The sequence below is a fragment of the Arachis stenosperma genome, chromosome 6, assembly GCF_014773155.1.
Source record: "Arachis stenosperma cultivar V10309 chromosome 6, arast.V10309.gnm1.PFL2, whole genome shotgun sequence".
Taxonomy (NCBI): Eukaryota; Viridiplantae; Streptophyta; class Magnoliopsida; order Fabales; family Fabaceae; genus Arachis; species Arachis stenosperma.
In genome coordinates, this window is record NC_080382.1 from 117,716,901 (window position 1) to 117,788,989 (window position 72,089).

Below are 72,089 nucleotides of genomic sequence, written 5' to 3' on the forward strand. Positions count from 1 at the left end.
CACAAGAAAAAGGTGATTCCCGAGGTCCACTTCGATTTGAAGCCAGATGAGGTCCCGGAGATTCAGTACCAGATTTTGAGACTGGGTTGGGAAGTTATGGCCAACCCTATAACTAATATTGGAGCATTGATGGTGCTGGAGTTCTACGCCAATGCTTGTGTTACATACAAGCATGTCAGAGGCGTGAACCTAGAGCATAATGGAGGAATGATGCCAAAGGCCGGGCATACCTGGTGAGAAGGTATGATCTGAAGCCAGTTGCTAGCGGATGACTGGAGTTTATTCAACACTCCATCCTCCCCACTAGTAACCGGTCTGAGGTTACTGTGAGGCGAGTTGTGATGATTCACTGTATTATGCTTGACAATGAGGTGAAAGTTCATTGACAAACTCCGATTTGACGGTTTATCTTGTATTGATTTTAGGGGATTTTATAACCTTTTACCCTCATTTATCCATTGAAATAGCATGGTTTTGTGATTGTCTCCTTATTTGTGCTTAGATGTGAAAACATGCTTTTAGACCCTTAATTTGATGGTTTTAATCTCCCTTGATTCCACTAGATGCCTTGATATGTTTGTTAGTGACTTCAGATTGAAAAGGCTAGGAATGGATCAAAGGAGTGAAGAGGGAAAGCATGCAAAGTGGAGAAATCATGAAAAGTCAAAGAAGTTGAACTCGCCCATGGACGCGCGCGCACACCTGGCGCTTGCGCGCACCTGCGAATCACTCCATGGACGCGTACGCGTGCTGTGCGCGTACGCGTCGGTGTTGGTTTATGATTTTTTAATGAAAACGTGGCCAACGAATTCTGAAGGGTTGTGGGGCCCAATCCCAACCAACTTTGGCGCCAAAGATGCTATTTAAAGCCAAGGATTGAAGAGAAAGGGGGATTCCAACTCATTCCATTCATTTTACACACACATTAGGATTAGTTTAGAAGTAGTTTCTAGAGAGAGAAGCTCTCACTTCTCTCTAGAATTAGGATTAAGATTAGGTTTAGTTCTTAGATCTAGGTTTTAATCTTTGATTTCTTCCACCTCTATCTCTCAATTCTTTGTAGTTACATTCATCTTCCTCTATTCTTTTATTGTAATTTCCTTTATGTTGTTCTTATACTTTGTTGTAGATTTACTTTTGTTCCTCCTATTCTCTTTCAATTCAATTAGAGGTAATTCATAATAATTGTGTTCATTTGATTTGTTGTTGTTTAATCCCTTGCAATTGAGAAGTGTAGATTTACTTCTCTTGCAATTTTACTATGCTTTCCTTTTATGCCTTCCAAGTGTTTGATGAAATGCTTGGTTGGATTTTAGAGTAGAATTTTATACTCTTGGCTTGGAAAGGTAACTTAGGACCTCTTGAGTTACTAATGTCCAAATGATTGATGATTGGGAGCCATTGACTCTAGTTCTCACTAATTGAATTAGTGGAGAGTTAGGACTTATGAACTAGGATTGATGTAGCTCATTTGACTTTCCTTTACTACTAGTTAGAGGATGACTTAATGAGATTAATCCTTGCCAATTCTCATATTGTGGTTAGTGATTAGGATAGAGAACCTTGACCACCAACCCTTGCCAAGACCTTTTTAGGCCTTAGTTTACTTTCTTGCCATTTATCTTTCATGCCTCTTATCAAAACCCCAAAATAACTCACAACCAATAACAAGACACTTTATTGTAATTCCTAGGGAGAACGACCCGAGGTTTGAATACTTCGGTTTATAAATTTTAGGGGTTTGTTTTAGTGACAAACAACTTTTTGTATGAAAGGATTATTGTTCGGTTTAGAAACTATACTTTACAACGAGATTTTATTTGTGAAATTCTAAACCATCAAAAATCCAATCATCAAAATGGCGCCGTTGCCGGGGAATTGCAGTGGTGTTATGTTATTGGTTATTGTATATATGTGAATAGTGTAAATTTCTTGCTCTTTGCTTTATTTGCTAGTTGTAGAATTTTATTTCTCTTGTTTTCTATTATCTTTTGATTTTTGTTTTCTCTTTCCACTATGAATTCTCATATTGGCTATGAGTGTAGTTACAACTATGTTGTAGGAAGTGGAGACTACAATGAAGAAATGTATCAAGGATGGGATAATCAAAGGTGGGAGGAGCCATATGCATATGATCAATCCTCATGGCAACAACCTCCACCAATGCACTATGAAGAAGAGCCATTCTATGATGCATACCAATCCAATGGCTATGGTGAATCTCCTTGTGACTTTCAAGAACCACCACCATATGCCTATGAGTCATATCCTCAACATGAACCTCAACCACACTCTCAAGCCTATTTTCACCAAACACCTCCATATGACCATGATTCATATCCACTACACCAACCACCTTTTGAACCATATGAGCCATACATGGAACCACAATTCCAAGATCACTACTCCCAAGAACCACCTCAATACACACCACCACCTTACCAAGAAGAACCACCTTCCTATAATGAACCCTTTCTCCAAGACAATGAACCCTCTTATCCACTCCAATCTTCAATGGATGAAATCCTTAGCCTTATACTTCAAGGGCAAGGAGAAATACAAAGGGAGACACTAGAATTTATGGCTACTTTGACCAAGGTAGTAAGCAATTTAGTCTCCCAATATTTGAGTACTCAAGGCACTCCCATGGTTACATGTGGAGAATCAATTGAAAAGCATAGCATGAAGGAGAGATTGGACACTCCGGTGGAGAATGAGGAATGCTACTTTGTGTTAGAACAATTGGAGGAACCTATGGCCATTGAAGAAGGGGAAGAAGTGGTTGAAGACTTAGGAGATGCGGAACCTCCTTGGGAACTTAGAATTGAAGAAAACCTCTCCAAGAAGATTGAATTTGATGTTGAGGAGGAAAGTGCACAACCTCCAAAACAATTCTTGAATGAAGACTTGGAAGGAATGAAGCAAGAATTGAGTTCCCTTGGTGATGAAGATCATGCATCCAATTTTCTTGGTGGAAAATCCTTTAAATTTGAAGAACCTTCTCCCAATAAATTTGAAAGTGATGTGGAGGTAGATTTCTCTCGTCCTCCAATTTATGATTTGAGTGATGGAGAAGAGCTAGATGAAAATGATGAACAAAGGATTGAAAACGAAGAAGTTTATGAAGAGGTGGAAGTTGACAAGGAAAAATACAAGGGAGGAGAGCTTGCAAGCACATTGGAGATACCTCTCCCTAAGCCACCACCATCTATCTTTTCATTCAAGTGGGTAAATTCTTTATACTTAAGCTTTATTATTCCCCTTGAATATGGTTTGCTTGAGACGGATGGTCAACTTAGATATATTTGTGGCTTTAAGAGTAAAAAGGAGGTGGTTAGTGGTTCGAAATATCATTCTAGGTTCATCATGGTTGCATACTCAAAGCTTCATTGTAAAAGTTGGTGTAGAACTAGATTGCTTAGGTCTAGAAGGATGTTTGGTCACTTTGTTGAGAATTCACCTTGCTCACCACCCACATGGATTAATGATAATCAACTTGGAGATGGGTGTGAAGACAAAATATGGGATCCGGGAACACATGAGGATCAACATTGGGAGCCCATGGTTTGTGAAGAACACCATCAAAGCTTGGAGATATTAATCTTGCATGATGGAGCTTATTGGAAGTCCAAGCATTGGTGGAAGTTCCAAGATGAGTACAAGCACAAGCCACCTTGATGAGGAGCTCCCCATAAGTCCAGCTTAAGGACTTAAAATAAAAGTGCTAGGTGGGAAACACCCCACCATGGTAATTTCTTTTCATTTTCTCTTTTGTAAATATTTGGTAGAATTCGTCTAATTTCATGTTTTGTTTAGTTAGTTGAGTGTATTTGGTAGTTTAGTATGTTAAATAAGGTTTTTTGGTGTTTTGGTAGCTGTTTGGAGGTTTAGAATGCTTAGATTGGTGCAAAAACATAGAAAAAATTTTTGAAAAACAGAGCACCATCCACGCGTACGCGCACTGCGTGCGTACGCGTGCATCAAGCATTTTGGACCATCCACGCGTGCGCGCCATACACGCGTACGCGTGGATTGAGAAGTTCCACCGTCCATACCTTGACCCGAGAGTTAGGCCTGCACCATGCGGGAATTGGGTCTGAGGCACAAACCAATTCACGCGAATGCGCACATGACGCGTACGCGCCACTCTCGAAATAAACCATCCGCGCGCGCGCGGCATGCGCGCGTACGCGTGTATTTCCTTCCTTCACCACATTTCTTTTCTTCTCCTCTTTCTATTTCTTTCCCCTCCTTTCTTCTTCCCTTCTTCTACCCCTCATCCAAAACTTCCAAACACCATTGATAACCATTTATTTTAGTTAGTTAGTTAATTAGTTAGTTGGTTAGTTTGTTAGTTAGTTTTAGTTTAGTTTTCATTTTATTTTCTCTCTTTTCATCATAAGTGTTGGATTATTGACTTTGTTTACTATGCATTGCTTCCCCCTTATTGCCTAAATGCTAATTTAGCATTAATGTTTTTAGATAATCTTTGTTGGATCCTATGATTGAGGTTATGTTTTGCTTACTTGGTCTTGAGTTTTTCATGCTTATCTTTTGAAAAATACCAAGTGATAAGAATTGCCTTCGAGCTTGTAACTCTTCTTGAATTACATGATTTGCCCACCATGTGATTTGAGCCTTATTTTGTGATTAGGCAACCTCTTGATGGATGATGTTGTGCATTTACCTCAATGCATTGTATTTTATGATTATATGCATCCATATGTGTTTGGCTTGAATGCTTTCATGCTTCTTTAATGCTTGTTTTACCTTACAAGTTCACTTAAAGCATCTCAAGCATAGTAGAATAAGTAAAGTGCATGCTTCTTTTGTGACATAACTTTTATGCTAACGTGTGTTCTAAACCGCGCAATTTAGAATTCACACACTTACTTGTCATTAATGTCACACTAATTCACTCACTCAATTCTATTGATTTACCTCATTCCAACAATTATGCTTCCTTGCTTTTATATCTTCTCATCTTATGGTGTTACATTTTTTGTTTTTCATGATATATGCACCACAAGCAATAACGGAAGCAAGACTAAGAACACGTAGCAATCCGGAGAGTCGTCGTACCCCCTTGCTCATCTTTGAGTGCACCGAGGACGGTGCAAACTTTTAAGTGTGGGGAGGTCGTCCGACCGATCAGCGATTTTGGGTGACAAGTTTCTAATTCCAACACTTTTGCATTTCATTCTAGGATTTTAGGATTTTTACTTGCATTTCCTTATTTTTGCATATATATACACAATAAGCTTAGTCAAAATAATGAAATTCTTATTTTTGCATATATATACACAATAAGCTTAGTCAAAATAATGAAAATTTTCAAGATTTCTATCTATAGGGCACCTCAATTGATTTGAGTAAAAAATTTTTCATAGAACTTGCTTGAAATATATATATATTGTGGAACATGTTTTTGAGCTAAGAACACAAGCAAGTGAGATTTGAGCCTAATGATGTGGTTACATCTTATAACCACTTATTTTTCCTTCTTGTGTGCATTATTCTCTTTCTATGAATGTAATCTTTGATTTGTTTGATTCTTTATGTCCATTATTTTGTGTATTCATGCATTTATATGATTGAGGCCATCATTTCATTTAACTCACTTACCCAAATAGCCTTACCTTTTATCTTCCTTTGTTAGCCAATTTGAGCCTACGATTAACCCACTTGTTCTTAATTTTAGCACATTACAAGCCTTAAAGTGAAAAACAATAAATGTCCTTATTTGGATCTTTGATTAGCTTAGGCTAGAGTGTGTGAGTATCATTCAAGTGTGGGAACCTTGGGACATTGGGTGAATAAAAGGGTAATTTTGTATTGTTATTGAAAATATTGGGAATTGGGTACATGCTCACGTATTGATCAAATGTAAAACCTTATGCATTGAGATTCTTGTATATAAAAAAAAATGAGAAAAAAAAGAAAAAGAAAAAAAAAGAGAAATATAGAAAAAGAAAGAAAAAGAAGAAAAAGAAGAAAAAGAAAGAAATAAAAAAGGGGACAAAATGCCCCAAAGCAAAGTCCAATAAAGATCAATGCATAAGTGCTGTGAAATGAAAAGAAAATACATGAGTATGTGAAAAGGTGAAAAATGGGTAGTAGGTTAGAACTTAATTGTATAGGATGTCATAGGTTAGGTGGGAAGTTTAAGCTTATCAAAGATTCAAATTTCAAGCTCACATGACCAAATATGCATCCTACCTTGACCCTAACCCCATTACAACCTATGAAAAGACCTCATGATATATGTATGCATGCATGAAATATATGTTGATTGTTAGAAGAAGAACAAATCTTGGAAAGCATGATTAGGGGAGAATTGAGAGAATCAACCCTAAACACTTGAGCGAATAGAGTGCAAACACATCCGGTGAGGGTTTGATGCTCAATTACATGTTTCCGCCTATGATCATCTCTTCTCATGCAAGTTTGTAAAAATATTTAATAACTCAATTCAATTGTGGATTAGACTTGCTAGTCCTTAGCCCTTGTGCATATAAGCTTCTTGAGAATTGATTTATTTTGACCAAGCAATTGCATTCATTTAGATAGTTGCATATAAGTAGATTGCATTTAGTTAGTTCCATTGAATAAATGCCATACCCTTACTTCATTCTTATTTTAGCATGAGGACATGCTAAGGCTTAAGTGTGGGGAGGTTGACAAACCCCGATTTGACGGTTTATCTTGTATTGATTTTAGGGGATTTTATAACCTTTTACCCTCATTTATCCATTGAAATAGCATGGTTTTGTGATTGTCTCCTTATTTGTGCTTAGATGTGAAAACATGCTTTTAGACCCTTAATTTGATGGTTTTAATCTCCCTTGATTCCACTAGATGCCTTGATATGTTTGTTAGTGACTTCAGATTGAAAAGGCTAGGAATGGATCAAAGGAGTGAAGAGGGAAAGCATGCAAAGTGGAGAAATCATGAAAAGTCAAAGAAGTTGAACTCGCCCATGGACGCGCGCGCACACCTGGTGCTTGCGCGCACCTGCGAATCACTCCATGGACGCGTACGCGTGCTGTGCGCGTACGCGTCGGTGTTGGTTTATGATTTTTTAATGAAAACGTGGCCAACGAATTCTAAAGGGTTGTGGGGCCCAATCCCAACCAACTTTGGCGCCAAAGATGCTATTTAAAGCCAAGGATTGAAGAGAAAAGGGGATTCCAACTCATTCCATTCATTTTACACACACATTAGGATTAGTTTAGAAGTAGTTTCTAGAGAGAGAAGCTCTCACTTCTCTCTAGAATTAGGATTAAGATTAGGTTTAGTTCTTAGATCTAGGTTTTAATCTTTGATTTCTTCCACCTCTATCTCTCAATTCTTTGTAGTTACATTCATCTTCCTCTATTCTTTTGTTGTAATTTCCTTTATGTTGTTCTTATACTTTGTTGTAGATTTACTTTTGTTCCTCCTATTCTCTTTCAATTCAATTAGAGGTAATTCATAATAATTATGTTCATTTGATTTGTTGTTGTTTAATCCCTTGCAATTGAGAAGTGTAGATTTACTTCTCTTGCAATTTTACTATGCTTTCCTTTTATGCCTTCCAAGTGTTTGATGAAATGCTTGGTTGGATTTTAGAGTAGAATTTTATACTCTTGGCTTGGAAAGGTAACTTAGGACCTCTTGAGTTACTAATGTCCAAATGATTGATGATTGGGAGCCATTGACTCTAGTTCTCACTAATTGAATTAGTGGAGAGTTAGGACTTATGGACTAGGATTGATGTAGCTCATTTGACTTTCCTTTACTACTAGTTAGAGGATGACTTAATGAGATTAATCCTTGCCAATTCTCATATTGTGATTAGTGATTAGGATAGAGAACCTTGACCACTAACCCTTGCCAAGACCTTTTTAGGCCTTAGTTTACTTTCTTGCCATTTATCTTTCATGCCTCTTATCAAAACCCCAAAATAACTCACAACCAATAACAAGACACTTTATTGTAATTCCTAGGGAGAACGACCCGAGGTTTGAATACTTCGGTTTATAAATTTTAAGGGTTTGTTTTAGTGACAAACAACTTTTTGTATGAAAGGATTATTGTTCGGTTTAGAAACTATACTTTACAACGAGATTTTATTTGTGAAATTCTAAACCATCAAAAATCCAATCGTCATTCATCAGGTGATCCATCTGGAGCTATACAGCATCACAGCAAAACCCTCAACCCTTTCTAGATTAGCCTTCCCTCACCTCATCTCCCTCTTATGTGAGGCGGCCAATGTCCAGATTGATAAAGATATGCTTATTACAGTGGACAACCTAATCACTAAGAAGAGTATGGAGTACACTCGGAAACTTGGGCAAGCACCATCTTAGAAGACGACTTCCCTTCCTCAAAAGAAGTAGCCTGAACTACCTCAAAGACAAGATCTCCCTCCATGCGAGTATTGGACTCAGCTGGTAGTATCCATCGGACAATTGATATCCACTATGGATCAGCTGAAATAGGAGCACGAGAGCCAATCCACTGTTGCAGAAATTCTCACACTTCGTACAATTGAACTAGCAAGTGCAATGGGTCGTCTAAGTAATAGCTGAGTGAATCAGGGTCGATCCCATGAGGACTGTGATTTGATGTAAGCTATGGTTATCTTATAGATCTTAGTCAGGCGGATAGAGAAGTTGGTTGATTGTTTAAAACGCATAAAAAGAAAATAAATAAAACGTTACTAGGTTGATGTGTTTGCAATGATAAGAAGATGGTTAAGGCTTGGAGTTGCTTTGTTCTTCTGGATTAATCCGGTCTTACTGTCTATTCCAACTATGAATAATTTCTTCTATGGCAGGCTGTATGTGATCAACGTCTTTATTATAAGATCGCTAATGCTCCTCCAGATCTGAACCCCAGGGTTAGTGCAGATCCATTTTGATTGAGGGTGAAGCTCCTTCAGTTCATTCTCTTTTGTGATCCTACTCAAAATGTCACAGACAAGGTCGAATCTTCTGGATCAGAGGATACTGCGCCTTTGGTTCTAGCCTCTACCACAAAGACTCTAATCTTCCCATACCTCGGCTGAACTGGTATCTTGAGAAGTCCCCAATGAAGTCGTGGATTAGCCGTCTAAGAGATGTATAATCAAGCTGGTGGTTCATCATTGTTCGATAAAAGACTCACTTTGAACCCCTGTAGAATGAGATAACCTTATGTCGGTTCAACGTATGATGATGAAGAACGGATATACATATTAGAATAGAGAATCAAACACGTATTGAGATAGAATACACTACAACATTTTTGGCCTAAGGTAACCCTTATTCGAAGCAACATTTAACAAAAGTTGCCTCAGATAGGAAAAGACAACATTTTTGACGAGTTACCTTTGAATAAGGCTAAGATAACCAAATTTTTGGCAACCCACAAAAATTGTTGTCTTTGATATTTAAAACAACACTAAAAAAAATGTTACAATATAAAACATTTAAGACAACATTTTTAAATAAAAATATAATATTTTATAAAAGTTATAAAAAAATTAAATAAGTAACATTTATAAAAAGTTGCCTAAAATTATTCACAGTTACAAATTTTATAGAAAAACTTTTCATATTCCCACCAATTATTTTCCAATCAAATAACTTGGAAAAAAAAAGAAAGAAAGGACACAATTGCTTCATCAGTTCATCACTTTCTTCATCACTTAGCTTCATCACTTCATTACTATACCGTAACCCTAACATTTGAAACGAACCACATAGACAGCCACACACCCTCCCCCAATCACGGCTCTCCTCCACAATGACCGCAGCTCTCAATCGCAGTGTTGTCCACCCCCAAACGGCGACGGCGCGGTGCTCCCTTCCACGGTTGTCGGCACGTTGCTCTCTTCCATGGGCTTCTACACGGTGCTCTCCTCCATGAGCATCAGCGTGGTGCTCTCCTCCACGGGTGTCTGCGCAGTGCTCTCCTCCACGGGCGCCGGTGTGGTGCTCTCCTCCATGCACGCTGCTCCACGGCTCCTCCTCTTCCTGTCTCGGCTCCACGTACAGGGTCTTCTTCGAGAAACCCCTCTCCTTCTCCCGCTTCCACTTCTTCCCCTGTCTCGCCTTCTCCTCTTCACAAGGTCTCACAATACTACACGCAGCTGTAACCCCCCTCCTCCTCCTCTGCTTATTGGTAAGAAAGCTTCTAAATTTTACTATGGAATAAAATTTCTAAATGCATTGATTGTGAATGAAGATTGGGAATATTCTGAATTTTAGTATGAAAATGAAATTTCTGAATGCATTGAATCTTAATTTTTGGGGCTTCTTAATAATTTTGATTTTAGGAGTTTTATTTCAATTTTTCTGAAATTTTTAGGGTTCTGATTGTTGCTTCTTAAGGTTTTCTGAATTTTTCTACATTTTGATTATGTATTTCTGAATGCATTGAATCTTAATTTTTCAGGCTTCTTAATAATTCTGATTTTAGGGGTTTTATTTCAATTTTTCTGAAGTTTTCATGGTTTTGATTGTTGCTTCTTAGCATTTTCTGAATTTTTCTGCATTTTGATTATGAATTTCTGAATGTATTAAATCTTAATTTTTGGGGCTTCTTGATAATTCTGATTTTAGGGATTTTATGTCAATTTTTCTCAAGTTTTCATGGTTCTGATTGTTGCTTCTTAGGGTTTTCTGAATTTTCTGCATTTTGATTATGAATTTCTGAATGCAGTGAATCTTAATTTTTGGGGCTTCTTAATAATTCTGATTTTAGGAGTTTTATTTCAATTTTTCTGAAGTTTTCATGGTTCTGATTGTTGCTTCTTAGGGTTTTCTGAAATTTTCTGCATTTTGTTTATGAATTTCTGAATGCAGTGAATCTTAATTTTTGGGGCTTCTTAATAATTCTGATTTTAGGGATTTTATTTCAATTTTTTTTGAAGTTTTCATGGTTCTGATTGTTGCTTCTTAGGATTTTCTAAATTTTTCTGCGTTTTGATTATGAATTTCTGAATGCATTGAATCTTAATTTTTGGGGCTTCTTAATAATTCTGATTTTTGAAGCTATTTCTTGAGGAATAATATGAGGATCTGCAAAAACTGTTAAGATACATCCTCTATATGATTTCACAATTGCTTTTCTTCTTGTCAAAATTCTCTAAATTGCTGCGGTGAATGCTATGGCTATAGTTTCATACTTTTGGGTTATTGTAGCCAGCTAATATTATCAATCATCATCCTGATTTAGAATATGACTGAAAATTCCAAGGTTCATCCAATTTTATATTATAAAATGCAACCATGATTTCTACTAAGATTAGTAGAATTACAAAATATGCTGATGTCCATTGTTCTTGTTATATTTGTTGGACTTCTAAAGATTTATTTAACATAAGTTGCATTGTTTGAGGACATTGATGAATGTGTTCACCGTTGGCATTTGATTAGGTCATCATGCCTGTATTTGATCGGTATCCCTATCATTATCGTGTGCATTTTATGTTATACCATAAAAGAAAAAGTAATACACTAATCCTGACTGCATGAGAGACAGGAATTATAGATACAGTAACCAATTTTCATTGGTTTATGTGAGTTTTGGGATGAGGATGATTGTAACTTCTAAAACAAATAACATTAGAAACTTGAAAGTTCATCAACTTTGCAAGTCACTATATTTTTATCTTTTTTCCAACTGATGGCCAAATTTCATGTTGGAGGAAAAGATATATCACAATTCAGACCTTATTTATTCTTCTGAATCATATTGCTGTGCCTGTACTTGTGTTCTTGATTGTATATATGGTTTTGAATCAAATATAATAATGATACAATAGTATTTTCTTTTACTTCATTTTAACCAAACGTTTAACAGTTTCTTCTTAACTTATTAGGTTAATAACTTGCTGCTAGGTTAGTAGTATTAAATTTGGTTACGTAAATAAATATTGTGAAAATCTGAAAAAGATATATTAAAATTGATATGATCATGTAATATGTGATGGTAAAAGTATATGAGAGAATTAATAAATTAGTAGTAAATATTGCAAAACTGATTTATGATGAATGGACCTTTTCTTTTCTTATGATTAGTTTGGATTTGCCGTATAACCTGCTTTAGAATCCTCCAACAAATACTAGTGCATGAGCAAAATTTATATTATATAGAGTTTAAAATTTTGGTATGAAAAATTGGTTAATTGTGTGGTGCTGATTGGTGATACATACTAGTGCTGATTCGTGATACATACTACTGATTAGTTTGATCAAATTTTATAATATGCTTAGTTTGATTATTAATAACAGAAAAAATTTTCTTCTCTATGGGTCATCCATACAAAAAAGTCTTTCGCTTATTATTTTTTGTTTGATTTTTCTGTTTTCTACTTTGATTGAGTAATGTAAATTTGATACTTTGCTCTGTTATACAGAAGATTGCTTTAGAGGAGTTTGAGGAACATTGGTGGACATTCTAGGACTTGAAGATTGCAATTTATTGAGCCATGACTCCGTATGTTTTTTTATCTTACTTATACTTGTATGTTTTCATATGTATATTATGACCTTTGTGGAGTTTTTTTCATGTTGAATGTCATTTATGTGCTTTTTCATTGTTTCTTAATTTTAATAATAATATTTTTTATGTGCCTTTTTTATGAATTTATATACTTAATGTGCATAAGCATTATTATTTACATGCTTGGTTAAATAGTAGTAATAATATATGAATAATTAGGTTTTTCCAAGACCTAGAAAAAGATTGGATGAGTTTACCGAGAGATAAAGCTGAGTTTAGTAACGGTGTCAATGACTTCTTAGACTTTGCTTACTCCATCGGATACCCGCAAGAAGAGAAAATCTTATACCATTGTGCAAAGTGTTGTAATTTCTTGTGGCACAAAAGACAAACAATTTATATTCATTTGATTGCCTTTGGATTCGTTAATGGTTATACGAGATAGATTCATCATGGGGAAAGCGTAGTCGGCATGGATGTTGATAGCAATAGCGATAGTGAGATTGATAGTGAGAGGTGAGACTAACTCGTATGACGACATGGACGCCTTATTGAACGATAGATTTAGGGATGTGGCACAAGCGGAAGGGATAAAAGAAGGTATGAATGAAGATGCAAAGAAATTCTATAACTTGGTTGAAGAGGCTAGCAAACTGTATCCCGATTGCAACGGGTTTTCTATGTTGTCTTTCACCATCCAACTATACTTGTTAAAGTGTCAACATGGGTGGAGTAATGCCTCTTTTACTTCTCTCTTGGAGTTGCTAAAAGAGGCTATTCCTAACTTAAATATTCCTACTTCTTTCAATAAAGCCAAAACTATGGTGAGAGACTTAGGTCTTGACTATAAAAAGATTGACGCATGCCCAAACGATTGCATGCTATATTGGAAAGAGTACGAGAAGGACACATCTTGTCATGAATGTGGCACTTCTCGTTGGATTGTGCATCCTGTAGTTGAAGCTGATGTTTTGCCTTCAAAAAAATATCACAATATTCATGTGAAGACGTTGCGACACTTTTCCCTAATTCTCTGGCTTCAAAGATTATTCATGTGCTCAGCAACAGCTAAAATCATGAGGTGGCATGACGAAGAATGTAGAAAAAATGAGAAGTTAAGGCATCCCACTGACGAACAGTCATGGAAGGACTTTGACAATCATCATACAAATTATGCTCTCGATCCCCGTAATATGAGACTTGGCTTGTCAAGTGACGGATTCAATCCATATCGAACCATGAGCATATCTCATAGCACGTGGCCTGTTGTTTTAATGGCTTATAATTTTCCGCCATGGATGTCTATAAAACAGGAATACTTTATGTTGTCGTTGCTAATCCCTGGACCAAAGTCACTAGGAAATGATATAGACATTTACTTGCAACCTTTGATCGAGGATTTGAAGAAGTTGTGGGAGGTCAGGGTGAAAACATATGATGCATCAAAAAATGAAACCTTCCAAATGTATGCAGCTCTTATGTGGACAATCAGTGATTTTCTGGCTTACGCAATACTATCTGGTTGGAGTACAAAAGGGAAGCTAGCTTGCCCTTGTTCTAACTATCTTAAATATAGTCGTAAGACATGCTATATGGGTCATTGTGCCTTTTTGCCTGAGGATCATCCATGGAGAGCTAACAAGAGATCTTTCAATGGAAAAGTAGAACATAGGCAAGCTCCACCATTATTGTCGGGTACTGAAACTTTAAGTCAGTTGGAGTATGTGAATAATTCATTTGGGAAACTAAAACCAAAGAAAGATGGTCCATGGAAGAAGAGGTCAATATTCTTTGATTTACCTTATTGGCAGTATAACACATCACGACACAATTTAGATGTGATGCACATAGAAAAAAACATAGTTGATAGTATTCTTGGAACTCTCTTGGATATTTCTAGCAAGACAAAAGATCACACAAATGCAGGATATGACTTGCAAGAAATGGGCACTCGAAAGAACCTTCACCCCAAGAAAACAAATGGTAGGAAAAATGTGAAGCTAGTAAAGGCATGCTACTCAATGACCAATGCTGAAAAGTCAATTTTTTGTGACGTCTTGAAGACAACAAAGTTGCCAGATGGCTCTGCTTCAAATATTTCTCGGTGTGTGAACCTTCTGGAGAGAAGAATATCTGGTTATAAGACTCATGATGCTCATTTCATGCTTCACTATTTGTTACAAATTCCTTTCAAAGGAATACTTCCAGATCAAATTGCAGTTCCTTTGATTGGACTTGGCTCATTTTTTCGTCAATTGTGTCAAAAGTCTATCACGTTACAAGAGATAGATCAATTAGAAGAGGATATTGTCACAATATTATGCCAATTAGAGAGGATCTTTCCTCCTTCTTTCTTCGACATAATGATTCATTTGCTTATTCATTTGGCAAATGAAGTGAGATTGGGAGGTCCAGTTCAATTTCGGTGAATGTATCCTCCAGAAAGTTACATGTGTACTTTAAAATCCTATGTTCGAAATAAAAGTTGTCTTGAAGGATCTATTGCAGAGGCATATTTAGTTGAAGAATGTTTGACATTTTGCTCGCGTTACTTACATTCTGGTGTTCAAAAAAAATTGAATAGACAACCCAGAAATAATGATGAATCTAATAATTCTATGATGGAAACTACATATGCATTTTCGAATCTATTTCCAAAAAGAGGCGTTCCTTTGGGTGCAAAGAAAGGTGAACTTTTTCTCCTTGACGACAAGTCTCGAGAGCAAGTTCATAGTTACATATTATTGAATTGTCACAAAATAGACGATTATGTTAGGTAAATCATACTAATTCTTCTATATTTTGGTATTTTAATTAGAAATTTTGATAGGTCTATTTTATACTTACAAATATTATACTTTTGGGTTTTAGTGAGCATGAGATTTATCAACAAGGAACAAGATGGATGAGAGCTAAAAACCATAGCAAAAACTTTCCTACATGGTTTAAAAGATGTGCTTTGCGGCATGATGTTCCAAATTGGATAAAAGAGCTCTCTAGAGGACCAACCCAATGTGTAAAAAGATATTCTGGTTATTTTATCAATGTATATAGATTTCACACTAGGCAACGTGAGGTAAGACGCAAGACACAAAATAGTGGTGTTACTTTAGTTGCATTGACGACAAACTTTGCAAGCACAAAGGATGCAAATCCAATTCATGAAAATGTTTCTTATTATGGTAGAGTAAATGATATCATTGAGTTTGACTACTATGGAAATTTTAAGGTTACATTGTTCAAATGTGATTGGTATGAGGCTAGGGAGGATACTTATGGCTCGACATATGTGCATTTTAACAAAAAGTGCTATCAGGAAGAGCCTTTTGTATTGGCATGTCAAGTGCACCAATGCTTCTATGTACAAGATGCATTTGATAAAAATAAACATTATGTAATGAAGACTGTTCCAAGGGACCTATTTAGCATAAGTGATCAAGTTGAAATTGATGCTGAAGATACTTATGAAAATGAGCCATTTGATAATTCGACGGTTCCTTCTATACCTAATGATGATGGTGAAGTAGACTTGGTAAGGAATGATTTGAATGAAGTTCTCGTCGATGTCGCAAAAGAAGTCTATTTTTTCCAAGAGTATAACACAGGATCGGATGAAGAATATGATTTCAAAGACTTTTGAGTGACTTGTTTCCCACTTTTATGGTATATAAGTCAGATTTATCGCTTTATGTTAGCAGTTTTGAACTTGATTTGCTGAACATTTTGTGATATAGAATTTGGCAATTGTTTGTTATAGTTCACTACTTGATTTGCTCTTCATTTTGTTTTGCATATTTGTGGTTCTCTTGTAACCTCTTTCCCTTATTAGATGCGTATGAAATTATATTTTATGGCCGTTTAATATTTTTATACAGCAACTTAATGGAAAACAGAGCAACTTCGAAGAGGAAAAGGCGGGTAAAAAAGTATCAAGCTCAAGCAAAATTTAAAGAATTTGAAATGAAGGAAGTATCTTCTGCTGCGAAACTTGTTCAAAATTTTATAACCAAAGGTGATAAAGGAAGTAATCAAGGCAAAATAGCACAACAACAGCCTAAGAGAAAAATTTCAGAAATTGGAGAGAAACAAAGTAGGGAGAATTCAATGGAAGGGAGAAATAAAACACTTGTAATTTTATGAACTGTTCTTTGAGGTCTTTCCATAACCAATTGAGGAGTAATGTTCAACTAGAAGAACAACTAATTCCTAAGAAGATGAAGAGCAAGGCAAAGTGTCCAGCAATGGCTCTTGATGCCTTTTGCATACAGAAGGAGTAGAAGTGGAAAGAGAAGAAGAAGATGGCTTTGAGTCAATTGGTGAGGATGCTAGAGCTACTGAAAAAGAACCAGCTAACTTGACAAACTTAAAAAATAACTTAAAGCGTCCAGCAATGACTCTTGATGCTTTTTTGGGTGACCAAGGAATTCATGTGGAAAGAGAAGAGGAACATATTGAAGTTCCAACTACTGAGGATGCTAGATCTAGGCCATCTCCAAATAATGAAGAAAATGTTCATATCCCCTATAAGGAAGATTATATTGGTGAACATGAAAGTGACAATTTTGATGTAGAAGGAGATCAAGTTATGGAATAGGCTCATGTAGAAGGTGATGTAAATTAGTTTGTTGCAATTTGTTTTACATTTTCTTCTTATCATTATGTATTTTACAATTCCATTTTTGATTCACGGGTTCCCTTTCCATATGAACAGTAATGTGTATATACTTGTTCAATTTCTATTTTCATATGAGCATAGGGCTGCCCTTTCCATACCTTTCACGGTATCCCTTTCCATATATGATTCACGGCTGTCTTTGGTTTTAATTTGTACTATTTCTGAATTTTTAATTTAGATACTCCAAAGGTTAAAAAGACTCGTGGAAAAACAAGATGCCTAAAGATTTTTACAAGAACTTAGGAAGAAAGGGAGGAAGTGACTTTTGATCAGGGAGCGGCCGTGGTGCCAACTGCTCAAAGAGTGAAGGATTTAACTAATTTTATTATAACAATGAGAAGGAATAGTGATTTTATTACCTTGATGTACACTAATTGAAAGCTGTGCTTAAGCAAATCAAAAAGTGCATTTGGAAGTATATTAATGTAAGCTTCATTTATCTTTACGTTTATACCATACGTTTATACCATATGAAATCGATGTGTTTGTAGTCAAAGTTCATTCTTCCAAAATCTTCAAAGCTATGGATGATGACTGGTGTTCAAGGAGCATGGAAGCATTAAAAAACAAGAATAAAAAAGAAGCATTTTGAAATATATTATGAAAATATTGAGGATATGTTGGTGAATCATCCTTTGAAAATTCCAGAAATACAATTTCGAAAGCTAATTGCATATTAGAGTATTCCAACTGTCAAAGTGAGCTAAAGGATTTCAATTATTATTATTTGATATGATCAAGTATAATTCTTTCAATTTTTATATTTTTTTCATCATTGTTTATTTTAAACATAGGCCATGTGTTATAAATTCTGAAAATTACAAGAAGCAACAATGGAGGCATAAAATGGGACCAATCAATTTTGCAAGAGTGCGTGTTGATTTGGTAAGGTCACATTTGAGTTAAAATTCTTTACTCGTTACTTTCCCCTAATTTTAGTATGTTATAACTTTGTAATTGCTATCTTGGTCTGTAGCGTGAGAAAAAAGAGAACAAAGAGGAACCAAATCAAGCTGAAATGTTTGTTACAACTCGGAATGGACTAAAAGGAAAAACACTTGATGTAGAAACACAAGCTGTTATTGTAAGTTACTCTATAATTTTCTTGTTTTAGTTGCTGTTTTATGGCTGTCATGGATGCTATGTTCTTTGCTGTTTTATGGCTATCATGATTTTATTATAGTATCTACTTTGTGACTGTTTTATGGCTGTTTCATGGCTGTTTTATGGTTGATTTAGTTGCTGTTTTATGGCTATTTTATGTTTATTTTATGGCTGTCATGGATTGTTATTTTAATTGCTATTTTATGGCTATCGTGGTTGTTATTTTAGTATCTACTTTATGGCTGTTTTATGGTTGTCATGGTTGCTGTTTTCTGTTTTATGGCTGATTTAATTTCTGTTCTATGGCTATTTTATGCCTGTTTTATGGCTATCATGGTTGTTGTTTTAGTATCTACTTTATGGTTGTTGTATGACTGTCATGGTTGCTGTCTTATGGCTGTTTCATGGCTATTTTATAGCTGGTTTAATTGCTGTTCTATGGCTATTTTATGGCTGTTTTATGGCTATTTTGGATTGCAACCCCTATTAGTTATCAATAGGTTGGATTTTTTCATTGAATTTTTATCACTAAAAATAGACATATCATATATTTATGTGTATAGGATAAACTTGATGATTTCCAAGAAGCTGGAGAAACTCCTACTAATGCATTTCAAAAAGTTTTTGGTAAAGAGAATCCAGGAAGAGTTCGATGTTATAGAAGAACTGTTACAAAAACTTCTCCTAAGAAAAATAAGGAAATAGATGAAATCAAAAAACAAAGTGAAGAGAAGGTAACAGCTTTAAAAACTGAATTAGACGACCATAAGCAACGACTACAATGATTGGAAGATATTGTGAAACTTATGTTGCAACAAACTTCTCCTGGTATGAATGTTGATGAAGCGCCTTCTCTCTTGCGCTCTAAGCAATCATCAGCAAATAGTGCACAAGATCCAAATTTAGTTCCTCGGTATTCTCCTCCATCGACTCATATACCAAATCATGATTAGGTATGTGTGCTAAATTGTTGTAAAACTTAAGTATACATGTTATGATAGCTAATGTTTTTACTATAATTTTTTTGTTCATTTAAATTTGACTGCAACTTTCTTATTGTTGGATGAAGTTTTCTGAAGACATAAATGCAATTCTTGGCACAATGGTGAAGCATAAAGTCTTTTTGGTTTCAAGTGGACAACTTAGTTTCTTTTTTGTTTAAGTCTTTTTGGTTTCAAGTGGACAACTTAGTTTCTTTTTTATTTAAGTTCATCATCAGAAAAACGTGTATTTTGCTTACTTATATGTTTATGATTTATTTGACTTGGTAACTTAGCAAGTATGTTAATTGGCACTTGAAAGACCTTTCTATATATATGCAATATATCTTATTAGCTTATTCAAATGTGGGTGTTATATATCCTTCAAATGTCATATAAACATAACAAAGGTAAAAAATATATTATTTTAGATATTAAAAAAGAGAAACTAAGAAAAACTCAATAAGGTGTTGCTTTAGGTATTAAAAAAAGACAACTGCAAATAAACTTATATAAGTGTTGCATTAGGTCTATAAAAAAGGCAACTTAAAAATACCTGGACAAGTGTTGCATTAGGTATATGAAAAAGGCAACTTAAAAAAATCTTGCCAAGGGTTGCTTTAGGTATATGAAAAAATAACTAGAAAAAACTTGCACAAGTGTTGCTTTAGGTATATGAAAAGGCAACTTAAAAAACTTTGGACAAGTGTTGCTTTATGTATTAGAAAATACAACTCGTAAAAAGGGGTATGCCATAACGTCTCATTTAAAGCATTGTGTTTGAGTGCTCTAAGGCAACCCTTTCACGGAGTTGCTTTATTTGCAAAAAAGGCAACGTTTTTGAAGGTTATCATAAAAAGGGTTCCCTTTAATACACAAAAGCGTTGCCTTAGACCAAAGGTCGGCCGTATAGCCAACCCACCAAAAAGCATTGCTTTTTGTCAGAAAGTGTTGCCTTTTCCCTTATTATTGGCAACATTTTTAAAGGGTTGCCTCAGCCCGAATTTGTTGTAGTGACAGTAGTACTTTATTAATCCATAAAACTCAGCAGAGCTCCTCCCCTCAATCTAGGAGGTTTAGAAACTCATACTGATAGAAAAATACAATGATAAAACAAAAATATGATCGGTCTTCCCCCTAGTCTGTAAAATTTCTCAAATAAATACTAGACTAATGACTAAGGATTACATAAGAAGGGTAAAACAGTCTTTTAGTGCTAAAATCCACTTCTGGGGCCCACTTGGTGAATGGTTGGACTGAGCTTGATTGAGATTCACATGCTAAGAGGCTTCTAGGGTGTTGAACGTTGGCTAGGGGGGTCCTTCTTGGACGTTGGACGCTGGTCTCTTCTCCTTTGGGAGCTGGACGCCAGAATAGGGCAGAAGGCTAGCATAAAACGCCAGTTTTGGGCCTTTAATTTTGAAGCAAAGTATAAACTATTATACATTGCTGGAAAGCTCTGAATGTTAGCTTTCCATATCCATTAAAAACGCTCCATTTGGACTTTTGTAACACCAGAAAGCTCTTTCGAGTGCAAGGAGGTCAGATTCGGACAGATTCTACAGTGCTTTCTCTGTCTCTGAATTAGACTTTTGCTCCAGCTCCTCAATTTCAGCCAGAAAATACCTAAAATTGCATAAAAACACATAAACTCAAATTTGAATCCAAAAATTTGAATTTTACACTAAAACCTATGAAAATATAATAAAACTTAAGTAAAACATGCTGAAAACTATATGAAAATGATGCCAAAAAGCGTATAAAATATCCGCTCATTAGAAGAACCACCATAAGCTAACAGAGGAACAGCAGAAGCAGGGCCGTGAGCTGGAAGAGCTGAAGTGGCAGAAAAGATTCCCCGAAGGGAGCAGCAGCTACCATGACTGAGGTGGTTGAGTTTCACTCTCCTTCCCCTTATCTTATTTCTATTTTTCAGTATTTCATTCTATTTTCTATTTTCAATTTTGAGTTGCATGATCACTAGTAGGATTTTCTTGCTTTGGAGTTAAGTTGTTATTTTAGTACTTTATGTTTACCTTTTGAAAGATGCCTCATGTATTACTGATGAGCGGATAATTTATACGCTTTTTGGCATTGTTTTTAGGTAGTTTTTAGTAAGTTCAAGCTACTTTTAGGGATGTTTTCATTAGTTTTTATGTTAAATCCACATTTCTGGACTTTACTATGAGTTTGTGTGTTTTTTTGTGATTTCAGGTAATTTCTGGCTGAAATTGAGGGACTTGAGCAAAACTCTGAAAAAGGCTGACAAAAGGACTGCTGATGCTGTTGGAATCTGACCTCCCTGCATTCAAAATGGATTTTCTGGAGCTACAGAACTCCAATTGGCGCGCTCTCAACGGCGTTGGAAAGTAGACATCCAGAGCTTTCCAGCAATATATAATAGTCTATACTTTATTCGGAAATTGACGACGTAACTTGGCGTTGAACGCCAAGTACATGCTGCTGTCTGGAGTTAAACGCCAGAAAAACGTCATGATCCGGAGTTGAACGCCCAAAACACGTCATAACTTGGAGTTCAACTCCAAGAAAAGCCTCAGCTCGTGGATAGATCAATCTCAGCCCAAACATACACCAAGTGGGCCCCGGAAGTGGATTTATGCATCAATTACTTACTCATGTAAACCCTAGGAGCTAGTTTATTATAAATAGAACTTTTTACTAGTGTATTAGACATCTTGGGACGTTTAGTCTCAGATCATGGGGGCTGGCCATTCGGCCATGCCTGAACCTTTCACTTATGTATTTTCAACGGTGGAGTTTTTGCACACCATAGATTAAGGGTGTGGAGCTCTGCTGCACCTCAAGTTTCAATACAATCACTATTACTTTCTATTCAATTCTCTTTTATTCTTATTCCAAGATATACGTTGCACAACACTTTGATGAATGTGATGAGCCGTGACACTCATCATCATTCTCACTTATGAACGCGCGTGATTGACAACCACTTCTGTTCTACTTTAGGCCGGGCGCATATCTCTTAGATTCCCCAACAGAATCTTCGTGGTATAAGCTAGATAGATGGCGGCATTCATGAGGATCCGGAAAGTCTAACCTTGTCTGTGGTATTCCGAGTAGGATCCTGGGAATCCGGAAAGTCTAACCTTGTCTGTGGTATTCCGAGTAGGATTCCGGTATTGAATGACCGTGACGAGCTTCAAACTCCTGAAGGCTGGGCGTTAGTGACAGACGCAAAAGAATCAATGGATTCTATTCCAACCTGATTGAGAACCGACAGATGATTAGCCGTGCTGTGACAGAGCATTTGGAACGTTTTCACTGAGAGGATGGGATGTAGCTATCAACCAAGGGTGATGCCTCCAGACGATTAGCCGTGCAGTGACAGCGCATAGGACCATTTTCCCGAGAGGATTGAAAGTAGCCATTGATGATAGTGAAGCCCTACATACAGCTTGCCATGGAAAGGAGTAAGAAGGATTGGAAGAGAGAGTAGTGAAGCAGAGTTTCAAGAGGAGCACAGCATCTCCACACGCTTATCTGAAATTCCCACTCTTGATTTACATAAGTATTTCTATCCCTTTTTATTTTCTTTTTATTATTAATTTTCGAAACCATAAACCAATTTAATCTTCCTAACTGAGATTTACAAGGTGACCATAGCTTGCTTCATACCAACAATCTCTGTGGGATCGACCCTTACTCACGTAAGGTTTATTACTTGGACGACCCAGTACACTTGCTGGTTAGTTGAACGGAGTTGTGAATTCAACTGGTGCCATAATAATGATTTCATACAAATACAAAAGAATATGGATCACAATTTCGTCCACCATGTTTTTGGCGCCGTTGCCGGGGAACAATCAATTTCGAACAACAATTCAAACAATTGTTTCCAACCCACAATGGTGCCAAATTTTTAATCCGGCAACAACACCAAGTTTTTGGCGCCGTTGCCGGGGATTGTTCGAGTATGGACAACTGACGGTTCATCTTGTTGCTCAGATTAGGTAATTTTCTTTTCAAAAATCTTTTTCAAAATTTTTCTTTTCTTTTTCGTTTTCACAAACTTTATTTTCGAAAAAAAATTAATAAAAATACAAAAAAATTAATAAAATCATGAAAATCAAAAATATTTTGTGTTTCTTGTTTGAGTCTTGAGTCAATCTTTAAGTTTGGTGTCAATTGCATGTTTTTAAAAATTTTCTTGCATTTTTTTTTCGAAAAATCCATGCATTCATAGTGTTCTTCATGATCTTCAAGTTGTTCTTGACAAGTCTTCTTGTTTGATCTTGATGATTTCTTGTTTTGTGTTGTTTGTTGTTTTTCATGTGCATCTTGGCATTCATATTTTCCATACATTAAAGATTTCTAAGTTTGGTGTCTTGCATGTTTTCTTTGCATAAAAAATTTTTCAAAATTATGTTCTTGATGTTCATCATGATCTTCAAAGTGTTCTTGGTGTTCATCTTGACATTCATAGCATTCCTGCATGCATTCATTGTTTTGATCTAAAAATTTTATGCATTGAGTATTTTTGTTGTTTTTCTCTCTCATAATTAAAAATTCAAAAATCAAAAAAATTATCTTTTCCTTATTTCCGTCCAAAATTTCGAAATTTTGGGTTGACTTGGTCAAAAATTTTTAAAATTAGTTGTTTCTTACAAGTTAAGTCAAAATTTCAAATTTTAAAAATCTTATCTTTTTAAAATCTTTTTCAAAAATCATATCTTTTTCATTTTTTTTTATTTTCAAAAATTTCAAAAAATCTTTTTCAAAAATATTTTCAAAATCTTTTTCTTATCTTTATATCATATTTTCGAAAATTCACTAATAATTAATGTGATTGGTTCAAAAATTTGAAGTTTGTCACTTTCTTGTTGAGAAAGGTTCAATCTTTAAGTTCTAGAATCTTATCTTGTAGTTTCTTGTTAGTGAAGTAAATAATTTCAAAATTTTTGAATTAAATCTTTTTATCTTTTATCTTATCTTTTCCAAAAATTTTATCTTTTTCAAAATTTGATTTCAAAATATCTTATCTAACTTTTTATCTTCTTATCTTTTTCAAATTTGATTTCAAATCTTTTTCAATCAACTAACTAACTTTTTGTTTGTTTCTTATCTTTTTCAAAACCACCTAACTACTTTTCCCTCTCTAATTTTCGAAAATATCTCACCCCTTTTTCAAAAATTCTTTTTAATTAACTAATTGTTTCATGTTTTAATTTTAATTACATTTTATTTCTAATTTTCGAAAATTACTAACCTCTTTTTCAAAATTATTTTCGAATTTTCTCTCTCTCTTTTCTTCTTCTATTTAATTATTTAATTACTAACACTTCTCTTCACCTCTCTCCATCTATTTATCCGAATCTCCTTCTTCATTCTTCTACCCCTTTCTTCTTCTACTAACATAAAGGAATCTCTATACTGTGACATAGAGGATTCCTCTTCTTTTTTTATTTTCTTCTCTTTCATATGAGCAGGAACAAGGATAAAGGCACTCTTGTTGAAATTGATCCAGAACCTGAAAGGACTCTGAAGAGAAAATTAAGAGAAGCTAAATTACAACAATCCAGAAACAACCTTTCAGAAATTTTCGAACAAGAGAAGGAGATGGCAGCCGAAAATAATAATAATAATGAAAGGAGAATGCTTGGTGACTTCACAAAGCCAACGTCCAAGTTTGATGGAAGAAGCATCTCCATTCCTGCCATTGGAGCCAACAACTTTGAGCTGAAACCTCAGCTAGTTGCTTTAATGCAACAAAACTGCAAGTTTTATGGACTTCCATCTGAAGATCCCTATCAGTTCTTAACTGAGTTCTTGCAGATCTGTGAGACTGTAAAGACGAATGGAGTTGATCCTGAAGTCTACAAACTCATGCTTTTCCCTTTTGTTGTAAGAGACAGAGCTAGAATATGGTTGGATTCACAACCTAAGGATAGCCTGGACTCCTGGGATAAGCTGGTCACAGCCTTCTTGGATAAATTCTTTCCTCCTCAAAAGCTGAGCAAGCTGAGAGTGGATGTTCAAACCTTCAAGCAAAAAGATGGTGAATCCCTCTATGAAGCTTGGAAAAGATACAAGCAGCTGACCAAAAGATGTCCATCTGACATGTTTTCAGAATGGACCATATTAGATATATTCTATTATGGCCTCTCTGAATTTTCGAAAATGTCATTGGACCATTCTGCAGGTGGATCTATTCACCTGAAGAAAACGCCTGAAGAGGCTCAAGAACTCATTGACATGGTTGCAAACAACCAATTCATGTACACTTCTGAGAGGAATTCCGTGAATAATGGGATACCTCAGAAGAAAGGTGTTCTTGAAATTGATGCTCTGAATGCCATATTGGCTCAAAACAAAGTGTTGACTCAACAGGTCAACATGATCTCTCAAAATCTGAATGGATGGCAACATGCATCCAACAGTACTAGAGAGGCAGCTTCTGAAGAAGCTTATGATCCTGAGAACCCTGCCATGGCAGAGGTTAATTACATGGGTGAACCTTATGGAAACACATATAACTCATCATGGAGAAATCATCCAAATTTCTCATGGAAGGATCAACAAAAACCTCAACAAGGTTTTAACAATGGTGGACGCAATAGGCTGAATAATAGTAAGCCATATCCATCATCTTCTCAGCAACAGACAGAGAATTCTGAACAAAACACTTCTAATTTAGCTAATATAGTCTCTGATCTGTCAATGGCCACTTTCAGTTTCATGAATGAAACAAGATCCTCCATTAGAAATTTGGAGGCACAAGTGGGCCAGTTGAGTAAGAAAGTCATTGAAACTCCTTCCAGTATTCTCCCAAGTAATACAGAAGAGAATCCAAAAGGAGAGTGCAAGGCCATTGAGATACTCAACATGGCCGAATGCACAAGGGAGGAGGAGGACGAAAATCCTAGTGAGGAAGACCTCCTGGGATGTCCCTCAAGCAAGAAGGAGTTTTCTATTAAAGATCCAAAGGAATCTGAGGCTCATATAGAGACCATAGAGATTCCATTAAATCTCCTTCTGCCTTCATGAGCTCTGAAGACTATTCTTCCTCTGAAGAGGATGAAGATGTGACTGGAGAGCAAGTTGCTCAATACTTAGGAGCTATCATAAAGCTGAATGCCAAGTTATTTGGTAATGAGACTTGGGAAAGTGAACCTCCCTTGCTCATTAGTGAACTAGATTCTTGGATTCAGAAAACTCTACCTCAAAAGAAACAAGATCCTGGCAAGTTCTTAATACCTTGCACCATAGGCACCATGAACTTTGCAAAAACTCTGTGTGATCTGGGGTCAGGGATAAATCTTATGCCACTCTCTGTAATGGAGAAGCTGGGGATCATTGAGGTACAACCTGCCTTGTTCTCATTATAATTGGCAGACAAGTCATTAAGATAAGCTTATGGATTAGTAGAGGACGTACTAGTAAAGGTTGAAGGCCTTTACATCCCTGCTGATTTCATAATCTTAGACACTAGGAAGAAAGATGATGAATGCATCATCCTTGGAAGACCTTTCCTAGCCACAGCAGAAGCTGTGATAGATGTCAACAGAGGTGAATTAGTCCTTCAATTGAATGGGGACTACTTTGTGTTTAAAGCACATGGTCATCCCTCTGTGACAAAAGAGAGTAAGCATGAAGAGCTTCTCTCAGTTCAGAGTCAAGAAGAGCCCCCACAGTCAAACTCTAAGTTTGGTGTTGTGAGGCCACAACCAAACTCTAAGTTTGGTGTTAAGATCCCATATCCAAACTCTAAGTTTGGTGTGGGCAACTATACAACATTGACCTGATCACCTTGTGGCTCCATGAGAGCCACTGTCAAGCTATTGACATTAAAGAAGCGCTTGTTGGGAGGCAACCCAATCTTATCTAATTTTTATTTTATTATATTTTATTGTTATTTTGTGTTTTATTAGGTACATGATCATGAGGAGTCACGAAAAAATCATAAAAATTAAAAACAGAATCAAAAATAGCAGAAGAAAAAAATTCGCACCCTAGAGGACGCACGGGCTGGCGTTCAACGCCAGTAAGATGCATCTGGCCGGCGTTCAACGCCAGAACAGAGCATCATTCTGGCGCTGAACGCCAGAAACAAGCAACATTCTGGCGCTGAACGCCAGGAATGTGCCTAGAGAAGAAAAGCTGGCGCTGAACGCCAGTAACAAGCATGAAACTGGCGTTCAACGCCAGAAACATGCTTTACATGGGCGTTGAACGCCCAGAACGTACACCAATGGGCGTTTAAACGCCAGAATGGTGTGCCAAGGCATTTTACATGCCTATTTGGTGCAGGGATGGAATTCCTTGACACCACAGGACCTGTGGACCCCACAGGATCCCCACCTAACATATTCCCACCTTACCTCCTAATCCTAATTACACCCTCCTAATCCCCATGTCACACTTCCCAACAACTTTCACCAATCACCTCAAATCCTCTTCCCAATTGCCCCATTCACCACTCACATCCATCCACTCTTCCCCATAAACCCCATCTACCTTCCAAAATTCAAAACCATTTTCCCACCCATTCCCACCCTAAATGGCCGACTGCAAACCCCCCTCTCCCTATAAATATCCTTCCATTCTACTTCATTTTCACACAACACAACCCCCTCTTCTCCCACATAGCCGAACCTACTTCTTTCCCTCTCCTCCTTATTTTCTTCTTCTTCTCCTTCTCTTCTTTCTTTTATTGCTCGAGGGCGAGCAATATTTTAAGTTTAGTGTGGTAAAAGCATAAGCTTTTTTGTTTTTCCATTACCAATGGCACCTAAGGCTGGAGTATCCTCTAGAAAAGGAAAAGGAAAGACAAAAGCTTCCACCTCCGAGTCATGGGAGATGGAAAGATTCATCTCTAAGAGCCATCAAGACCACTTCTATGATGTTGTGGCAAAGAAAAAGGTGATCCCTGAGGTCCCTTCCAAGCTCAAGAAAAATGAGTATCCGGAGATCCGACATGAAATCCAAAGAAGAGGTTGGGAAGTCCTAGTCAACCCCATACAACAAGTCGGAATCTTAATGGTTCAAGAGTTCTATGCCAATGCATGGATCACTAGGAACCATGATCAAAGTATGAACCCGAGTCCAAAGAATTATCTCACAATGGTTCGGGGGAAATACTTAGATTTTAGTCCGGAAAATGTGAGGTTGGCGTTTCACTTGCCCATGATGCAAGAAGATGAATGCCCCTACACTAGAAGGGTCAACTTTTATCAGAGGTTGAACCAAGTCCTTATGGACATATGTGTGGAAGGAGCTCAATGGAAGAGAGACTCCAAAGGCAAGCCAGTCCAACTAAGAAGACTGGACCTCAAGCCTGTGGCTAGAGGATGGTTGGAGTTCATTCAACGCTCCATCATTCCTACTAGCAACCGATCTGAAGTTACTGTGGATCGGGCCATCATGATTCATGGCATCATGATTGGAGAGGAAGTAGAAGTTCATGAGGTCATCTCCAATGAAATCTACAAAATATCCGACAAGCCCTCACCTATGGCACGGCTAGCTTTTTCTCACCTTATTTGCCATCTATGTTACTCAGCTGGAGTCATCATAGAAGGAGACACCCTCATTGAAGAGGATAAGCCCATCACCAAGAAAAGGATGGAGCAAGCAAGAGAAGCCCTTCACGGTTCTCAAGAGATGCATGAGGAAGCTCATCATCAAGAAATCCCTGAGATGCCTCAAGGGATGCACTTTCCTCCCAACAACTATTGGGAGTAACTCAACACCTCCTTAGAAGATTTAAGCCACAATGTGGAACAATTAAGGGTGGAACATCATGAGCACTCCATCATTCTCCATGAAATAAGAGAAGATCAAAAAGCAATGAGGGAGGAGCAACAAAGGCAAGGAAGGGACATAGAAGAGCTTAAGAACATCATTGGTCCTTCAAGAAGAAGACGCCACTAAAGGTGGATTCATTCCTTGTTCTTTATTTCTTTATGTTTTCGGTTTTTAAGATTGTGTTTATCTATGTTTTGTGTCTTTATTTCATGATCATTAGTATGTAGTAACTATGCCTTAAAGCTATGAATAAAATCCATGAATCCTTCACCTCTCTTAAATGAAAAATGTTTTAATTCAAAAGAACAAGAAGTACATGAATTTCGAATTTATCCTTGAATTTAATTTAATTATATTGATGTGGTGACAATACTTTTTGTTTTCTAAATGAATGCTTAAACAGTGCATATGTCTTTTGATCTTGTTGTTTATGAATGTTAAAATTGTTGGCTCTTGAAAGAATGATGAACAAAGAGAAATGTTATTGAGGATCTGAAAAATCATGAAATTGATTCTTGAAGCAAGAAAAAGCAGTGAAAAAGAAAGCTTGAAAAAAAATGGCGAAAAAAAATAGAAAAAAAAAAGAGAAGGAGCAGTAGAAAAAGCCAATAGCCCTTAAAACCAAAAGGCAAGGGTAAAAAGGATCCAAGGCTTTGAGCATCAATGGATAGGAGGGCCCAAGGAAATAAAATCCAGGCCTAAGCGGCTAAATCAAGCTGTCCCTAACCATGTGCTTGTGTCATGAAGGTCCAAGTGAAAAGCTTGAGACTGAGTGGTTAAAGTCGTGATCCAAAGCAAAAGAGTGTGCTTAAGAGCTCTGGACACCTCTAACTGGGGACTCTAGCAAAGCTGAGTCACAATCTGAAAAGGTTCACCCAGTCATGTGTCTGTGGCATTTATGTATTCGTTGGTAATACTGGAAAACAAAGTGCTTAGGGCCACGGCCAAGACTCATAAGTAGCTGTGTTCAAAAATCAACATACTTAACTAGGAGAATCAATAACACTATCCAAAATTCTAAGTTCCTAGAGAAGCCAATCATTCTAAACTTCAAAGGAAAAAGTGAGATGCCAAAACTGTTCAGAAGCAAAAAGCTACAAGTCCCGCTCATCTAATTATAATTAATATTCATTGATATTCTGAAATTTATAGTATATTCTCTTCTTTTTATCCTATTTGATTTTCAGTTGCTTGGGGACAAGCAACAATTTAAGTTTGGTGTTGTGATGAGCGGATAATTTATACGCTTTTTGGCATTGTTTTTAGGTAGTTTTTAGTAAGTTCAAGCTACTTTTAGGGATGTTTTCATTAGTTTTTATGTTAAATTCACATTTCTGGACTTTACTATAAGTTTGTGTGTTTTTCTGTGATTTCAGGTAATTTCTGGCTGAAATTGAGGGACTTGAGCAAAACTCTGAAAAAGGCTGACAAAAGGACTGCTGATGCTGTTGGAATCTGACCTCCCTGCACTCAAAATGGATTTTCTGGAGCTACAGAACTCTAATTGGTGCGCTCTCAACGGCGTTGGAAAGTAGACATCCAGAGCTTTCCAGAAATATAATATAGTCCATACTTTATTTGGAAATTGACGACGTAACTTGGCGTTGAACGCCAAGTACATGCTGCTGTCTGGAGTTAAACGCCAGAAAAACGTCATGATCCGGAGTTGAATGCCCAAAACACGTCATAACTTGGAGTTCAACTCCAAGAAAAGCCTCAGCTCGTGGATAGATCAAGCTCAGCCCAAACATACACCAAGTGGGCCCCAGAAGTGGATTTATGCATCAATTACTTACTCATGTAAACCCTAGGAGCTAGTTTATTATAAATAGAACTTTTTACTAGTGTATTAGACATCTTGGGACGTTTAGTCTCAGATCATGGGGGCTGGCCATTCGGCCATGCCTGAACCTTTCACTTATGTATTTTCAACGGTGGAGTTTCTGCACACCATAGATTAAGGGTGTGGAGCTCTGCTGCACCTCAAGTTTCAATACAATCACTATTACTTTCTATTCAATTCTCTTTTATTCTTATTCCAAGATATACGTTGCACAACACTTTGATGAATGTGATGAGCCGTGACACTCATCATCATTCTCACTTATGAACGCGCGTGATTGATAACCACTTCCGTTCTACTTTAGGCCGGGCGCATATCTCTTAGATTCCCCAACAGAATCTTCGTGGTATAAGCTAGATAGATGGCGGCATTCATGAGGATCCGGAAAGTCTAACCTTGTCTGTGGTATTCCGAGTAGGATCCTGGGAATCCGGAAAGTCTAACCTTGTCTGTGGTATTCCGAGTAGGATTCCGGTATTGAATGACTGTGACGAGCTTCAAACTCCTGAAGGCTGGGCGTTAGTGACAGACGCAAAAGAATCAATGGATTCTATTCCAACCTGATTGAGAACCGACAGATGATTAGCCGTGCTGTGACAGAGCATTTGGAACGTTTTCACTGAGAGGATGGGATGTAGCTATCAACCAAGGGTGATGCCTCCAGACGATTAGCCGTGCAGTGACAGCGCATAGGACCATTTTCCCGAGAGGATTGAAAGTAGCCATTGATGATAGTGAAGCCCTACATACAGCTTGCCATGGAAAGGAGTAAGAAGGATTGGAAGAGAGAGTAGTGAAGCAGAGTTTCAAGAGGAGCACAGCATCTCCATACGCTTATCTGAAATTCCCACTCTTGATTTACATAAGTATTTCTATCCCTTTTTATTTTCTTTTTATTATTAATTTTCGAAACCATAAACCAATTTAATCTGCCTAACTGAGATTTACAAGGTGACCATAGCTTGCTTCATACCAACAATCTCTGTGGGATCGACCCTTACTCACGTAAGGTTTATTACTTGGACGACCCAGTACACTTGCTGGTTAGTTGAACGGAGTTGTGAATTCAACTGGTGCCATAATAATGATTTCATACAAATACAAAAGAATATGGATCACAATTTCGTCCACCAATTACTCACGGAGTTTAAATAAAATTTTAAAAGAAAAGAAATAATAAAATGCATGAGATTTTGAGTTATATTTGTTGAGTTTTCCAGTTACTCTGGTGTGATGGCACTATCTCTATTTCTGGATGCATGAATTAATTGTGTGTATTTGAATATTGGAGTTGAGAATGTTGATTCTTGAGGAACAAGAACTTAGAGAAGTATTATTAATTCTCTGAAATACGAAAAATATTGATTCTTGAAGCAAAATAAACAGCAAAATGAATTGAAAAAAAAAAGAGAAAATTCAAAAGAAAAGGTCCAAGGATTTGAACATCAATGGTTATGAGGGTCAAAACTGATCTAAAGCTCAAAAGAGTGGTTTTCCCTAACCATATGCTTGTGGTGTCAAAGTGTCAAGCAACCCTTGAGACTGAACACTTAAAGTCGTGACCCATTGCTATTACAAAGTATGCCTAAGGCTCTGAGCACCACTGTCTAGGAGAAAAGAAAGAGAAATTCGAACTCAAGGAATTTCCCAGTTAAGTGCTTGTGGTGTTTGTGTATAAAGTTAAGCTTGAAGACAAAACACTCAGAGTCACGACTAGACTCAAGGTGCAAAGCACCAAAGGGAAAAGGAGCTGTGGTCAAGAATCAATTAGAGCCTAAGGAAGAGAATCTAAATATCATCCGAGTTCTAGTTCTGAAGGACACTAATATTCCTGAGCTTCAAAGGATAGTGAGATGCCGAAGCTATTCAAAATTAGAGTGTCATTAGCCTCATTCAGTAACTAGACCTGAGCTTAAATGACAACTCAAGTCTCATGCATTTTCTCTTCTTGGTCTTACAATGTTTTTGGTTGCTTGAGGACAAGTAATAGTTTTAAGTTTGGTGTTGTGATGTGTGAGCATATTGTACCTTTTTCTTATCATTTTCCAGTTATTTTTAGTTAGATTTTATTTTGTTTTACTTAATTTCAGTGCGAAAATTCTCTTTGGATGCTACTTTGAGTTGTTTTAGTATTTTTATGATTTCAGGTGAAATTCGGAACAGTTTGACAAAATTTGGAGCTAAAAACAGAAAAGCTGGTAGCCCCCCCCCCACAGGGCACTAAAGGCTGGCTGGGCATTAAACGCTTAATATGGCATGTATGAGGTTGCTCCCCTTAGGGCATTAAATGCCCAATATTTAACGCCAGCAAGCTGAATTCGAAGCTGAAGGCCCACTCTTTGAGCATCTCTAGTTGATTTAGCATTTATATTAGTTATATTTTATTTTCTCTTTGTAATTTTTATTTACAAACCATATCTTTTAATCTTAGGATTTATTATTTTATTTTATTTCCAAATCAAATTAGGTTAGATATAAAAGGGAAAAAGATCTTCCCTTAAGGGGGTTCGAACATTATTCTCTCCTCCGCACTTTTTTTAACCCTATTTTCTTTGTAAGTTATGAGCAACTAAACTTCTTAGTTAAGGTTAGAAACTCTGTTTATTTCTATGGATTAAGATTATTATTCTTCTATTTTAATTAATATACTGATTTAGTTTCAAAGATTGTTTTCATTCTTAATCTTATGAATCTGGGTGGAACGAGAGTATGACCCTTATTCTACTTGAGTTCTTGTAATTCTTGAGAGAGTTATCTCGCTTGAACCACATCTTGAAAACAAATTCCTCCTAAATTGCTAATTACATAAACTAATTGGGATAGGTGACATATAATCCTGTTAACTTTGGGTAATTATGATTTTTGTGGCCATAAACTAGTTTTTGAACTTAACCCTCTAATCGGAATTAAGTGACAACGAGAGTGGTGGTTAATGAAGGTTAGAGAAGGCTAAATCACTGAGAGATTAGGATTTAGACATTTACAGTTTGCCATGGAATGAATCATACATTGTTAAAATAGTTGGTAAGAACTTTTAATCCGGAAAGATAAACATCTTCAAAGCCTTAACTGTTTTCTCTTATTGTTTTCACACCAAACCCTTTATTGCTTTGTTTACTCTTCTCTTATTGTTTTATGCGCTTTTAACCATCAAAACATATTTTTAATTCGCCTAACTAAGCCAGTTAGATAATCATTGTTGCTCAGTTCGACAATCCTCGTGGGATCGACCCTCACTCACCTGAGGTATTACTTGGATGACTCGGTGCACTTGCCGGTTAAGCTGTGCGAAATTCTAATTCGCGCACCACTATTCCAACTAACTAAATTTTTTAGCTCAAAAAAGCAAAAGTGGACCTCTTTCCAAGCTATTTAAGGTAGGAAGGTATTTTCTATTTTTGAAGAGTTTTTCCACGACTTCAAAAATTATTACTTTAAAATCCAACCTCGGGAGGATGTTTGACCTTTTTACATTAATGACAAATCCCAATATATGTTCTACTTGTACTGGGAAGAAAAGTCAATAGTTGTAAAGTATAACTTCGAGGATCTGGATGAGGAGGAGCAATTGATCGTAACTTTATTTCAAGAGTGTTGGAGTCGAGGTCCTAATCTCAATACCAAAAAATTTCTGGTAGCTAAATTGAGTTATGTCTTGACCAAGTTAGGTAGATAGTTTTATTTTGTAGATAGCTTTCTCATATATAACTTCTGCATTCACTTAGTCTCTTCTTGATTTTTTGTAGAAAAAATGGTCAACAACTCGAACACATACAGAAAGATCAAACGGGCAAAGAAAACATTGCAGCTCGTAAGTCCCAACAACTAGAGTCCGAGAAGTCGGGTGGTAACTCAACTCCTCCTCCCAAGTTTGGCTCGACCTCTTCTCAAGCGGGCACGTATGTACAACCCCCTCCTCTTTTGCAAGAGACCTCCCTTCCTCAGGTGATTCCTCTAGTGCCCCCTTTCTCTAAGCCCTCAAAAGAATCAAAGTCTGAAGCTTCTCATAATACAAGAAAAACTCTTTCTAAAAAATATAGGAGCATCTTTGATTAATGGTTTGACGCTGTTGGATTTATTGAAGAGTTTATTATTCCTGATAATTCAGTTGGCATCGATGACACTGCCATAGAGAGGATCTTGGAAATGTCAGCCAATAGAGGGTATCCAAACAGCCAGGGTCTGCATAGCTGTCATAAAAAAACTTTGTCAAGCTACCCCAAATGCTCTTCAAGGTGAAGTGACCGAGCTTATGCCAAAGTGGCCAAGCTCGAGAAGGCTAAAGCTAAGTAGGATACTGAAAGGACTGCAATGAAGTCGAATGCTGCCCGATTTTGCGAGATGGTGAAGTAGTCTGATGAAAAGTGTGATAAGGCCGAGACAGCCTAAAAGAGAACGAAAGAGAACTATGTTCGCGTATATGGGGAGAGGGTCAAGCTAGAGAGGCAACTTGAGAAGCAAAAACAGAAGTATAAGAAGTTGGAAGAAGCTCCTCTTGAGGGATTGGATGATACAAAAGATAATTTGAAGGTCCAATTTCGAGTCCTTGCTCCCAAGCTAGATATCTCAGTAATCGACCTTAACAAGGTCGTGATAAATGGTGAGATCGCCTTCATTCCTGATGACGACGATGATGCCTCACAATCTGATAATCCCCAGACTTCTTCTGTTGCTCTTGTTAAGGAACCTCCCAGTTCACTAAAGACCAGATTGTCCCAAAGTCTTAGTTTTTACTAATTTTTTAATATTTGTAATGTTGACGGCCCAAGTTTTGGGTCTTTATAAATAATTGTGATCTTTTTTATACTCTTAAATATCAAAATGGTATTTAAAAATTTATGAGAAAAAAATTTTGAAAGATATGTAATAATTTAAAAATATAATAAAAACATAAAACAAATTATATATATATATATATAATCAGTTACTATATATTTGTATATAAATATATATATTTATTATTTTTAATATGTATTTTATATTTCAATTTTTATTTTATCTTTCTCCAACTTTTTCATCATTTGACATGCTTTACCTTTCATTGATTCATGTGTGAAATACAGGTTGAATTTTTAAATATTGAGATAATTTTAATATTTTCTAAAAATATTTGATGATTTTTGTGTTTTGTACATGTGAAGGAATATAACGCAAACTGCACAATTCGACACTATGAAATTTTCATTTATTATATTTATATTTTTGAAAAATACAAAATGACAGTGATATGATATTTTGTCTTTTATTATTTTTAATTTTTAAAAAATATAAAACAATAGTGTCATTTTGTGTTTTACCATTTCTAATTAAAAAAATTCAAAACGATGATGGTGTTGAATTGTGCCCTAAATGGCATAAAACACATATGTTGAGTCATGTTTGGGGATTACATTTTGATTTAATTATTTTGTAGGTTTTTTTAATTTTATCGAATTTTTAATTAGGTCTCTTTATTTTTTTTTCGATTGGATCCCTAGCGTTAATTTTTTTTTTCAATTTAATCCCTATCATGACAAAATCATTTGACATAACAGAATATTCTATTCAAAATCGAATATTTTCATAATTTAGTTAGAATAGCTAATTAAATTTACCTCCATTTTCTCAAAATATCAAAAGAATCCTTGGCATTTTGTCCCAAAATTAAAGAACTCATAGCTAGCTCTTGTTCTCTGAAGTTAGAGGCATTTCTCTTCCGTTCGTTGGTGTCGCCGTCCATCTGTTTCGTCGTCATCCTTGGCGGCGTGAGCATCCGTCGTCATCGTCCGTCATCCTTGATCTGTATTGCACTGTTCTACGCTGTTTGTGCGTCTGCTTTGCTCTGCTCCGCGCTGTTCATCCATGGCTTCCATCGCGTTCGCTCGCCATGCCTCACGTTGCGGTGCCACACCTCGCCTGGGCGCACCTCGCCTTGCTGCCTTAAGTCGATCTACCAAAACAGGTAATGAGTTAATTTTTTTTTTGTTTTTCAAAGTTGATGAAACAAGTTTAATTGATATAGGAGTTTTGTTAATTGATGAATTGACATATAAATTGATTTTGTTGATTATGAATTTTGTTTATTGTTTATTGTTGTTGTTGTAATGATGCTGGTTTATTAGGGTTTTGTTTCCCTTTTTTATGTTGTGATGGGGATTTGGATTTTCCTTTTTCCTTTCTTATCGTCCTGAATTTGTTGGGATTGTTTGCAAGAGTCACTTCTTCTGAAAACTAAATTATAAACGAGTTAGTGACTATTGATACTGTTTGACATGGTTTTCCTTTCTTCTTCTCTTTTGTTTTTAATTAAAAAAATTCTTTGGTTTACCGATTTTATTTATAATTGGACTATTAACATTGGTTTTGCTCTAATTTAGTGTTTGATATTCATATAGATATTGTTTTGCAAGTAACACTTTTTAGCATAATTCTTGCTTAGATACTATCGTTCATTTTTTTACTTAAAATGATTGGATCAAACCTAGATGCTGTAGTAGTAATTATGACTTATGAAGTTCAATTGGTGTGCAAATGCAATAAGGTTTAGTGATTAATTTTGAATACTGTATATACTCTTAAGTATTAATGTAAAGTTTATTATGCTGTCATTAGATCATATTGCATCAAATGTGTGTGTGATTGCCGAGACATGGATTCTAACAGTAAAACCATCTTGATGAGTTGATATATAATTTGGTTATGCTTAATTTAGTTGGATAGTAACTACATCAAAATGTTTTCTTAATCAGTTGGAAAACATATCATTGGTATGCTATGTTCACTCTGCAATTATTTCTTAGTTTAGTTCTTCTAACAAGTAATGTGGATTTGGTTATATTTGATGTCAATTTTAAGGCTGCTCTTTGTTGACAGTAAAGATGCTTTTGATTCAGCTGCTGAAGTAAATGTACAGGCAGTAGCACTGGTGATGGTTTTTGACATGAATAATGTTAGTTCCTTCACTTGACTACTCTTCATTTTGTTTTTCGGTCAATGATCATTTATTCCATGAAAAAATCTTGGTTACTTTCATTGTTTTAGTGTGTGCCTTGTTTTTTGCCATGAGGATTCTCAAACAATGGTTTGAAGCAAGCAGACCAAATTTCAACTAATTTCGACCTATTCAACAACATTATGTTTGAGTTATATTTTAACATGGTTTTTAACCAAGTGTTATAGTTTGGATAGAAGTATAAAAAGTTTATTGTTTTTGTTAGACCGTACCTTGGTTTGAAAACTATAAACAAAACACATCAATAATCATGTGAACTATTATTTGACTACTTTTTTTTATTTTGATTGCCTTAAGCTTGCATTTACAGTGACATATTCATATAATGTAAACTTTTTTTTGTTATATGCAGCCATTTTCTCTAACTACTCTCCAAGATTGGGTATTTGGCACTGATATTCAAAACTTTAATATGATCATATATGATTGCATATATTTGCTTTTATATGCAATAAATTATTGAGACACCTGATGAACTCAAGTCTGCTATCTCAGTATCCTTCTCGATTTGAAACCGGCCATTATCAATGTTATTATTAATCCCTATGCTGGTTTAGAGAGTGGGAGGCTGCAACACAAGAACTGATTTTTGGATTATCTGTATTACACTAAAATTACATTTTTTATGGTTTTCGTTTTTAGATTTCAAATTTCAGTAACACAAATTACATAGCCTTGTGGTTTTCTATGGTGTACCATGATATGATAAAGACACAAATTATATTCCATGAATCCACACAAATATAAAATGTTACATGATCATAATGAATACTTGAATGATAGAAATTGAATTTTATAGATATTTATTACTACTATTTCTATTTCATTTTATCCATTCCTTTTTCTTTTAGGCTCTTAAGATAAGTAATGAGCGGATAATTTATACGCTTTTTGGCATTGTTTTTAGTATGTTTTTAGTATGTTTTAGTTAGTTTTTATTATATTTTTATTAGTTTTTAGTTAAAATTCACTTTTCTGGACTTTACTATGAGTTTGTGTGTTTTTCTGTGATTTCAGGTATTTTCTGGCTGAAATTGAGGGACCTGAGCAAAAATCTGATTCAGAGGCTGAAAAGGACTGCAGATGCTGTTGGATTCTGACCTCCCTGCACTCAAAGTGGATTTTATGGAGCTACAGAAGCCTAATTGGCGTGCTTTCAATTAAGTTGGAAAGTAGACATCCTGGGCTTTCCAGTAATATATAATAGTCCATACTTTGCCCGAGATTTGATGGCCCAAACCGGCGTTCCAAATCAGCTTAAAACTGCCCGGCGTTAAACGCCGGAACTGGCACAAGAATGGGAGTTAAACGCCCAAACTGGCACAAAAGCTGGCGTTTAACTCCAAGAAAAGTCTCTACACATGAAAGCTTCAATGCTCAGCCCGAGCACACACCAAGTGGGCCCGGAAGTGGATTTTTATGTCATTTATTCATCGTTGTAAACCCTAAGCTACTAGTTCTCTACAAATAGGACCTTTTGCTATTGTATTTATATCTTTTGATCATTTTAGATCTTAGGATCATCTTTGGATGTCTAGTTCTTAGATTATTGGAGGGCTGGCCTCTCAGCCATGCCTAGACCTTGTTCTTATGTATTTTCAACGGTGGAGTTTCTACACACCATAGATTAAGGTGTGGAGCTCTGCTGTACCTCGAGTATTAATGCAATTACTATTGTTCTTCTATTCAATTCAGCTTGTTCTTATTCTAAGATATTTATTCGCACCCAAGAACATGATGAATGTGATGATTATGTGACGCTCATCATCATTCTCACTTATGAACGCGTGCCTGACAACCACTTCCGTTCTACAAGCAAACAAGGCTTGAATGTTTATCTCTTGGATTCTTTAATCAGAATCTTCGTGGTATAAGCTAGAATTGATGGCAGCATTTAAGAGAATCCGAAAGGTCTAAACCTTGTCTGTGGTATTCTGAGTAGGATTTAAGGATTGAATGACTGTGACGAGCTTCAAACTCCTGAAGGCTGGGCGTTAGTGACAGACGCAAAAGAATCACTGGATTCTATTCCAACCTGATTGAGAATCGACAGATGATTAGCCGTGCTGTGACAGAGCGCATTGAACATTTTCACTGAGAGGACAGGACTGTAGCCACTGACAACGGTGATGCCCAACATACAGCTTGCCATGGAAAGGAGTAAGAAGGATTGGATGAAGACAGTAGGAAAGCAGAGAGACGGAAGGGACAAAGCATATCCATACGCTTATCTGAAATTCCCACCAATGAATTACATAAGTATCTCTATCCTTATTTTATGTTTTATTTATCTTTTAATCATTAATCCTCCATAACCATTTGAATCTGCCTGACTGAGATTTACAAGATGACCATAGCTTGCTTCATACCAACAATCTTCGTGGGATCGACCCTTACTCGCGTAAGGTTTATTACTTGGACGACCCAGTGCACTTGCTGGTTAGTTGTGCGAAGTTGTGATGAAGAGAGCAATTGAGCGTACCATGTTGATGGCGCCATTGATGATCATAATTTCGTGCACCAAGTTTTTGGCGCCGTTGCCGGGGATTGTTTGAGTTTGGACAACTGACGGTTCATCTTGTTGCTTAGCTTAGGTATTTTTCTTCAGAATTTTTAAGAATGAATTCTAGTGTTTCAAGGTGATGTTCTTATCATCACCAAAGCTGATTGATTCTCATCAATTTAGCTCTTGAATGTAATGTCCTGTTGAAACTTGGCTAGCCATGTCTAATTTCTTTAGACTAAAGCTTTAGACTAACATTGCATGATTCCTAGAATTCTCATTAAGAATTTTGATATCCTTATTTTCTTTTTCACTCAATTTTCAAAAAAAATCCAAAAAAAATTATAAAATCTTAAAACCAAAAATATTTTTTATTTCTTGTTTGAGTCTAGTGTCTAATTTTAAGTTTGGTGTAAATTGCATGTCTTTATTCCTCTAATTTTCGAAAATTACATGCATTATGTTCTTCATTAATCTTCAAGTTGTTCTTGATGATTCCCTTGCTCTGATCTTTACATTCTCTTGTCTTGAGTGTTTTGTTGTTTCTCATATGCATTCTCATTTTGTTAGTGTCAATAGTATACAAACTTCTAAGTTTGGTGTCTTGCATGCATTGTTTATTGGATCTTAGTTTCATTTTGATTATTTCTCATTAATAAAAAATCCAAAAAAAAATTTAATTTGTGTCTTTTCAAGTCAATAATACAGAGAATTGAAGATTCAGAACATTCAGCAGAGGAATTACACAGAAAAAGCTGGGCGTTCAAAACGCCCAGTGAGGAAGGAAAACTGGCGTTTAAACGCCAGCCAGGGTACCTGGCTGGGCGTTTAACGCCCAAAAGGGTAGCATTTTGGGCGTTTAACGCCAGGATGGCACAAGAGGGAAGATTTTGTTTTTAATTCAAATGTTTTTCAAGTTTTCATAACTTTTTCAAAAGCAAATCTTTTTCAAATCATATCTTTTCAATCAAATCTTTTTCAAAATCAATTTCTTTCTATTTTCAAAAATACTTGCTAACAATTAATGATTTGATTCAACATTTCAAGTATGTTGCCTTTTCTGTTGAGAAAGGTTTAATGTCTGAATCATATCTTTTAAATTTCTTGTTAGCCAAGTCATTAATTTTCAAAATCAAATCTTTTTAAATTGTTTTTCAAATCATATCTTCTCAATCATATCTTTCTAAAACTATATCTTTTCAATCATATCTTTTTATCACATTTTTTTCAAAATTAATTTTTCAATCATATCTTTTTGATTTCTAATTTCAAAGTCTTTTTCAAAAATCACTTTATTTCTTTCCCAATCATATTTTTCGAAAATCATTCTTCAATTTTTCAAAATGTTTTTAAAATCTTTTTAATTTATTTTCGAAAATTTCTTCCCCTCTTCTCACATCCTTCTATTTATGGACTAACACTCCTCCTCAATGCACAATTTGAACTCTATCTTTCTTGATAAATTCGAATTCTTCTACCCCTTCCTTCTATTTTTCCTTTCCTCTGACACCTCAAGAAATCTCTATACTGTGACATAGAGGATTCCATATTTTCTTGTTCTCTTCTCTTTCATATGAGCAGGAGCAAAGACAAAAGCATTCTTGTTGAGGCTGACCCTGAACCCGAAAGGACCTTGAAGCGAAAGCTAAGAGAAGCTAAAGCACAACTCTCTGTAGAGGACCTAATAGAAATCTTCAAACAAGAAGAAGACATGGCAACCGAAAACAACAACAATGCCAACAATGCAAGGAAGGTGTTGGGTGACTTTACTGCACCTACTCCCGACTTCTATGGGAGAAGCATCTCTATCCCTGCCATTGGAGCAAACAACTTTGAGCTTAAGCCTCAATTAGTTTCTCTAATGCAACAGAATTGCAAGTTCCATGGACTTCCATTGGAAGATCCTCATCAGTTTTTAGCTGAGTTCTTGCAAATCTGTGACACTGTCAAGACTAATGGGGTTGACCCTGAGGTCTACAGACTTATGCTATTCCCTTTTGCTGTAAGAGACAGAGCTAGGATATGGTTGGACTCACAACCTAAAGAAAGCCTGAACTCTTGGGAAAAGCTAGTCAATCCCTTCTTGGCAAAGTTTTTTCCACCTCAAAAATTGAGTAAGCTTAGAGTGGAAGTCCAAACCTTCAGACAGAAGGAAGGTGAATCCCTCTATGAAGCTTGGGAAAGATACAAACAATTGATCAGAAAGTGTCCTTCTGACATGCTTTCTGAATGGAGCATCATAGGTATCTTCTATGATGGTCTGTCTGAACTGTCCAAGATGTCATTGGATAGCTCTATTGGAGGATCTCTTCATCTGAAGAAGATGCCTACAGAAGCTCAAAAACTCATTGAAATGGTTGCAAATAACCAATTCATGTACACTTCTGAAAGGAATCTTGTGAACAATGGGACGAATCAGAAGAAATGAGTTCTTGAGATTGATACTCTGAATGCCATATTGGCTCAGAACAAAATATTGACTCAGCAAGTCAATATGATTTCTCAAAGTCTGTCTGGAATTCAAGCTGCACCAGGCAGTACTAAGGACGCTTCATCTGAAGAAGAAGCTTATGATCCTGAGAACCCATCAATGGAAGAGGTGAATTACATGGAAAAACCCTATGGAAACACCTATAATCCTTCATGGAAAAATCATCCAAATCTCTCATGGAAGGATCAACAGAGACCTCAACAAGGTTTCAACAATAATAATGGTGGAAGAAACAGGTTTGGCAATGGCAAGCCTTTTCCATCATCTTCTCAGCAACAGACAGAGAATTCTAAGCAGAGCCACTCTGACTTAGCAACCATGGTCTCTGATCTAATCAAAACCACTCAAAGTTTCATGATTGAAACAAGGTCCTCCATTAGAAACTTGGAGGCACAAGTAGGTCAGCTGAGTAAGAAAGTTACTGAACTCCTTCCTAGCACTCTTCCAAGCAATACAGAAGAGAATCCAAAAGGAGAGTGTAAAGCCATCAACATGGCCGAATTTGGAGAGGAGAGAGAGGCAGTGAGCGCCACTGAGGAAGACCTTAATGGACGTCCACTGGCCTCCAATGAGTTCCCTAAATAGGAACCATGGGAATCTGAGGCTCACATTGAGACCATAGAGATTCCATTGGAATTACTTCTGCCATTCATGAGCTCTGATGAGTATTCTTCCTCTGAAGAGGACGAAGATGTCACTGAAGAGCAAGTTGCTAAGTATCTTGGAGCAATCATGAAGCTAAATGACAAGTTATTTGGTAATGAGACTTGGGAGGATGAACCCCTTTTGCTCACCAAAGAACTAGATGACTTGACTAGGCAGAGATTACCTCAAAAGAGACAGGACCCTGGAAAGTTCTCATTACCTTGTACCATAGGCACCATGACCTTTGAGAAGGCTCTGTGTGACCTAGGGTCAAGCATAAACCTCATGCCTCTCTCTGTAATGGAGAAGCTAGGGATCTTTGAGGTGCAAGCTGCAAGAATCTCACTAGAGATGGCAGACAATTCAAGAAAACAAGCTTATAAACTTGTAGAGGATGTTCTGGTAAAGATTGAAGACCATTACATCCCTACTGATTTCATAGTCCTAGAGACTGGGAAGTGCATGGATGAATCCATCATCCTTGGCAGACCCTTCCTAGCCACAGCAAAGGCTGTGATTGATGTTGACAGAGGAGAATTGATCATTCAAGTGAATGAAGAATCCTTTGTGTTTAAGGCTCAAGAATATTCCTCTGTTACCATGGAGAGGAAGCATGAAGAGCTTCTCTCAAAACAGAGTCAAACAGAGCCCCCACAGTCAAACTCTAAGTTTGGTGTTGGGAGGCCACAACCAACTTCTAAGTTTGGTGTTGAACCCCCACATTCAAACTCTAAGTTTGGTGTTGGGAGGTTCCAACATTGCTCTGAACATCTGTGAGGCTCCATGAGAGCCCACTGTCAAGCTACTGACATTAAAGAAGCGCTTGTTGGGAGGCAACCCAATGTCATATTTATCTATTTTCCATTGTTATTTTATGTTTTCTATAGGTTGATGATCATGAGAAGTCACAAAATCAATTGAAAAAGCAAAAACAGAATGAAAAATAGAAGGAAAAATAGCACACTCTGGAGGAAAAACTTGCTGGCGTTTAAACGCCAGTAAGGGCAGCAAATGGGCATTTAACGCCCAGTCTGGCACCATTCTGGGCGTTTAACACCAGAAAGGGGCACCAGACTGGCGTTTAACGCCAGGAAAGGGCAAGGAGCTGGCGTTAAACGCCAGGAATGGGCACCAGCCCGGTGTTTAACGCCAGGATTGGCAGAATGAGCATTTTTGCTCGCCACTTGGTGCAGGGATGAATTATCCTTGACACCTCAGGATCTGTGGACCCCATAGGATCCCCACCTACCCTACCACTCTCTCTCTTCTTTACCCACTCACCAATCACCTCAATACCTCTTCCCCAAAAATCCCTCACCTATCAAATCCCACTATTCTCTTCACCACTCACATCCATACTTCATAAAACCCCACCTACCTCACCATTCAAATTCAAACCACTTTACCTCCCAAATCCACCCATATTGGCCGAACCATACATCCCCTCTCCACTGCTATATAAACCCATCTTCACTCCTTCATTTTCACACAACCTACACACTACTTCTCCCCCTTGGCCGAAAAACAAAGCCACCTCCATCTCCTCTATTTCTTCTTCTTCTACTCTCTTCTTTCTTCTTTTGCTCGAGGACGAGCAAACCTTCTAAGTTTGGTGTGGTAAAAACATTGCTTTTTGTTTTTCCATAACCATTTATGGCATCTAAGGCCGGAGAAACCACTAGAAAGAGGAAAGGGAAGGCAAAAACTTCCACCTCCGAGTCATGGGCGATGGAGAGATTCATCTCAAGGGTGCATCAAGACCACTTCTATGAAGTTGTGGCCATGAAGAAGATGATCCCCGAGGTCCCTTTCAAACTCAAAAAGAGTGAATATCCAGAGATCCGACAAGAGATCCAAAGAAGAGTTTGGGAAGTTCTTACCAACCCCATTCAACAAGTCGGAATCTTAATGGTTCAAGAGTTCTATGCCAATGCATGGATCACCAAGAACCATGATCAAAGTGTGAACCCAGACCCAAAGAATTGGCTTACAATGGTTCGGGGGAAATGCTTAGATTTTAGTCCGGAAAATGTAAGGTTGGCATTCAACTTGCCCATGATGCAAGGAGATGAACACCCTTACACTGGAAGGGTCAACTTTGATCAAAGGTTGGACCAAGTCCTCATAGACATTTGTGAAGAGGGCGCTCAATAGAAGAGAGATTCAAGAGGGAAGCCGGTTCAACTGAGAAGGCATGACCTCAAGCCCGTGGCTAGGGGATGGTTGGAGTTTATCCAACGCTCAATCATTCCCACTAGCAACCGGTCCGAAATTACTATAGACCGGGCTATCATGATTCATAGCATCATGATTGGAGAAGAAGTAGAAGTTCATAAGGTTATAGCCCAAGAACTTTATAAGGTGGTGGACAAGTCCTCTACCTTGGCAAGGTTAGCCTTCCCTCATCTCATTTGTCACCTCTGTTATTCGGTTGGTGTTAACATAGAGGGAGACATCCTCATTGATGAGGACAAGCCCATCACTAAGAAAAGGATGGAGCAAACAAGAGATCCCACTCATCATGAAATCCCTGAGATACCTCAAGGGATGCACTTTCGTCCACAAAACTATTGGGATCAAATCAACACCTCCCTAGGAGAATTGAGTTCCAACATGGGACAACTAAGGGTGGAGCACCAAGAACATTCCATCCTCCTCCATGAAATTAGAGAAGATCAAAGAATCATGAGAGAGGAGCAACAAAGGCAAGGAAGAGACATTGAGGAGCTCAAACATTCCATAAGATCTTCAAGAGGAAGAACAAGCCGCCATCACTAAGGTGGACCCGTTCTTTAATTTCCTTGTTCTTTATTTCTGTTTTTTCGAATTTTTATGCTTATGTTTATCTATGTTTGTGTCTTATTACATGATCGTTAGTGTCCTAGTGTCTATGCCTTAAAGTTATGAATGTCCTATGAATCCATCACCTTTCTTAAATGAAAAATGTTCTTAATTGAAAAAGAGAAGAATTGCATGAATTTTGAATTTTATAACAGATTAATTATTTTGATGTGGTGGCAATACTTTGACTTCTGAATGTATGCTTGAACAGTGCATATGTCTTTTGAATTTGTTGTTCATGAATGTTGGTTCTTGAAAGAATGATGAAAAAGGAGACATGTTACTGAGGATCTGAAAAATCATAAAAATGATTCTTGAAGCAAGAAAAAAAGCAGTGAATACAAAAAAAAATGAAAAAAAAGAGAAAGGAAAAAAAAGAAAAAAGAAAAAAAGTAAATAAAGTCGTGATCCAAGGCAAAAAGAGTGTGCTTAAGAACCCTGGATACCTCTAATTGGGGACTCTAGCGAAGCTGAGTCACAATCTGAAAAGGTTCACCCAGTTATGTGTCTGTAGCATGTATGTATCCGGTGGTAATACTGGAACACAGAGTGCTTTGGGCCACGGCCAAGACTCATAAAGTAGCTGTGTTCAAGAATCATCATACTTAACTAGGAGAATCAATAACACTATCTGGATTCTGAGTTCCTATAGAAGCCAATCATTCTGAATTTCAAAGGATAGAGTGAGATGCCAAAACTGTTCAGAGGCAAAATGCTAAAAGCCCCGCTCATCTAATTAATACTGATCTTCATAGATGTTTTTGGAATTCATTGCATATTCTCTTCTTTTTATCTTATTTGATTTTCAGTTGCTTGGGGACAAGCAACAATTTAAGTTTGGTGTTGTGATGAGCGGATAATTTATACGCTTTTTGGCATTGTTTTTAGTATGTTTTTAGTATGTTTTAGTTAGTCTTTATTATATTTTTATTAGTTTTTAGTTAAAATTCACTTTTCTGGACTTTACTATGAGTTTATGTATTTTTCTGTGATTTCAGATATTTTTTGGCTGAAATTGAGGGACCTGAGCAAAAATCTGATTCAGAGGCTGAAAAGGACTGCAGATGCTGTTGGATTCTGACCTCCCTGCACTCAAAGTGGATTTTATGGAGCTACAGAATCCTAATTGGCGCGATCTTAATTGCGTTGGAAAGTAGACATCCTGGGCTTTCCAGCAATGTATAATAGTCCATACTTTGTCCGAGATTTGATGGCCCAAACTGGCGTTCCAAATCAGCTCAAAACTGCCCGGCGTTAAACGCCGGAACTGGCACAAGAATGGGAGTAAAACGCCCAAACTGGCACAAAAGCTGGCATTTAACTCCAAGAAAAGTCTCTACACATGAAAGCTTCAATGCTCAGCCCGAGCACACACCAAGTGGGCCCGGAAGTGGATTTTTATGTCATTTACTCATCTTTGTAAACCCTAAGCTACTAGTTCTCTACAAATAGGACCTTTTGCTATTGTATTTACATCTTTTGATCATTTTAGATCTTAGGATCATCTTTGGACGTCTAGTTCTTAGATTATTGGGGGGATGGCCTCTCGGCCACACCTAGACCTTGTTCTTATGTATTTTCAACGGTGGAGTTTCTACACACCATAGATTAAGGTGTGGAGCTCTGCTGTACCTCGAGTATTAATGCAATTACTATTGTTCTTCTATTCAATTCAGCTTATTCTTGTTCTAAGATATTCATTCGCACCCAAGAACATGATGAATGTGATGATTATGTGACGCTCATCATCATTCTCACTTATGAACGCGTGCCTGACAACCACTTCCGTTCTACAAGCAAACAAGGCTTGAATGTTTATCTCTTGGATTCCTTAATCAGAATCTTCGTGGTATAAGCTAGAATTGATGGCGGCATTCAAGAGAATCCGAAAGGTCTAAACCTTGTCTGTGGTATTCTGAGTAGGATTTAAGGATTGAATGACTGTGACGAGCTTCAAACTCCTGAAGGCTGGGCGTTAGTGACAGACGCAAAAGAATAACTGGATTCTATTCCAACCTGATTGAGAACCGACAGATGATTAGCCGTGCTGTGATAGAGCGCGTTGAACATTTTCACTGAGAGGACGGGACTGTAGCCACTGAAAATGGTGATGCCCAACATACAGCTTGCCATGGAAAGGAGTAAGAAGGATTGGATGAAGACAGTAGGAAAGCAGAGAGACGGAAGGGACAAAGCATCTCCATACGCTTATCTGAAATTCCCACCAATGAATTACATAAGTATCTCTATCCTTATTTTATGTTTTATTTATCTTTTAATCATTAATCCTCCATAACCATTTGAATCCGCCTGACTGAGATTTACAAGATGATCATAGCTTGCTTCATACCAACAATCTCCGTGGGATCGACCCTTACTCGCGTAAGGTTTATTACTTGGACGACTCAGTGCACTTGCTGGTTAGTTGTGCGAAGTTGTGATGAAGAGTTGAGATTGCAATTGAGCGTATCATATTGATGGCGCCATTGATGATCACAATTTCGTGCACCAATAAGGTATTTTGAAAGTAAAAAAAAAAAAGAAAGTATTTTTGTTTCAATTTGTATATAAATAAGCAAAAGAATGATAGCGATAAAATAAAAGGGATTATAGAAATATCTTTCATGTGGTAGAATCATTAAATAGAAATTATAGGAATATCTTTCATTGAATATTTATAGTTTTACCGAATTTTTAATTAAGTCTCTATACTTTTTTTTTTTTCAATTGGGTCCCTAAAAATATACAAATAATTTCACATTTTACTAACATTTTTTTTACGTTTAACATTAACAATGACTAAATTAAAAAAAATGTCTAAAGACTTAATTAAAAATTCGATAAAATTATTGAACCTGCCAAATAAATAAACCTTACATTTCTTTAGCCCCAATATATATAAAAAAAAGGTTCGTTCTATGAATATAATAATAATTCTTGTAATATATATAAATTAATTTAGCTATTTTGTAGATTAAGAGCATGTTTTAATAATATAATCATAGAAATTTTTAGTTTTTTCATATATTTAATAATACGTTGAAAATGTAAAAAAATATCTTTTAATGGTAATAAAATATTTTTTTACAGATCTTCCAATATACCACTGAGTACATATTAACAAGACTCTTTACGAAAGATTTAACTATTTTATACTCTTAAAACAAATTTTAAGAGTTAATAGAACTTTTTTTAGTTTTTTTATATTCAATGCGTTAAAAATATAAAAAAGTATTAATAATTTTTAATAAAACATTTTTTATAATATTGTTAAAATGTGTTTAGAACACATGTTAACAAGATCCTAAAATAAATATGAAAATTTGAATTATTTAATTGAAAAAATCTTTTGTAATTTCTTGTACCAAAATTTTTTTCGAAGAATTAACCTTATATTTAAATAGTCAATGTCAGAATCATGGTTTTGAAAATCGAACCGGACCGGCCGGTTCAACCGGAAAAATCGGAACCGATCACCTAACCGGTCCGGATAAGGTCATAAATCGGCTGGCAAAAAATCGGTGAAAAAATTGGTCGAACCGGCGGTTAACCGGTGAATCGAGAGAACCGTCCAATTTTTTCACGGTTTATTGGTTTGCATATTAAACTTTAAAACGGCGTCGTTTTGAAGGAAAAAAAAAAAAGAAAAGGCCTATCAGCTATGCACGAACCTTAATAGCCACCACCCTCAGTATCTTAGTATCTCTCAACTCTCACCCTCTCACCCTCCCACAGCCCTTCATCGCCGTCGCACCTCTCCTCCATCGCCGTCGCGGAGCTCCTCTCCTCCATCGCCGTCGCGGAGCTCCTCTCCTCCATCGTAGTCGCCCAGCTCGCCACCTCCACCGTCGCACCTCTCCTCCATCGCCGTCGCGGAGCTCCTCTCCTCCATCGCCGTCGCTCAGCTCGCCACCTCCACCGTCGTTGCCCAGCTCGCCACCTCCACCGTCGTCGCCCAGCTCTCCACCTCCACCGTCGTCGCCGGTAATACTCTGCCTTCCACCTCGGTTCATGTATGCGGGCATGTTTCTGTTCATGGTTCTGTTCCTATTTGAGTTCATGTTCCTATTTCTGTTCATGTTTCTGTTCCTCTCTATCACAGAAAACATGCTCTTTGATGTTTTTCTGGATTACATGATTTTGAGTTGCTGCTTCATGTTTATCTGGATTACATGATTTTGGTTTCTGTTTGATGAATCTTGAATCTGTTTTTGGCTTTCTATTATGATGCGTTGAAGGCAGCTGGGGATTATTTTTGCTGCTTCAATTTTGCTGCTTCATGAATCTGAGTTCAATTTTTGCTGCTTCAATTTTGAGTTGCTATTTCATGAATTTTGCTGCTTCATAAATCTGAGTTCAATTTTTGCTGCTTCAATTTTGCTGCTTCAATTTTGAGTTGCTGCTTCATGAATTTTGCTGCTTCATGAATCTGAGTTCAATTTTTGCTGCTTCAATTTTGCTGCTTCAATTTTGAGTTGCTGTTTCATGAATTTTGCTGCTTCATGAATCTGACTTCAATTTTTGCTGCTTCAATTTTGAGTTGCTGTTTCAATTTTGCTGCTTCAATTTTGAGTTGCTGTTTCATGAATTTTGCTGCTTCATGAATCTGAGTTCAATTTTTGCTGCTTCAATTTTGAGTTGATGTTTCATGAATTTTGCTGTTTTATTTTTTGTTTAGTTATCAATTTTGATGTTTGAAGTTGTTTGTGAACCTCTAATCTTAAGTAATGGATAATTTATTATGTGAAATATTAAATTTTATTAAGTTATAAATTATTGAATTTTATTAAGTTTAATAATTTTATTTAATATTTAATTAAACCGGTTAAACCCCGGTTGAACTCCGGTCGAATCAGTGAACTATTGAACCAGTGACCTCACCGGTTTATTGACCGGTCCGGTTCTCGCAACCTTGGTCAGAATGCTATTAGAATTTATTATTTTTTGTTATTAATTAGCAATCAATATTTAAAAACGTAGGCTAAAATATGTTGTTGGATTACTAAGCTAAAGGAATTGGGTTAATGGCTAAAAATAATACACTAGAAAAAAAACATTAAATACCGTTGAATTTACCGGTAGAATAATGAAAATAATCTGCCAGAAATTTACCGGCGAATTTTTCTTCGGAACTAATCCGACGGTATAACCCTCGCCGGTAATTAATTACCGTCGAATTTTTTAATCCGCCGGTACTTGCCGACGGAAGATTTTCGCCAATAATTTTGGTGCTCCACTATTTTCTTTCCCGTCTAATTACCGTCGGATTTTTCCGCCGGTAAATCTAGTTTTTTTTTAAACACAATAGGTGGTCAAATTTTTTATTTAAATTTATTTTTCACACAATTAGCAGTCAAATTTTAAATAATAGAAATAAAAATGGTAAATTAAATATTAAGTGTACAAAAAAATTAAAAGTCAAATAAATAAAATACATTGAAATAGACTAAAACAAAACTCTAATCACTAAAGATCCTTATAGTCGTCGTTGTTGTCATCCCCCTGGTTCTGCTGAGGCAGCGGACTAGGCAGTGATGTTGGTGCCCCTCTAGCAACGCCACTGCCACTAGCTTGCATCTGATCTAGGTACAATGCCATCTGTTGCTCTATTCGCTGAAACCGCTCCAGCCCTTTCGCCTCCACTCCAGCCTGAGGATATCTATGTTTGACATATGTATGAGGATCTCCTGATACCTCTCCTCAAACTACTGCAACTGCTGAGCCTGTTGGTGAAAGCTCTAGGTGAGCTCCAGCACTTGCTCCCTCAAATCAACGCCATCCTCGGGATCGACGGGCCGGCTGGTGGCAGAGGCGGATGAAGGTCTCAGTATGGAGGTGTGTAGGTTGTCGGCGAAGAACGATCCCAGCCTGTAAACGTGATTCTTGTATGACTCAGATGCAGTCTCGTGCCAAACCATGTTAGGATCGACTTTTGATGCAGGAGAGTTGTTTTCGTTGTCTCCATTCTGCTGAGATTATTGGGTTGTGGCCTCCAATCTCTATGTGTAGGACTCCCGTGTAACACATGTTATGATTAGAACTACAGTTAATTGAAAATTTTATACCACATGATGTTTAATCACATAATGATCTGCAGACTGTTGATCAGCAAATCTCTCTTTGTTCTTCTTCAATATGTGAGTATACTTGAAGGTCTCCACCATCTTCGCATCACGACTCAACGACTTAGAATACACAGGTTGAAACAACATGTTTAATCAAGTAATAATGGTATTATATTTCAAAGACAAAACAAACTTAATAACAAATTGAAATAAGTTACATACCAGCCTAGTTTTTGTCTTCATGAAAGTCATTGACCCACCAGTATACTTTGATGACTTAGCCGATGCCCTGTTAGCTCTGTTCGTGAGACGGCGATGCTTGAACCCCTCATCAGTCTCCCAATAAATGTACAGTGCCTTCTTAATATTCGAGCAGAGCCAAATAGTAATTTCTCCTGCACAAAGAACATTTAGCACTAGTTAATCGAAATTTAATACATAATTAAATAAAATAGAAGATATAAACTAAGTAAGGTTTGAATACGTTGAGTTTTTACTACCCACTTCTAAAACCATCGCTCTCTGGTCTCAGCAGAGATTTTCTTGTAGCTCGGCCATGTGCGGTCGTACATTAATTTAATGACATTAGTACATTCCTGTGCACATGCATTGTTATTTGGTGCAAACCTATTAATGAAAAATTTAATATTAGTAGTTTACTAAATAATCATTTGAAGTAATCTATAAACTTTGATTATATTTAGTTTTTTTTTTTAATTTTGGCAGAAAAGTTATAAAAAGAAGAAGTAGTTTTTTTTTTTAATTTTGGCAAAAAAATTATAAAGAGGTGGAAGATGATGATGATGATGATGATGATGATGATGATGATGATGATGATGATGATGATGATGATGATGATGATGATGATGATGATGATGATGAGGAAAGAGTTTTGAATTATGTAAAATTTATCAAAAAATAGTACCATAATTTTTTAACCGTGACACAAGAAATTTTTTAATTTTGACACCAAAATATTTTAACCGTGACATAAGTTATTGTTAAGAGAGTGAAACAAGAATTATGTGATTGTGGAAAAAGAAAAAGATGATGATGATGATTAGGAGGAGAAAAATAAGTTTTGAATTATGTAGAATTTATTAGAAAAATAGTACCAAAACATATTAACTATGACAAAAGAAGTTACTTAATTTTAACACTGAAATTTCTTAACCGTGACACATAAATTTTTTAACTGTCATTTTTAAATTAAATGATGTATTTTTCTTATTATTGAACTAGTTGAGTGGCATTAAACTCATACATAAGAGGTCCAGCCATTTCTAAGTCATTTGCAATAAATTGGTATATTTTTTTGTTTCAAAACACATTTGAATGTATTTTGTTGGTTGAGTGAGTTTAGGTTTTGGACTTGTAATTATTTAAATACTTCTTATATCATTTACTAAAAAATCATGTGTCATTTTTAATTAAATGATATGTTTTATACGGAATGAGAACCCCGGGCCCATGGGTTCCCAGTACGGTAAAAGTGCCAAATAAGTTCAATGCACTGCAATAAAAACTCACTAAGCATCCTAAACTCCTTTTCATCAAGTATCCAGCCTAGATTCTCACTAATCCATAAATAGGCATCTGTCGTAAGGGGATACTAAATCTAGTTCATGTTACACATGTTTCCCAACTCGCTGATTCTTCCACGAATCAGACTCAGAATTATAAGCAAAACCATCATCAGTTGTTCTGCCTCAGCAACTCAATATCAATACATCATACCCTCGCCTGGAGCTAGTGAAATCACATCACTGCGTCTACCCAGGGGGCTCAAATGATCTCATTCAAAAATCATCATCATTATGCAATCGCATTATCAATTCATCTCATCAAGGACAGCCCCCAACATCCACCAACACCATCATGAGGGATCTCTCAGTTGTACAAACACAAGCAATACAGACAAGTAATACACAAATAAGGTACAAGTAGAACAAGTAGCATATAATCAGGTAACATAGCATATATGATATAGAAATCCAAAACAAATAGGCAAACCCAAACAATTCAAACATATGCAAATGATGTATGCCTGCCCTATGGCTGATGATATCATCTGTCGGTTATATAGCCAACCCGACACGTCCTGGTAGCTAACCGTGGACAGAAACACCCCTCGCGGAGCAAGTAGGTTTGAGCTACAACCCCCTTGCTACTACCCGCTCAGCCCAGAGCCAGTGGAACAACCACTACTGCGGCTACTACCCAGGCGGGTGTTTAACAGCTCAACCTGGAGCCAGTGGAACAACCACTACTGCGGCTACTACCCAGGCGTCACAATCTCTGACCTGGAGCAAGTGGGACAAACCACAACCCTTGCTACTGCCCAGGTATCTCAAGCATTAACCCGGAGCAAGCGGGACGAACCACAACCCTTGCTACTGCCCAGGTATCTCAAAAGCATTGACCCGGAGCAAGCGGGACGAACCACAACCCTTGCTACTGCCCAGGTATCTTAATCATATATTCATTCAATCTCAATTCAAATTATCAATCCTTATTGTTATCAAATCTCAAACATTAACCTGGAGCAAGTGGGACGAACCACAACCCTTACTACTACCCAGGTATCACAAATACATTCATCCAAAACTCCATAATTAAACTCATTTATCATAAACATCCTTTTCCGTCTCACACCCGGAGCAAGTGGACTAGCCACTGCTACTACCCAGGGAAACTCGCATCTCAGATAGTGGAAGTGCAAATCACAATTATCAATAATTCAGCATAAACATGCATGAATTCTCATCCATGGATCAACATCCATATCAGCCATCCGGCTCACGGTTAAATCCATAACCAGCCAATATTCATAGCATACACAGCTATTCCGGCTCACGGTTCAATCCAGAACCAGCCAATTCATAAACAATTACGGCCCTTCGGCCAATGGCATAACAAGCACTTCCACCACCATCCTCCACATCTCATATAATCATCAATGATCCTCATTGATTATTCATTTTCCCCTTGCTTCACTCGCAAGTTACCTCATTCACTAGCCCTTTTCTAATAGCTAGGCATATCATAATGATTTAGGATATAAGTGGTGAGATCGGAGGCTTAGAAGTATGAGATTTGGCTTTTAAAACTCAAATATCAACTTTGGCATGAAAACAATGCCACGCGTACGCGTACTCCACGCGCACGCGTGGATGTCCTTAAAAACTCATCGACGCGCAAGCGTCATGCACGCTAACGCGTGGATTAAAAATTTGCCAAATCGACGCGCACGCGTCAACCACGCATACGCGTGGATACTCTCGTGCCCCAGGCACAAAGCTGGCACAGTTCTGGCACAACTCTCTGGAAAATGGCTGGGCATTGGGTGCAGCACTATCGGCGCGCCCGCGCACATCACGCGCACGCGTGAATGGCGTTTTCTGGAAGATCGGCGCGTACGCGCCAAGTGCGCCCACGCGCAAGGGGTTATTCTGCTAAAAATTTTCTAAGTTAAAAACTGCAGAATTCACAAATTCAACCCCCAATCTTCCGACGGACATAACTTCCTCATTTTAAATCGTTTTTCACCCGTTCTTCGAACGGCATGGACATCCCGGATCCAATTTCATTTCTAAACAGATTTGGCACAAAACAAAGATCCGTAGTCCAAGTTATGTCTCGTCAAAGTATGCCCAAAAACCATGTTTTCATATAAAACCACAAAGTGCCATTTTCAAAACAAGCCATTTTCAACTCTTTTCAAAATCAACTAAAACATGCCAATTTCAACCCTTTTTGAAACCAATCAAAATACACCAAAATCAACATCAAGCCTCCTCAACTCATACATTAACACTTTACCACGAATCACAAACCGCCATATAACCATCTTTACCCATTTCAAACAAATGGCTAAATTACAAACATATCAACATGTCATACATCCTTCCTCATCCCAATTTCCAACAATAATATTTCGATTCAACCATCATTATACATGATCAATATCATACCCACTAACACGTGGTTTCATCCCCAAATCAACCTCAACCATTTCTCAAGCATATATCACAACATACATATCTCTCATGCATTAACATACCATCAAGGCATCAATAATCATACTCACATATATGATCACATAATATATCTCAACCAAAATCAAACATACCTCATCTACACTATTTCACCCAAAATTTACCAATTTCCACACTTCAACTCCTCAAACCTCATTATTCAATAACCAACCCAATCATTCATATATTCATTATATGAAATTCATCCAATCACTTGTGTCATCATACAATGCACACATCAACTTACCTTCCTTACCTCTTTCCGGCCTCCGGCCCAAAATATACGGCCTCCGGCCCAATTTCACAATTTAAATGCATAAATCACAAATCAATACTCATTATCCAATACTTCAAATTTTCAATACACCAAGCATACAAGGCCACACAATTCTCAACCCAATCATCAATTCACATTACATACCAACTATGCATATTAGCATCAACCAGTTACACAATCCAAACTTAATCCTAGGGGCATCTAGCCTAGGAATTCTCATCACACACACGGTACTTAAATGAAACTTAAACCGTACCTCTTGTAGCAAAATCAATTGAGCCTCTTCTTTGGAAGTCTCCACCAACCTTAGCCCTAAGCCTCACCAAAGCTCCTCAAGCAACACCAATCTCCCAATTGTGCACCAAAACCATCAAATGCACTAACATAACCAATGTCACATACATACATCAACCTAGGGCTCATAAAAATCACAAATCACAAGGGTTTGAGCACTTCTTACCTCAGCCCATATGAAGTAGGGATAGAACCCACTTAGAATCCATGTTGGAGTATCCCTAAACACCCAAAATCACAAGATTTCAACACTAACTTCCCAAAAACGTGTAACAGTGGGGAATTTCGAAAACTGGGCAGAGATGAATGGAATACTCACCACAAAACTTAGATAGAAATGTAGAGGATGAGAAGAGCAACGCGTGGCCGCAAACGGCTCGTCAATCGGAGCTCCGTAGCTCAAGTTATGGTGGTTTGAAGATCAAAGAGAGTTAGGTTTCCTCTCTTCTCTTCTCTCTTCTCAAATCAGCGCCCCACACTCCTTTTTTAGGGTAAAAATGAGCTGAAATGCTCATAACTAATGTTTATATATGTTGGGTCTTGGGCCCACTTAGGCCCAGTTCACTTATTTTTGTCCGTTGGCCTAATTTTGGCCCCAAACCTTTAAGATTAGCGCTTTAAATCGCACTTCAAATATTTCTACCTCCCCTAATTATAATTCCTCATTTCTTAATCTTATTTACTCATAATCAATTTTCTCAGCTGCAGTACCAGACAGGTCTCAGTCAGTACTGCCGGTCAAAATTTCACTGCGCGCTTTTACGCAGAAGACTATGTCTTCCGACTCGGAAAAACTCACTGAATCCAAATATCATATTTAAATCATCAAATTCCAATGGCCAAATCTTCCAAGCATATTCGCTCCTACTTAACTCATCATTTAATTAATTTCGGTTAGACCGGATATTACAATAATAAAAATTTATTGTGTGTTAATTAGATAATTAAGCATATAAAGTAGCATTATTAGTTCTTAGTGAGCAAGAATCGAGTTACCAAAATTTGGGAGGCTTTAAAAATTAGGGCAATTAAAGAGATAATTTATTCTCTATTTTAGAGAAAGTTGGATAGAATTTAATTTTTTATTATTCTTTTACATATATATAGTACGATGTCAATCTTAAATTTTTAAATTTTTTTCTCTTATTTCAAAGTGAATAAAATTATATTGTAATTTGAATTGATTTTGATTAAGATTTTGTCCTAACTTAAAATTTAAATTTAAAATTCATTGTAAAATAATTGATTATTTTTAATTGACATTTTGCAATCTCAATAATAATAATAATAATAATAATAATAATAATAATAATAATAATAATAATGACAACGACATTGATAATAGACTTTAGTATTATCTATTTTTATTAAATGAAAATTGATACCAACTTCTTATACAATGAGTTTAAGTCATGTGTTTCTCTTCTAATGATGCTATATAAGCAAATTTGATGATTTGTCAAAATTTAAAAGTTAACCAATCATTTTTTAGTAAAATATTTTAAAAATTTTAAAAGAAAAAACTTTTATTTATTATTATTCATTAAAACATAAAGTACTAATCAAATACAATAAATATACATTAAAAGTTACATAATAATAATAATAATTATAAAAATTTTAGTTACAAATATTAAAATTCTACAACTTACACATATTAATAGTATATCTATCTTAGTCTTTTAAGTAAGTTTAAATTTGACACATTTTCTTACTAAATACATTCAAATATATTAAGATTATAAAATTAATTTATAATTTTATAACATATTTTTAGTATTTTTCATTCTCATTTATTTTTTTAAACCAAAGTAAGTTCAAATATAATAAAAATAGATTTTCAAATATATCATAGATTATAAAATCAATTTATAATTTTATATTATATTTTTTATATTTCACATTCTCATTTGTTTTTTTATTTTTCTTTAATTATTTGCAAAGCAAAAAACATCATATGAAAAGACAAAGTATAATAACTAAAGCAAATGTAAAAAAAATAACAAATAAAGGATGTAGTTTTATACACTCTAACATAAAAAGTCTATGTCTTTTTTAAAAATAAAAGAATTCAAATTTTTAAACTAATAAAATAGTTTTTAATTTATATTAAATAGAAATAATAAATGAATATATAGTTTTGTACTACTCTAATATAAAAGGTCTATGCCTTTTTTTAAAAATAAATGAATTCAAATTTTTAAACTAATAAATTATATTTTAGTTAAATAAGTATATGAAATTATATACAAATTATCAAATAAATATTCTGTAAAATATTTTTAATATAAAATAATTCAAATTTAACATTAGCTTTTATATTATGTAATCAATTTTTAAATAATATAACACTTAGTAAAATATACTATATAATAATTAATTTACTTTTCTACATCGCGCAGCTCTTAATCTAATTATTTTAAAGGGTGGAATTACATACTTTTTGACGTTCATTCATATAGAAGGAAAAGCCAAATATACCATGCTTGCTATATTAATACTAAGAGAAAGTTTAGGGAACCAACTACTAAGGGCCTGTTTGAAAATTTTAGAAATAACTTTTTTTTTTTTACTTTTGACTTATGAAAAGTAGTAATATTAATGTTTGGTGCAATTTTTAAAACCAAATTGCAACTTTCTAAAAAGTTATTTAGGAGCTTATAGAAAAGTTAAAAAAATGACTTCTCTCATAATACTTCTACTTTTCATCACATTTCTATAAAATAAACACTTTTAGAGTTAAAAATCTAAACACAAAATAACTTATTTATAAATTACTTTTAACAGAGTCATTTATTATTTAAGTTATTTTATTAAAAGGAGTTTAATTAAGTTGGTTACTCAAACTGGACCTAAATCAGCTAACTTTAAACAACTCTATTTAATATTTATTAATTTTAAATTATTTTTTAAAATCATAATCTAATTAATTGACATTAATTACGTTTTTGAATAATAAGGATTTCGTAAAAAAAAAGTCTATGGTTAGTAACTTTTTAAAAAGTTGGTTAATATTTAACTATTAAAATAAAATTAAATGATTTCATACCATTGAATTTAATCTCACACAATTAAAAATATTATTAATAACCAATTAATAGTTACATAACACAAAATTGCTGCCTAACCGCTCCCTAAACACAATGCCGTCAACCTTCCCTCTCATAGAGTCGGTCTTCTCCCTCGCGCAGACCACCGCTTCATTGCCGTTGCAGTGCGCGGTCATTCTCGCCGCATAGACCGTTGCATCACTGCCTCCGTGGTGCGCCGTCGTTCTCGCCGGATTTCTTGCGGAAGTTGTGCGTGTGGTCTGTCAAGCATGGCGCTACCATTGTCGTTGCACAAACCGCCGTCTTGCTGTGCAAACCACAGTTCAGGTGGCTAGTGCAGGGACAAAAAATATCCAATCTCGAATAAAAGAAACATCCAATCTCGAATAAAATTAACATCCAGTAAATTGAGGAAACAATATCCACTAACCTTTGGAGGATGGGACGTTACTCGACGGCGTAATGGAAGAGGAGGCGGAGGCAAGACACGATGGAGGAGGAGGAAGAGACGCGGCATCATGGCGGAGATGGACGTGACATGACAGAGAAGGCAGATGGCACGGCGCAACGACGCGATGGCGACAAAATGGAAGGCTGTGCAACGCAGCAAAGGAGGCGTACGACTTGGCATGACTTCTCAACCGTAGTGGACGGCATCCTTGCAGCAGAAGCAACACGGCGCATTCACGGCAGCATAGGAGGAGGTGATGGCGGTGTGGACGTGGTCTGTGATGGAGGTTGACGGTAGGAGAGTGAGGCGGTGCATTTTTTTAAGTAGGTTTTAGGTTCAGTCCAATAGAAATTGGTAGGAGTTGGTTGGACCCTGTTTAATTATCTAACCGAAGTAAAAGTAGATTAGAAAAAATCACTTCATTTCTGTTAGTATTATCCTTTCCTTTATGATGGTTATTCATTCTTGTTTAGTCATTTGGGTTTTTGTTCCATCCTTTTACTCCTTGCTAAAACATAAAATAAAGCTACATGTTGTAAATATTTTTTACTATGAAAAAAAAAAAAAGCAAAATTTATCTTATTTAATATTTATTAATTATTATAAAATAAATTTTAGCTACTTGTGATTAATTTTCTTTAGTTACCAAAAGATTTTCCTAAAAAAACTGAAACCAAGATGTGACCATCAAACTTCCATTGTTCATAAAGAAAAAAATAGTCTCAAAAGTCTCGAGAACTGAACGTGGAACGTTCATAACAAAGCAAGGCATATAACACAGAACTAACGATGTTCGGAAACAATTTACAAGGACACTAATAACAAGAAATTAAAAAACAAAAAAAGAAGGAAGATGTAGGAAGCTCTAGTGACGGTGAAGGATTGATTTCTGAATTGAATACTTTGATGTTCAGTAATCTTCTTGGGCGTCTTGTTCGTCTTCGTTCTCTTCTGCTGCAACTTCTTCGTAATCCTTTTCGAGTGCAGCAAGATCCTCCCTGGCTTCTGAGAACTCACCTTCTTCCATTCCTTCACCAACATACCAGTGGACGAATGCACGCTTAGCATACATGAGATCAAATTTGTAGTCGATACGAGAGAAAACCTCCGCCACAGCCGTGTTGTTGCTTATCATACAAACTGCTCGCTGCACCTTCGCAAGATCACCTCCCGGTACTACTGTTGGAGGCTGGTAGTTGATTCCACACTTGAAACCAGTAGGACACCTGAAATTTACCATACAAACAGAAACGAAATAAATACAAACAAGTGTGGTTTGTGAAATGCTCTTCATATACTTTAATGTAAGATTTCTGGTGTAAAATTCTTAGGAATACAGAAACATCTCACACAACCTATAAGCAAGGTAATACCTAGTTACCCGCTACCAAAATTCTTCAACTGAAAAAATAACTAAACAAAATCACCGTTAGTTAGAACTAGATTCTTGTAGCTAGCTAGCTAGTTAGTTAGTTGGTTGGCTGGTAGTTATCGGTTTGTTATTCTGTTATCCCAGCTCACAGCTGCAGTAATGTATATATAAACCTGTATTAGTATTCAGTTGAAGTGAATCAATAATATTCATTTTCACATCATTTCTGATCTGAGTTTAACGAGAACAGAGCAAGAATGGTAGATATATAAGTCCTCGTACTTCATTCTTGTTCATTATCAATATCGTACAAAGTTTTAGAAACAGATCAAGATTCAAGACATGTCAGAGCCGAATGATCTGAATTGCAAGGTTAAAATTCTGGTTTTAATTTTGCACTTTAAGAATAAAGCAGTGCTAAGGTATGACCAATCTTTAAAGAAGGTCTAAAGTAAGCATCTTTAGTTACCACATGAAAGCATACCTTCTGAATTTTGATCGTTATTTAAAGTGAGGAAGAGAATAACTAATTACCAGTCAACAAACTGAACTGTTCGCTTTGTCTTGATATTTGAAACAGCTGCATTTACATCTTTCGGCACAACATCGCCGCGATACATGAGGCAGCAAGCCATGTACTTGCCATGTCTAGGATCACACTTAGCCATCATGTTTGATGGCTCAAAAACAGCACTGGTGATCTCAGGAACCGATAGCTGCTCATGGAATGCCTTAGAAGCCGAAATGACAGGTGCATAGGATGAGAGCATAAAATGGATTCGAGGATACGGCACAAGGTTAGTTTGGAACTCAGTAACGTCCACATTGATCGCACCATCGAATCTCAAGGAAGTGGTTAAGGATGAGATGATTTGAGAAATGAGACGGTTCAAGTTGGTGTAAGTTGGCCTTTCAATGTCTAATGATCTTCTGCAGATGTCATATATTGCTTCATTGTCTAAAAGCACAACCACATCAGTGTGCTCCAGAAGGGAGTGAGTGGAAAGGACACTGTTGTAAGGTTCAACAACTGCAGTAGATACCTGCATGTTAAAACAATACTACCATAAGAAGAGCATTCCACAGAGACTGAAGAACAATACCTGCATAGAAACAATTATGCAAAGCATAAAAGTTTGAGAGTAAAGGTTCAATGTGTTACTTGAAATTAAGAGCATATTTCATTTGAGTTTCATAAAATTACAAAAAGATTTCAATTTAGTCATTAAGGTTACATTTTGTTGGTTATTCTGGTCTTTGACTAGTCAACTAAAAATCAGTTACTATGACTTTGCACAATACGTGGCATGCCACATGCAATTGACCCACGATGTAAATTTGCATCGTATTTCTGGTCTATGGCATATATTTTATAATAGTAGCTGATTTTAGTGCATGCATAGCATGGTTGATCATAACATGGGAGTCTCGCCATTGATCAACATAATATCACATGATATTTTGGCATATCATTTGACATAACACATCAACAAATCAATAATAGACTATCAGCCCTAAAACTAACATAAATATATAAAAGTTTTAGATATTAAACTAACTGATACATGTGAAATTTCCGACATTAAAATGAAATATACTTGCAATTTTAAGGAACAAACTGAACATGTATTCGACTTTGTTATCGGCAAAACCAATAAGAATTAACTGCAACAAATAGCAAAATCTACTAAGTATCCTACTAGTTAGTTTCCTTTGTGACAACGTTGCATCAAATCTTAGAACGCTCTAGAGAAATCAAATTAGGATCATCCTGCAACATATCACTAATTTGCCACATCCATTGTATATTTTTACTCTGATTTTCATTTTTTCAATGATTTTAACATAAATACCTGAGGAGAAGGGTAGATAGTGAATCCAAGTTTAGATTTCTTTCCATAATCCACAGATAATCGTTCCAAAAGCAACGATCCAAGACCAGAGCCAGTGCCTCCACCAACAGCATTAAAAACCAAGAATCCTTGCAAACCGGTGCAATTATCTGCCAATTTTCTAACTCGATCGAGGCATAGCTCGATAATCTCTCTTCCAACTGCACCATCATAGATACACACAACATTGAAACAAAGCAGCCAATTTGTTTTAGTCCTCTGCATTAGCAAATTGACATACCAGTGTAATGTCCTCTGGCAAAATTGTTAGCAGCATCTTCTTTGCCAGATATTAATTGCTCAGGGTGGAAGAGTTGTCTGTAATGACCAGTTCTTACTTCATCAATCACACTAGGCTCTAAGTCGACGAATATAGCCCTCGGCACGTGCTTTCCTGATCCCGTCTCGCTGAAGAACGTGTTAAAAGAATCTGTCGCCACACCAAGCGAGGTATCACTGCAAGCAGATAAAGTTCACTCAACACAATTGATGGAACAATTATAAGTGAAAGTTGAAAGATTAAAATCATGATATTCCTGAATTACAGTTGATGATTCACTTAACAAACCTTTGCCCCAAACACTTGGTTCTGTTAACATGATCCAAATTAACTAATTCTATAATGCAAAGTTCATATAAACATTGATCATATAGCTAGACACTGTTGATTAAAAAAAAAGGAAAAGAGAAGAGAACCTTGGCATCATGCCATCAGGTTGAATTTCATGCTCAAGGCAATAGAGCTCCCAACATGAATTCCCAACCTGAATTCCAGCTTGTCCAATATGAATACTTATTACCTCTCTCATCTTGTTCTGCTTTCTCACTCCTTCTTTCTAGTTTCTACAATTTTATGCAAATAAAACATTGGAAGAAAGAAGAGAGAGCAGAATAGAGAGTAGACTCTCTTGGTATTTTAATTGATTTGTTGAAGGTTCATAAAGAAACACATCATTGAAGGGAAGGCCGAAGAGCCACGTGTCAAAAAATTAACGTACGATGCAGTTCATTTTTCGATATTTCTTTTTTTTTTCACATGTAACGAACTGTAAATTTAGATAATCTAAAAATAACAGCTAAGCAAAAAATCTAAATCACACTGATTGTTGTTTTATATTATCTTATAATGCCTTCTTTTAACTCTCCAAACCTTCTAGGTCATTTCATAATATTATTTCTTATCATTTTAACTATATTTTTAAATACTATTAAAATTTTATAAGTTTTCTCATTTTTTATTAGTTTATCCAATGCCCCCTGGATACTAATTATCAGCATTTTGTTAGGTAAAAGAGGAGCAATAATTTATATCGCTCTTCTCTTGGTCAAGGGACCCACTTCTTTTGGTCGGTTTTCAACGTATATCACTCTTCACTAGAGTAATTTCTTTCTTCAATAGTTCAATTCATGACTCGTTTCCATCCTTCGGGACTTGTCACACAGCAATACAGCTGTTCAACTCACTGTCTTTGTCTTCTCTTCTCTTCCACAACTGTATCTATCTGTATAATTACGACTTCTCTTCAAGATATTTTTGTTGTATAATCAATGCAATAGATTTTTTTATTGTTCATTTCGTCATAGGCAGGATGATTCCTATCATTTATTAGATTAGGATTAAAAATTACGCAGTGCAGGGTATAATAAACTGAATTGAATTACTTATTGGTGATATAGCCACTAACCAATTCTTACGTGTGTGCTTATGCTTGGAGAGAGTTGTACTTACATGGAACATTACATTATTAACCCTCTAGTCCTCTTGCTCCTGCATAAATAAGTAATAACCAAAATTCAATCATAAGAAAATCAATTATAGGCTGTCTGACAGTGGGAAGTCCCCTTCTTGTTCACCAGAAGTTACTTTTGTTACAATATCAATATTCTTGTTTGCTGTTTCTTTTCTGTTTTGTCATGGAAACCGAAAGGTTCTTGCACATTCAATTCTCTATTTCTAGTTTTCTACTAGTGTGTTTATATTTTGTCATTTCTCTTTTGGAAGCTATTTGTTGAAAATTGAAATCAAAATCTTTAAGGGGCCACACATGGTCAGTCTGAGCTGAGTCCCTTAATTGAGATGCTTTCATAAGTAGCACTATATAAGTAAAATTGAGTTGTATCTTTTACCCCGAGAGCCATTTTATATAAAATGTCATCCATAATATCATACCAATAGTTTTGAGGACACTTGAAATTTTTCAAAGATTATCATATCAAAAATCAAAATGCAACATGGATCTATCATCAGATGAAATAGCGCTGCAAGCACACCATGAAGGCCCAAGCGTGAGAAGAAAACTTTATTCACAACAAAGGACTGCTATATACTACAGAAACTAGGGATGAAACCTACAACTAAAAGCAGTCACAATGTTGATGCCGCGCATTTGAATTCAGAATGCAGAAACCAGCTCCACCATAATCATTTGATTGTAGCCTTATGTCATTGATTCCCCAACCGAGTGACAGCTGCGCCAGTATATAAGAGCTTCTGTATCAGCAGCGTCTAGAAGAAACGTATCTCTAGCCTCTCAACCAAGTGTTTCTGTAAGAGGAGTTGTCGCGCAGAGAGGCATCGTGGGGCTTGTACTCCATAACATATCCATGGGGAAGCTTTAAATGACGCTTTATTGAATCTCTCAGACCCATTATAGCCTGGGATGAAAATTCCAGGTCATCGAATAATGAATTTAGCACATATGCTAGCAAAATTGTAAGTACGAATGTAAATGTGTACATACACCTTCAGAAAATGATATGCCAACCTGATTATCGGAAGCATTGCGATTCCAGACACTCACTATGTCTTCGTTGAAACGAATGCTTAGTACTGCACCACAAATGTCATCTCCATAATCTAGTTGGTCACCCACTAGGGCAAGAACCTGTACTCAAGCCATTTTAACGAACTTCAACTTCAGCAATTACAGGCAATCTTTAACTATATAGATCCTGGAACAATATTCACTCAGCAGAAGAGACTAAATTGGCCTTTATATACAAAAAGTACAAAGGAATGTAGATTTCAGGGATAACAGTAGATGGTAGAACTTTTACCTCAATAAACCTCAGCAAAATGTTTCATTCAGAGAAATACAAAGCATCCCATTTATTAGATTGCCATTACATCGTTTTTGGTTCAGTCCCAATATTTACTATTATCCACCTATGCATTTAACACCATCTTGCATACATGAAGTCTAATAAGGGTTTATGATGAACTATTGCTCATTCAAAAGTATAATATAAATGAAGATAGTGCCTAGCCACCTAATACATTAGTAAAGAGATTTAAATATGGAACAGGGTACACAGGAGGCGGGTTATAGAGAACATCGATTAAGAATCTGTTCACTTCTAAACCAATTAAAACTTTCATAACATTGAGCTATAATGGTCCTCCATAGTGGTGGAAGAAGATATACTTTAAAATGACTAGGTGTTTGCAAGTTAAACTAATCCATCCAGACACAAGGAACTTGATTATCCATCGTGCAGCAATTTATTAAATCATCTTCATGTAAACATGATTCTGGAAACAATCTGGACTCATTCTTTCTGACTCAAGTTACGTAGGACACAGTAACTTTCTTTGATTGAAAATTACAAAAGCTAATTAGTTTGTGTTATATAAGAAGTGGAAATTTTTAAGGTGTTTTTTTTTTTTTTGGTGGTGGAGGGAGGAATCTGAGGGGTGCCCAGGAAGAAGCTTAAAACCAAGGAACCCCCCAAACCACAGGCTATTTTCAGAGAATGCTTCTTATGGTCTAAAACTCAACAACTTGACTCCATAGGTTACCAAATTGTGCAGTCAAGTACTCCATATGCACAGTTTGAGTTAAAGGAGTCATGTGCTGAGTTTAAAAATTGATCCACATATAGACTACAAAAAATGCACCTAGAAGATTTAGAGATCGAGAAAAATTACCACAAAAAGAGAAATGACAAAAAAAATCCCCAAAAGATAGTATTAGTTTGACAAATTTCAACATGATTTTTTTGCAAGTATAACTAGAAAAATGAGAATTTTTTTTTTCTATCGTTAAATTTGGTAATTTTAAGCCATGTGAACCTTTTTTGGTGACTTTATTCTATACTAATGACCAAAAATTTTTAAAAAATGGAAAGGGTGTTTAGAGATCAAACTTTGCATTGATTTTTTGCATACACCTTCTGAATAATGATCCCAAGTGTTCCCACATAAAGTTGGATTAAATACACAAGTCATTTGCCACTTATAGAAAACGATAGTATTTTTTGTTATTTTTATCGATCTACTATCTTTTGGGTTCTTTTTTGTCATTTTCATCTTTTGCAGTTAATTTTTGTCAAGGTCTTGCTAACAAGTGTCCTAAAGGCGTCATTTAAAGATACTACAATTAAAAAGTTACATAGAAAATGCAAATGAAATGTAAACATTTTAAGCTTTGTATGCATTAAATGCATTGGAAAAACCAAAACTTTACACTTTCATTCTCTTAACAAACGCCCTTATGGCACTTCTAGCTTTTTTCTTTCGAATCCATTTTAGCCAAAAATTAATGCTAATTTGCACACATAAAAAGGATAGGTAAAGACAACAACAATAGAGTCTTTTCCCACTATATGGTGTTGGCTAATCAGATAAACTTATTGTGTTCTATTAGCTACATCGGAAGAGTCCAAAAGAAAAAACCAAAGAAAAAAAAAAGATTGGGAGTTACAGGGGAAGACGGCACATAGATAAACATAAAGAGACTTCTAAAATATTTTTTCTAACTCCATGTTTCATCAGATTCTGCTATGTCGAAACCTTTTCAACATGTAACGAAGGAACTGTAATTATGAAAATAACAGGGAACATAGAAATTAACAAACAAAGCAACTGACGGAAAGATATCAAATATTTAAAAAATACAAAATCAAAAACTAAACATCCAATGTACATATGACAATTCGATTATCAAGATTTAGCTGACCACTTAACACCAGCAAATTAAACTATTGAATTGCAGTTATCCATACAACAAAAGAGAAAACTTAGTTATAAACATTGCCAAGACATACACACCGTCAGTGTCAGTCACACACAAACTGAAAATGAAATATGGCCAATACATTTCCTCAGAAGCGAAGAGTTTTTTTACATACCAGGTCTTCCCAAAACCGGCCTGAGACAACCTTATTGAATCGAATAATCCACTTACCACCATTGCAGTTAGCAGAATCCTAAAAGAAGAAACAAGAATTATGCACTGTGTTCATCCAATCCCACGCAAAATCCATATAGAATGTGAAACAGATTAAAAGGGTACCTCCCACAAAGGGCGAATTCCTTCCTTAAAAAGGTGCAAATCAGTGGGAACTAGCAAGGAAGAAGGGCGAGAAAGATGGCAATAGCAGACCCAAAATCCTTCAACCTATTCAAGCGTAAGAACAAAGTAATAACACTAATTATAAAAAGGATTTAATTTTGAAACTACATCACAGCATCAATAGCATGCCACAGTATCTTTTTCACAAAGCAAAACTCATTACAAAAATTCATATTTCATTTTCAAGCATAGCGTACAATCAGATATATATATAAGGAAGATGGAAATCCTTACGGTACTGAAATGGACAATTTTCTTGATGCTGTCCTCGTACGAATCTGAGGTGTGGTTTCGAACTCCAGGTGTTCTACGAGTGTACCATAGTACGAATTTGTTCTGCGTCATGGAAATTAGGAATTCAATCAGGAACGCAAACTAAAGTAAATAGATCAATGGAAATGTGAAATTGGATGAGTAGAGAGAGATAGAGGAACCTTGAGGGGGTGAAGAGCAGCATTGGCGTTGTTGGTGGTGTCCAATTCCTTCTTCTCCATTCCCAAATCCAAAACCCTAGCTTTCACCCTTCCCGTTAGTTTCTTACCTATCGCACTACTCCACTATTGCCTGTTATCCGCGTCCCAGTCGGAAATAATTTGGTTCCACTTGACTATATAAAGGTGGGAAGCTCCTCAACAGTAAACAAGTCAAGGCGCAATCGGTATTGCCTCTGAGAGGGATGCATACACAACATGTGACCAGCTGACTTAAAAGATTGTTTTGTTTTGATTTGTTTTGTAGCCGAATTAAGGCTTTTTTGAAATTCAGTATGTCTTGGTACACCACAAAAACATTCCAAATTTTTTGTTGGTAACAAAAATATCTCTAAATTTTGTTATACTTTTTAATTTTGAAATGGAATGACAATGATGTAATCCACTGTACCTAATGGATTCAGTATTCAAAGTTTATGAAATGGAGTTGCTTCCTCTACTGGACCAGAAGATGTGGGCCTGTAAAATTCTACAGAGGCTCAAGTTGAATTCATCTATGTGTAGGAAAGAGAAAGGACGACCAGTATCGACAAGACTGCGTAATGAGATAGTCGCTATTGAGAGATTTGAGAAAAGTGTTGTCTTTGTCTCATACGAAGCGAAGATATCCTAATGTTCTGACATCATATTAGTAATATAGTACTTTAATAAAAAGTAGTCTTATTTCATGTCAACTTTAAAAAATTTATGTAATTTTAACATTTGTGTCTAAGTCTTTCATCATTTGAATAAAGTTTGTTTCCATTTACTTGTTAAGTTTTCATGTTTTCAAATATAGCATTCGGATAAATAATATAACATACATAGCAACCATAAGCAACTACTACATAATTCAACTAGTAACAAGAGTTCTAAAGGCGATAAGTACCAAAAAACAAATAGCAGTACACGATATGAAGCACTATAAAGAGTTACAATGAAGGATCTACAACTGTTCAGGGTGGTGATCAAGCCAGTGGCCCGTCCTATATGCAGGTGGACGTGTGTGTCGTTGAGGTCAGGTGGGTCGAGGACAAATCACAAGCTATTGCTATGAAGGGTGAAAGAATGACTGATATCCTGATGGCGGGAGTGACTGGTAACGTGGAGGTGGAAGGGGTGGCACAATTGCTTGGTACGCTCCTATAAGTGGCACAGGAGGATATATTGGAGCCGCCTGTATAGTCTCACACGTCGGGAATCCTTGAGTATAGTCCCACTGTGGAGGAGTCTGCTGCTGAATGACAAGACTCGCCATATGCCCAGGTCGATATGTGAGTGCTCTAGATGTGGAAGGCTCGCCTCCCTGATGGACCAACATATCTCTTCTACCATGATATCTACTTGTGAAGTCGTCTATGATATCTGACACTGCACACATGAGGTCATACAACTCATCAAAGTCAATCTGAAACATGATATCTTGGTTGTCATCCTGTTGTCCTACTGTGAATGATGGATCATGCTGCTGGTGCTCCTGAGCATGGACCTAGCATGAAGTTCCTAGCAATCTCCGCCTCATGCCCAGGAAAGAATCTCGGTGATGGGACATCCTGCTGGGTAGTAATCGGAGGACCCTCTGGGATTTTTTTCTGGCATGCATATCTGACAAATGAATATCCTGCTGGGATGGCACCCTTCCATGAGCCCAAGCCTTCCAGGCTTGCCTATGGATATCATCTCTAACGTGTCTCCTAGCCCGTTGCCTACGATCTGGAGCATCTGGTGGAAGGTCTAACACATCCCGCTATTCCAGGGCCATCGGGAGAATATTGACTGGTGGGGCCGCAACCCTCGGATCAGCCAATACCTCATCACCAGAGAGAAAACAAACACTGTACACTCCCTGCCACCACAACAAATAATCATGCGTGAGTCAAGCATCTGGGTCAGCCTCAATGGTGACCATCCTATGTTGATGGCCACGCTCCTTCCACATATCATACCAATCATGGTGTCGATCAGGCCACCAGACATCTGGGTCGTCCTGAATAAGAACTCATCCACATTGACCGAGTCCTCTGGCTGATGCTGCTAACCGCCAAGCTATCTCTTTACCTTGTCTATATGATGGAACTCCACAAAATGAAAGCACAATAGCGGCACCACAGATCTCCATGTATGAATCTCGTAGGCGCTCCTAATCCAGTCAAGCGTTATCTGTTGTAGATAGGGATCATCATATGATGTCCACCGGAACTGAAAACACATCTAATACTATATTTAGCACTAGAAGAATAATTTGTGTATAACGTATGAAGATTCCAAATGTCGTATCTTGTCGAATCTCGACGCATCCATCCTGCATTGCAATCTAAGGCCTCTGTCATTATGGTGGTTCCAAATCTGCTGTCCAAGTCCTACCAACCTAATAATTGAAAAAAATTACAATTAGTATTTAATATTACACATTCTTATTTTTACAACAAAAATATTAAATAATTACCTCAAAGCAAGAATAAATCTGAGAATATTGTATCTGACATGAAAGAAA

At 36.4% G+C, this 72,089-nt stretch overlaps 3 protein-coding genes and 1 non-coding gene across 4 annotated transcripts; 1 reads left to right on the forward strand and 3 right to left on the reverse strand.

Moving 5' to 3' along the window:
* The first annotated feature begins 13,016 nt into the window (after positions 1 to 13,016).
* LOC130934470 (uncharacterized) lies at positions 13,017 to 14,906 on the forward strand. The gene has a single exon (XM_057864037.1). The coding sequence runs from the start codon at positions 13,017 to 13,019 to the stop codon at positions 14,904 to 14,906; it is 1,890 nt and encodes a 629-aa protein (XP_057720020.1).
* A 27,566-nt stretch (positions 14,907 to 42,472) lies between these two features.
* Positions 42,473 to 42,580, reverse strand: LOC130938036 (small nucleolar RNA R71). Its single transcript, XR_009069219.1, has one exon. It is a non-coding gene; the product is annotated as a small nucleolar RNA R71 (small nucleolar RNA).
* Positions 42,581 to 61,188: 18,608 nt separating this feature from the next.
* LOC130933332 (tubulin alpha-5 chain-like) lies at positions 61,189 to 64,723 on the reverse strand. Its single transcript, XM_057862923.1, has 5 exons — positions 64,468 to 64,723; positions 64,013 to 64,227; positions 63,733 to 63,932; positions 62,414 to 62,922; positions 61,189 to 61,733 (listed from the first exon to the last, which is right to left on the reverse strand). The coding sequence occupies exons 1-5, from the start codon at positions 64,578 to 64,580 to the stop codon at positions 61,418 to 61,420; spliced, it is 1,353 nt and encodes a 450-aa protein (XP_057718906.1). The 5' UTR covers positions 64,581 to 64,723; the 3' UTR covers positions 61,189 to 61,417.
* Positions 64,724 to 65,871: 1,148 nt separating this feature from the next.
* LOC130935634 (eukaryotic translation initiation factor NCBP-like) lies at positions 65,872 to 69,843 on the reverse strand. The gene is made up of 6 exons (XM_057865468.1): positions 69,560 to 69,843; positions 69,360 to 69,461; positions 69,066 to 69,170; positions 68,902 to 68,979; positions 66,537 to 66,656; positions 65,872 to 66,426 (listed from the first exon to the last, which is right to left on the reverse strand). The coding sequence occupies exons 1-6, from the start codon at positions 69,617 to 69,619 to the stop codon at positions 66,295 to 66,297; spliced, it is 597 nt and encodes a 198-aa protein (XP_057721451.1). The 5' UTR covers positions 69,620 to 69,843; the 3' UTR covers positions 65,872 to 66,294.
* Between the last annotated feature and the right edge of the window lie 2,246 nt (positions 69,844 to 72,089).

What these genes read in the sequence shown, in the direction of transcription:
- LOC130934470 (XM_057864037.1), top strand. Translation starts at nt 13,017, where the DNA reads ATGGACGCCTTATTGAACGATAGATTTAGGGATGTGGCACAAGCGGAA.
- LOC130933332 (XM_057862923.1), bottom strand. Translation starts at nt 64,580, where the DNA reads ATGAGAGAGGTAATAAGTATTCATATTGGACAAGCTGGAATTCAGGTT. An exon ending in CCTGATGGCATGATGCCAAG is followed by an intron (nt 64,228 to 64,467) that starts GTTCTCTTCTCT and finishes ATCTGCTTGCAG; the next exon opens with TGATACCTCGCTTGGTGTGG. An exon ending in ACAGTTCAGTTTGTTGACTG is followed by an intron (nt 61,734 to 62,413) that starts GTAATTAGTTAT and finishes GGTAAATTTCAG; the next exon opens with GTGTCCTACTGGTTTCAAGT.
- LOC130935634 (XM_057865468.1), bottom strand. Translation starts at nt 69,619, where the DNA reads ATGGAGAAGAAGGAATTGGACACCACCAACAACGCCAATGCTGCTCTT. An exon ending in GAATTCGCCCTTTGTGGGAG is followed by an intron (nt 68,980 to 69,065) that starts GTACCCTTTTAA and finishes TTCTTCTTTTAG; the next exon opens with GATTCTGCTAACTGCAATGG. An exon ending in GCAATGCTTCCGATAATCAG is followed by an intron (nt 66,427 to 66,536) that starts GTTGGCATATCA and finishes TTTTCATCCCAG; the next exon opens with GCTATAATGGGTCTGAGAGA.